The sequence below is a fragment of the Columba livia genome, chromosome 6 (assembly GCF_036013475.1).
Source record: "Columba livia isolate bColLiv1 breed racing homer chromosome 6, bColLiv1.pat.W.v2, whole genome shotgun sequence".
Taxonomy (NCBI): Eukaryota; Metazoa; Chordata; class Aves; order Columbiformes; family Columbidae; genus Columba; species Columba livia.
This window is the reverse complement of record NC_088607.1, coordinates 1,109,000-1,181,088: the sequence shown is the minus strand read 5'-3', so window position 1 is coordinate 1,181,088 and position 72,089 is coordinate 1,109,000. Positions and strand designations below refer to the sequence as shown.

The 72,089-nt window shown below is 45.4% G+C and overlaps 3 long non-coding RNA genes across 3 annotated transcripts in view; all 3 read right to left on the bottom strand.

Moving 5' to 3' along the window:
* Window positions 1–6,938, bottom strand: part of LOC135579845 (uncharacterized) — a 10,905-nt gene extending 3,967 nt beyond the window's left edge. The window contains exons 1-3 of the long non-coding RNA XR_010473662.1: window positions 6,889–6,938; window positions 5,017–5,139; window positions 3,004–3,082 (exon numbers count right to left, since the gene is read on the bottom strand). This is a non-coding gene — a long non-coding RNA (uncharacterized LOC135579845). The remainder of the gene's footprint in view (window positions 1–3,003; window positions 3,083–5,016; window positions 5,140–6,888) is intronic.
* An 11,965-nt stretch (window positions 6,939–18,903) lies between these two features.
* LOC110355605 (uncharacterized) lies at window positions 18,904–24,959 on the bottom strand. Its single transcript, XR_002408380.2, has 3 exons — window positions 24,784–24,959; window positions 23,248–23,416; window positions 18,904–19,307 (listed from the first exon to the last, which is right to left on the bottom strand). It is a non-coding gene; the product is annotated as an uncharacterized LOC110355605 (long non-coding RNA).
* A 14,826-nt stretch (window positions 24,960–39,785) lies between these two features.
* LOC110355597 (uncharacterized) lies at window positions 39,786–51,298 on the bottom strand. The gene is made up of 3 exons (XR_010473347.1): window positions 43,770–51,298; window positions 42,167–42,289; window positions 39,786–40,912 (listed from the first exon to the last, which is right to left on the bottom strand). It is a non-coding gene; the product is annotated as an uncharacterized LOC110355597 (long non-coding RNA).
* Window positions 51,299–72,089: the final 20,791 nt, after the last annotated feature.

Here is a 72,089-nt window from a genome sequence, read left to right as displayed (position 1 = left end):
GGAATGATCAAATAAAAAGAAGCTCGAATTGTTAACATGTCATTTTTTGAGTAAATATTATGTCCTAAAGTATGGGAGAGGTTGTATTTGCCCACCAAATGGAGCAGAAGCTGTGCCTCAAGTGTGGGATGAAGACTGAGGTTCCTCTGGCAAACAGAATAAACCCAGGTTAAGAGAGAGGTTTGTAGAGCTCTGGGTTTGGTTTAAGCCCATTGTTCTAGGCTTCATACCAATGTTTGTACCTTCACTTTTGAGCTGGGCCAATGGAAATAGAGCAGTGGACGTGCGCAGCGATGTCCCCTGTGCTGAAGCCAAACGATGCTCTGTCACACTGCGTGGGACAGGACACACGTCCCCACATCTCACAGGGACCAAGACCACCAGCACAGCTCTGGATACCTGGTACCATTTCTTATTTTATAGGGAAATGTATGAATGAGGATTATGGACCAGACCTGCATTTCTTGCTCAGGAGAACACCTAAGAGACTTCAGCAGCATCTTACTACAAGCAACTGAAGAGCATGGCAGTCTGTCCTCGGTGATGCTGGACAGACAGCTTCCAAGGGAGATCTCTGCTAAGTGTTCTTTCTTTTTTCACAGTGATGGCTGAGAAATGTAACACAGCTTGTGTATGGATGAGGTGTTTTCTGTTCTTAAGCAATAAACCTTTAAAATCTGTATAAGAAACCAGATTAGCCAAGTGAAAATGGGAAGGGTTTTTTTCCCAGAAGGAAACACATGAAAAGACACTTTTAGTGGAGAAAAAAAAACTATTGGCAGTGCTAAAGGCCCTCAGAAACCCTCTCTGCGGTAGCCAGATTTGATAAGATTGTTAAATTAAAAACATAATGTATATATCCCCCCTGCTGTTGTAACGTTAATTCAAAGCCATAGAGCTGTTCCTCCTGATTGTACTTCTCCCAAAGACGCCTGTGAGCAGGTTTGCCTCCAGGCACCTACCTGCAAATATTCCGCACAGCCTCCTGTCCAGATACTATTAATATATTCCAAAGACACATAACTCCACAAGGCTCTGCTACACTCCTCAATAGTAATTAAAAGATTCAGAAACCTCCAGGACTACACCCACACATGATAACCACACGGCAACCTGCTGCTGATGAGCCCCTGATAATAGCCTAATTCATTTTCTATAAAAGAACAAAGCTGAATAATCACCTCCACAAACCAGCTCCAGTTTCATTCCTTCCCAACCTTCCCAGCCATGTGCTCCTGGTACAGGAAAAATGGCCAGAGCTTTGCTCAAAGGGTTTGTTTCGTACAGATTTTGTTGGAGCTGCCCCCCAGCATGTCACCACCTGCATGGCAAGAGCGAGGTGTCTCCAGCACCACCACCCCTCAAGATTAAGGATGGACAAGGGGCAGTGGGCACAAGTTACTCCTGGGGAAGACTCCGATGGGACACAAGAGGGAATTTTTTTCCTGATGAGAACAATCAGCCACTGGAATACCCCCAAGGGAAGTGGTGGGTTCCCCGACATCAGACATTTCTCCAATTCAGCTGGACAGGTGCTGGGCCAGCTTGGCTAGACTGTGCTTTGCCAGGAAAGCTTGGACCACAGGATCCTTGAGGTCCCGTCCAACCTGGGATTCTGTGAGTTTTTAGACAGGATACCAGTGAGACAGAATCATAGAAGCATTTTGGTTAGATGAGACCATCAAGATTGAGTCCAACCATAACCAAACTCTAGAACTAAGCCATGTCCCTAAGAACTTCATCTATACATCTTTTAAACACCTCCAGGAAAACAATCATAGAATCATTTTGGCTGGAAGTGACCCTTAAGATAGAGTCCAACCATAAACCTGCATTATTTTATGGAGAGGTGACTTGGAGAGTAACTTTCATCCAAGTGAAGATGGAAACAGGACGTTGGATGTGGTCAGATGTGTGATGCAAGGAAGCAGCCCAGAGCACGAGCAAACGCATCTATGCCCTGCAGCATCCCAGCCCCGCGGTACCCAGGGGCTCCTGCGCAGTGAGCGGGAGTCAGCGAGAAGCTGAGAGATGGGCTGCTGGAGTAAAGGAAAAGGTCAGCTCCAAATTAGCCCAAAGTGGAAAAAGAGAAACAAATTGAAATGTTAGGATAACTCATAAAACCTATTCTGTTTAATTTACAAATGGGCCTATTATCTACTTTGCAATCTCTGTAGCAATGGCAGAGAAAGGATAAGAGCGTCAGATGAGAATTATAGGGTAATGTTATTCATAAGCAAGCCTTATCTGTCTCCGTACAGCTTGCATATTTTTATAAACAGCTAAATTATTTAACCATTCACACTCTGGAAGCTGAGAGATCCATGTCTCAGCTCATTTCGCAGAGGAAACGGATTTACAGGTGCTGTACAACTGACTTTAATTAGCCTGAGGTTTCCAGCTTGGCAGGTTGGATGGACCCCACGAGAGCGAGTTGGGTTGCGTGACACAGAGCCCAGACACGACACTGGAAACCACTGGTGGCGGGTGACAAGGGGAACCGGCTGACAAAGCACCAGTTCTGATCTGTGCTCGCTCAAGGAAAACCCTCTCCCACCCCTGCATTAGACAACACAAACAAAACCAGGGCGTTTGCTTCCTTATTCCCTCCTCCACACATAGATCGCATTCTTCATTTTAAAGAAAAAAAGGGGTGAACATCAGCAATTATGAAGAAATTCCTATAATCAGGCATAACAGCAGCTTTAAAAGCTTTAAATACAAAGAGTCTAGTTTTTTAATATGCTTTAAATTGCAGGATAAATTAGGCCACTGCCATTATGACTTTATTGTCTACTTTAAAATTTTGCATCATTTAAAGTAGTAATTTATTTTTTACTGAGAGCTTCCAAAAAGTCAGGCTGAGAGTGGTTTCTAGGGAATAAATCATCTAACTGCTCTAAACATTTTCTTTAAAATTGCCTTTTCCCCACAGTTTTAGTTTGAAGGAAGCAGTTTAAGGAATTTTTCACTGCACTTTCAGTGATTAATAATTAAGCTCACATGGTCTGGCTATTTTTGTGATTTCCAAAGGCAAATCTTCATCTCGCCTCTCTGATGCTCACCGACAGAAATGAGTAGCCTGCATTGCAAAATAAGAGAACAATGGGAAAACAATGTGTTATTAAGATGATATTGATTTGTTTTAAATTAGACAGTTACTCTGAAGACGTTGGTGGATTGATTTCCTCCTTTTCTTTGGATGCGAGTTCTTTGCTCACCAGGGAACACACAGGGAGAGCAGATACCTCTTGGCATGCTATATATGCTGCCTTCACATGATATTCTCAAATAAATTAGTGACTAATTAATAGGTGGTTAACTAACCATGCAGATCATGTGTATTTGGGGCCCTTCTCCTGCCCCCCCACCAGGTTTGTTGAGTCCTGAAGCTTTGCAGAAATAGCGGTGAATGGCACCTGTCACCAAGATCACAGGTCTGAGCCAAAGGGACCCTGGAGTAGATTCATAATGCAAGGGCACAGCAGAGAAAGCTTGCATTTATTCCGTTTATTACTTACCTAAGCTGGATTTGGTTCACCTTTGCAAGCTTTTTGTTATTAAAAATCAGGTGGCAGAACTTCGTACCCTGAGCTAAGCAGCACGCTCACACAGAATGTGCCCAGGAAAATAGGGCTTTTAAACAAAACAGGGAATATCATCCTCATTTTATAACATAAGGAACTGAGGCAGGTTGAAAGTCCTGACCAGGGTAATGTAGGCAATTTCAGATCTAAAGCCTTAACTCAGGCATCCTTAGCCCTTGTTTTATCAAGATACTCCATCATCTCTTGCTTCTGTTCTTCACTGCACACCAGCGTTTCAGTCTCTTTCATGCTTAGCAACGGGCCATAACCATTGCAATCTAACATAAATCCATCTAACATTTCAATAGAGACAATGAGAAGAGAGATAAGAAGCAAAAACTAAAGGTTCTTTGCAACACATTAATAAATGAAGGAATAAAAGTGTGTGACAGAAAACTCTCTGAAAGAACATCCAATAACTGGCAATATTTACAAGAGATACATCACTAATGGTTCATTTAACTTTGCAATATCTTAAATTCACTCATTTTGTGAAACTGGAATTATTCATATGACAGTTTGTTATGAGAGCAGATTAATATTCATTGGACAGTTGGCAGAAGATGTGCATTTAAAGCCTCCGAATTGTTTTGCAAAAGAAAAAAGAAGCCATCATTTAGTGAATTTTGGACAGAGAACTGATTGCAATCAGTATTATCCAGAAGTTCATTAGACACTGAAACACCCTGGGTAGAAAGGCATCATTTAAGTTAATGACTACCTGGTTGTCAGGCAGAGAACAGCTTGCTGAGTTCAGTGCTTTATAGTCTTGGCTTGCACATTACTTCGCTCTGAAAAGCGAGGATTTAGAAATGTGCTCATACTGCTAGTACAATATGGCTTATGAGAAGCAATATTTTTGGTTTACATAAACTTTGATATAGCAAATTCCTGAAATATTTGAGAAATAGTGCTTTCCAGACTTACAGCAACAGAGCTCAGACGTGCCAGGCTCTCAGAAACGCCCCTGCTCGCCTGCCTTTGGGGATGACTAGAATATATCACATTTACTAGCGAGGCATTGGTTTCCATAGCACTTCTACAAGTTCAACCTTGACTTTGCTTTGTTTCTCCATTCACTTAAGCCACTGGCAAGTCAACACAGCAAAAGCCACCAGGAAAGTTCTGGCACAGGGCCACCCAAACCAGCCACAGGGCTGGTGCGCTCAGGACCACCATGGACACCAGTAAAGCCTTTAGTTATTTGACTTGCATCAAGCTACCCAAGCAAACATCAGCAGAACAGTTGTCTGCAGCTAAAAATAGGCACAAATCCCCCTTCCCAACACCTGTACAGCTCTACAGATCATTTTTCTCACCTAAAACAGCAGACTAGCAGTTTTTAAAAACTCAGCATTTATCCATCAATATATGTTATTGAGTTGTCTATTAGTATAGATGAATAATGCATAATAAGTGATACTTCTACCTATGCACAGCTCCGGTTGATCGTGGTAACCACACATAGAATGGAAGAGTAACGGTGTCAGTGCCTGCCCCAGTTGGTGGGGAGGAGCATCCCTGGTGCCCGTGTCGGCCGTCAGGACGGGGACTGCAGGCAGAGCAGAGATAAACCTGTCAACACAAAAAGGAACTGCAGCAATGCTCTCGTTGTGAGACAGCGGGGAGTGAGGAAAACACGTCTTGGATCCATAAAACAAAACATCTATGGTTCTAGAACTTATCCAATTCAGAAATCTCCAAGATTGCCTCACACGTGCCAGTGACTACCGCTATCTGTTGTTATTAATGGGCTCTTCTCTCAAGACTTCCACTTATTCATGCACTTCTTTTTCAGCTCGACAGCACCATGACGCTACTAAATGAGCATTTTATTTTCTTTGGGCTTGCCCCACAATGCAGACAGAACATCACCTGGCAAACAGAGCAAGCACACAGCATGAACGCCTTCGTTACAACCTGTAGAAGGAGTTTTCACCATTAAATCCACTGTTCCCCTAAGTACAAGTCTCACTAAAGCTCAGCTTTAGGTGTCTCATCGGCAATGCCTTTAATGCAGTGTTTCACAGTTGGCTGCATAAATCACACAGCGTAAAATTACCTGATAGCACATAATTAATGATGGCAGCTGCAAATGAATGCATCCTGCATCATGATACAAGGCTGCACTGCAGAAAAATGGAATTTGATTGTGGCATCACCAGAAAAAAGTGGTTGGTACTACACCAACCATGGCTGCACTTCGTCGGTAGGAGCAGACAGTGCGACAGAAACTCAGATCAAAATAAAATTAAACACCCGCTGCAGAGTATCTGATTTCTTGCAGTTCTAACAACACAGAAGCGTTAAATACATGAGCTTTGGATTTTTTTTCCCCACCAGCATCACTTGCAACCCACAGCCTAACCACACGCATAATGCTATTCCATGGGAATCCTTGAAACCACACAACTTAATATATGTATATGCAAAATCAACATGCATTTGAATTTCCTAATGAGAACAGAGCTGTCCTAATAAGCCTATTTTTGGTCTAGGTATTTATAGCTATCCCATACGAAATTAAAAAGAAGTTACAGTTTATAAATTCATCCAGTATTTGCATAAAATATGTGGCTAGAGCTGACATTACTGAGTTCATAATATCATCGTACCTAAAAAAACCCATTTCACCAGCTAAGAAAAGGGAAATGGCAGCTATTCCATGGCCAAAATTCCCACAGTGCCTCCCCAAATGTGAGGAGGGGTTATCGTCACCATTTCCACCTGCAGACCCTCTTGCATGCTGGTGCACATCAGCACAGCAGAGACTCCCTCCCAATGCTCTGCCTTCTCATCAAGCGGAGATGCAGAAGCACATCTAAGCAGATACAAGGGGTATAATCTGTGCAAGATCATTTCAGAGAGGAGTGACAGGCACAGGCAAACTGCACATATCGTTGAAAAATAAGGTCTTTTCTTTGCCAGTCATGAGGAAGGTATGATGCCACCCTGCTACTGCACTTAAACCAGGTTATTTCTAGTCACATCACCACTTCAGCCTGCACATGACACAGGGGTGAGGAGCAGAGACCTGCAGGAGGAGTCAGCTGGGGCAGGATGATGATGATGATGATGATGAGAACCCCCCATAACCCAAACAGCAACCATAGGATCATTTTGGTTGGAAGACACCCTCAGGATCATCGAGCCAAACCATAACCTAAATCTAGCACTAAACCACATCCCCAAGAACCTCATCTATACATCTTTTGATGAAGGGGTCCACAAGAGCCACCCCCAGCCCAGCAGGTGCCTGTGAAGGGCACTGCCAGTCCCCCCGTATCCCAGAGTCACTCACCAGAGCAGCAGAGCAGAATCCCCCCAGCACCTTGCAACCAGACCCTGCCCTCCCCAGGCTTCTTATTCCCCTGCTGTGGCTGGTTTTGCTCAGGTGTGGGATTGCTCCCAGCTGTGGGAAGTGAATCAGCCCCCCCCGCCCTTACCCACCTGCTTTCCATGGGGGCAACAGGCAGAACCTGCCCCCCCGAACCTGAGGCTGCTTTACCCCAAAACCTTTGTTGTTTATTGCATCAGGCAAAGGGCTGTTGACAACAGGCGGGACATGAGGAGGAAATTGTTGCCCCTGAGGGTGGTGAGAGCCTGGCCCGGGTACCCAGAGGGTGGTAGATGAACCATCCCTGGAGACATCCCAGGCCAGGCTGGACGGGGCTCTGAGCAACCTGAGCTGGTGAAGATGTCCCTGCTCATGGCAGGGGGGAACTGGGGGAGCTGGGAAGGTCCCTCCAACCCAAACTATTAATATTCTACGGCCAGAGCTGCAGAAGTGCTGCCCAGGTCTTCTCCTGGCCCCCATCTCCTGCCGTAGGGCTCAGACGTGGCTATGTGAGCGGTAGCAAAGGCTCCCGGGTGTGCTCTGCACATTGCACATTCTCGCCCTCTCAGCACAAAGCTGGTGAAAATGGGTGTTTTTCTAACACATCGAAAACTGTTTGGGAGACACACTGAGATTACACACATGACCTTAATATTTCCCACTTAAGGAGCAACATCATTTTCTGCATTCCCAGGCTGTTCTGGCAACATGATGAGAAAGAAAGGTGCCAATTTGCTGGATAACACCAATGTGTATCTGCAGAAAGAAAGGAAAAAGAAGGAAAATCAGCTTTTTGTGCTTGTTCACTGCAGTGCTGGTCTGTATAGGAGCAACGGTGCTAGGCACAGGAGATGTTACTCTTGCCTAAGTTCAAGAGAAGCTGAATTTACCTGTCTGGGTGTTTCACACCCCCAAAACCTGCCATAATTGTGTTGTGTTGGGGAGAGATGAGAAAATAAAAGACTAGAGTTGGAGTGCACGTCAGCCAAAGGGCTCGTGGAGGAAACCATCGAAATACCTACATTCCCATTTCTTTATGTGTGATCACACTTTGCATCGCATAAGTCGCATTACAGCTTGTGCATGGCTTTGAAGCAGAACTAACACTACATGTGCTTTCACATTACACTATATTTTTAATATTTGCCATTTCATCTGTTTTCCTTTGATTCTGATTTTATCTGTTTGTTTAAAAGCTGTGAGAGAATTGGATTTCTCTCCCCTCAGCCCCAATCAGGTCTGAGTTGTTTGCATTCCCATTTCTTATCTCCCATCTTCTTCTTTCCCACCCTTACAATCTCCCTAACTTTAAATCTACAAAACTCCACAAAATTGCCCTGCATAAAAATTGACTCAGGTTTCTGCAGGAGCGCAGCGAGCTTAACTACCTAGCCATTATTAACTTTAATAGATGACATGTCTCAATCCCTTAAGCTTTCTGCTTTGTCTTAATTATCCAGGAACACTGTTAGCACCAAGAGCCGGGGCTCAGCATTGAGGTTTGTTGTGCTAAAGGCTGCACATAAACACGTTTGCAGCACAAGCATCCTTCATCCCCGGTGCTGGGGACCACAGGGAGCCAGGGCTGTCCCGCAGCTCCTCTCCATCCCCGGAGCAGATGCTGAGGGGCCACAGGGAGCCAGGGCTGTCCTGCAGCTCCTCTCCATCCCCGGAGCAGATGCCACTGGTGGGACCGGGGGCTGGGGGTGAAACTGAGCCCCAGACATGCACAGAAACAGGCACAGAAACCCCTCGTGCAGCATTTGGCAAAGACCCGTCTGTGTACCAGGGGAAACCGCGTTTTCCAGTTCCACTCAAAGAGAGGTGACAAAGAGGAGTGCAAAACCAACAGGTAATTGGGTCAGACTTTTCCACCAAGGAAATTCGCATGCCCTGGGGCATAATGTGGCCTCTGCTGTGGCTGAAAATATCCATCCGTTTGCTGCTAAACCCCACACTAGCTGTGCAAACAAATACGAAAGTGTTATGCTGACGGCTGGATCAAAATGCAGTGAAGTGGCCTGAAGAAAATAACTGAAATCCTGCAAATGCGACCTTTCCCAAAGTGTTTTCCTCTTGGTGTTTCAGCACTGGGGAGAAACCAGAAATGGCAGATGGAGAGGGGGCAGAGGGAGGGTCTGATCCAAAACAACCTCTAACTCCATTTATTTGCTAACATGCAGACTGACGTCCCTCTGTTCCTGGGGTCAGTGTATAAGGACAGTGCCCAAATTCAACACCTGCTGGGACGGGGCCTCAGGAAAGCCCCGGTGGTGCTGGACACAGCTCTTTTCCACAGCACAGCATTGCTCTGTAATTCTGGAGTGGTTACACGCAGCAAAAATGAGAAAGAAAGAGGTTGTTTGGACATGAGCTATTTGGGCATCACCACAGTTGCCCATGGCATTGAAATGGGGAGATGGGTTTTCCTCATGGAAATTGTTCTGCCTTACCCACAGATCAGCGGAAGGACCTTAATTGCTTGAGCTCAGGAATGGATAGAGCAAAAAAACCCCAAAACCCAACTAATTTTCTGTTCGGAACAGATTTTTTAAGTGGCAAAGTAATTGTTCCTTATATAGTTTCTCTTGTACGCAGTCTGACAGCTGTCGGCATCCAGGAGGCTGTGAAATGCCGCAGGCACTGGTCGTGAGTCTGGCTTGTAGTGACACTGGCCACTGGCTTGGGGCACAGCGTGACACCGCTCTGTGATCCTGGGTGCTGGAGTTTGGGTTGGTTTTTTAAATAATTTTAAGTTACTTGGATGTTTGCTTGTTTTTGTGATTTTAACAAGCTACACATTTCTTTCAAACTGATACAAGAACAGCTCTCAGTACCCCAGCAGTAGGCTGATACACTCGCGATTGACTGAGTGACAACATTTAAGCCATTTATTCCATGGTATCATTAACCCTGGAGACCCAACCTGTGCCAGCACACCGAACCTCCTGAGCTGTCACTCCCATCTCCTTCCCTCCCAGTCCCCATCACCTCCGCACAGGGATTATCTCCTTCATCCTGGGCCACTGCTCAAATTTCCCATGCTTTAAGCCTAGCAAAGACAGGGTTTAACAGCAACAAAAAAAAGGCAGGAGAGCGAAGAAGAGCCTGGTGGAGCTGAAAGCGCCCAGAAGGAGGGGATGGCTGGGAGCAACATTTTGAGTAAGACGTTTGCAGAAACCTGCCTCTCTGGTCGGGTGTTTTACAGGTTGACTGGTGCCCCCCAGAAGAAGGGTTTCCTTTGGGGAAGATGAAGCCAGGTGAGAAGAAAGCAAATTGGGAGGGCTGGCAGGCAAACAGATGAGATTTCCCTGGGAAACAGCGATTACCTCTGTAATCGCTGTCTGCATGGATGTGCTTATTTCACGTGAAAGCCAAACTCCAAATGTGCCGCCCCGGTGGTGTTCACGCTCCTGCCTTCAGCTCCGGCTTCCACCCACGTGGAACATGAGCAGAGCTGCAGGAGAGGGGGAAACACAAAGGCTGAGATGCTGCAGAACCCATCAGCACCACAGAGGGAGGAGAAAAACAGTTAGGGAGGTAAAGCACTGACTAACCCACCTCGGCAGTATTTGCATCAGAAGTATTCTATTTATCCTAACGTGGGGCAAGGAGGGATATCGGCTGCCTGCAGCAACCTGCTGCGCTCCAGGGCCAGCGGAGGAGCTCACCCCCGAGAGCACCGAGTCCCGGAGCTCCGCAGCTCAGCCGCTACAGCAGCCTTTTAACAAATACGGGGGCTCTCGCGATGGACCGAAGCTGCAGAATCAATCACCGCAGGCTGGTGAAAGCCTGGCTGGGCCAGCAGTGCCACCTCTAGCGGCAGCGCCAGCTTCTCCCAACCACCCACCCTCCTTCATTCTGTCCCATCGCTCACAAGTCAGAAGATCGTTTTCATTACATTTTTCTCTTTTACTAAATTTTCGCCAATTTTTTCTCTTTTACAAAACAAAATCAGTAGCTTTAATCTGAATTTTGCACACAAGCAGTAAACCAAATTACTCCCCATTGTTGCAAGCAGAGCTGCCACCTTCTGGGTTGTTTTCTTTCCTGCCCTCCCACCATTTAGTAGCCCCATCCCTGTATATTTCTGCAAAATGAATAATTTCTATGAAAATGCATTTCCTCTAGGAAATACTTTGGCTTTATGTTTTCTGGTTTTGTACTGCAATGAATATGCTCACTGCAGAGTTATTGTTTCCCTTTTAATTCTCAAAAGGGAGAAAAACAGTTAAGGATTTGTAAAGTCTTAGTCTGTGTTTTCAGAAGTGGAAAATAAATGGAGTGAGTTTCATTTCAGGAGGGTTTTTTTCAGACACTCCCTGGAGCAAAGTTTTGAAGCAGCAGCAGAGTCAGGTTGTATCAAGCAGGAACAGCATCATACACAGATATCTCTCTATCTATATATATCTCTCTTATGTTTCAACATTTCAAATCATCTCAGCAAAAGTCCTCTGAATTTTATATGTTGCATTAATTTCAACTCAAGTACATGCATTCTGGCCAGTTTGCTGAGTCAGTCGTCTGTATATCTTTTCTACTTTTATCATTGTTCCTTTATGGTTTCACAAAAATTGAGTCTTGTTATAATTCAGCCCCCCTGACTGATACCGTGCAATTTGGCACAGAGTCCTTCTTTATAGTTCTCTCCAAATCCACCTCTTCCTACAAATGGGTGTCTTTCATTAGGGTTGACATTAATATTGAATGAACTAACAGCTGCTTCTCGCTAATGAGCCGGAGCAAAAGAAATCTCTGTCGGTGGCGGTGGCTCCGGCTTGGCCGCGTTCCTGCCGAAATCTCTGCGAAGGAATCTGGCTGGCGAGAGGCAAAGCTCTGAAGCGTTTTTGGCTTCCTCTGGAGCTGCGACATCATTTCATGCCCTGACACTATGTTCCTGGGTGGGAAAAGCAGGAATTCATGTTCGCTTCGTGTACAACACTGCAGTAAATGTTACTATAACTGGAGTACTACATTTCTATATGATCATGGCATAAGCATCCCAGTGCATGAACCTCTCTTAAATATTCTCCCCATACTCCTGTGTGCAATGTTATAGCACAACGAAGAACCAGCAGATGAAGAAACAGAATCATTCATATATTAGAGAAAACCCTTCCTGTATGGACCTGAGCAGAAAGTTCATCCATGTGGCCTCTGACCACGGCCAGGGACCCTGGAGAACCCCAAATTCTGCCCCCAGCCCCATGAGGAACCCGGCAGGGTGCAACCCAACCTGGAGGCACCTGTGGATAACAATGAGCTGAGGGACTGCACAAGGTTTATTTGACGTTTAAGCCCCACTGAGGTGGGCATCCAGAGTCTGCTGCCCCCGGTTAAGCACAGGCTTAGTCTGCCCTGCTGCTGGTTGACATCTTTAGTGCTCTGTGTCAAAACCCCACTTGCTCTCCTTGGAATGTCATGTTCAGGAGGATGAGGGGACATTTAATGTGACAGTAACCCCAGAAGGTCACAGGGAGATCAAAGACGTGGAATTATTAAACAGCTCAGGATAATCTACCATGTATAAAGGTGGAGATAAGTATAATTAATTAACATAAAATAGCAATTCTAATTCTGTGTATTTATGTGTATACATACGATGCATACACACAGGGTTTTACTGTGGGTGATGGGTTTTTTGGTCTGTGTTTGTTTTTCCCAGACGATACATGTGGAGAATCACCCCATTGCTGAGCTTTTAGTCCAGTCGAACCACCAGCGTGGAGACTTGACCACCGAATGAAGCACCGACATCTCCCCCGGGGTCTTTACCTTCCTCTGCCTTTCTGAACCAGTTTTCTTGACTAGAGGTGCGTAGCGTTTTAATAACCTCATTCAGATAAACCGTGTGCGTATGAAGTTCTCTCCAACTGAGACTGGAGGGATTTTCCTTCAAAATCTTCGTTACCAGCAGCACCACGTTACAATATGACTTTATATTAGAGGACAGGTTGAAGGTGAAGGTTCTAGTTAACCAGGCTTACATGGACATCTGAACCTGAACCCAGACGAAACACTGACGTGAAGATTTTAAATAAATGAAGGTTATAAGGAGGGTCTCCCTGTTGAGAGCATTCAGCTGGACTTGAGCTGGACTTGTGGTACATCCAAAGTCATCTGAAATCAAATCGTGGGCTGAGGACCAGGAGCCCGGGTGGAGCTGAGCAGAGCGTGGCCGCGGGGCAGGCTCAGCACCATGGAGCAGCGCATCCTGACACGGAGCTGGGAGTGTGAGACAAACCCAGTCAGCGCTTCCTTCTTCAAAGGCAAAACTGCAAAGTTTCTGACAAGTTCAGTGTTTTTTGCAGCATTACAATTTTCCTTTAACTAGAGAAACGTTTCCCCAGGAACATTTTCCTGTCTAACACAAACTAAAGATGTCAAGTGAAGCTTAGAATATTTCTTCTGGAGCACAGTGGTTTAATTTCTGACTCATTTCCAAGACTTACATTGACTATTCAACAACTAAGATACAGGGCTTAAATTTATTTTTGCTTAAAATCTATTAGTCAACATTACTTGACAAGAGATTCCAAGGAGGAGTTTTTTGGCAGCAGTGGAAGAGTTTGGTGAAATATGTTTTTTGACGATAAACCGAATTATAAATTAGAACGACTTAGTCATGGTGTTGCAAAAGATCTTTGAAACCTTGTCTGGTTTAGAATCCAGAAGTTTATAACATTTGTCAGATAACTTTGAAATGCAAAGTATAGCAGGTTTTATTTCTCCATTTTCATGAAACAAAGCATCATAGTCTCAGTTTTTCGTATTTAAATACCATGGGGCAATGTGAGCGGGTGCACTCTGAATGCGAAGTAGGGAAACACTTAGATTAGAACAATTAGTGCAAAAAACATCTGCATCTCTTGTTAACCGTAGGGACCGTCTAGCAAATGTCTTGTGTTTGTGTTTCTTTGTTTATTTGTTTTTGGGGTTTTTTTTACAGTTAATTGGAATTCATTCCAATAACTTTGCTTCAGAGTAAATGTTAAAGACATTTCTGAGCTTTTTATTTTCCTGTTTACCTAGACAGATTCCATCTGGTTTAGGCTATTCTGAACAACAGCTATTTGCAGTAAGACTGGACTTTAAGAGAAATCCTTGCTAGGAGAAGCTTAGAGACATGAGCTGTCCTTAAAGCCAAGCTTGCCTGATCCTAGGTCACTGCTACCACTCAGGCTACACCCTTATGTCACGTGAGGACATTTCCATTTTGAGACCACGTGAGCACATTTGTTAGGGAAAAAGAACTTGGAAGCTCATCCACATCGAAGATGTGTTTATAATAGAGGATTAACAATGTTTGAGACAGACAATAACACACATGGACATCCCCCCCGCATCCCCCCCAGAAACTGTCTGACTGAAATGCCAGAAACATTTAAAAGTCCCGTAGGTTGGAGACACTTTAGGTATTTTAATTGTAAATGCAGATGTAAGGAGCAAATGGGCAGAAAGGCCCTTGGGGTGGTTACAGTGTGTAAAGGATTGTGACGAAACCTCTTCCAGCTGCTTCAGAGAGACCCTGGCAGCTCCAACAGTCCCCAATGGTTTCTCACAGGGACCTAAATTAGTCATCAGCACAGAGAACTAGACAAAATCGAACGTAGCGCTACTCGATGATCACACTTACAAAGGCTATTAAGGCAGTGCCACTTACAACAATAAAATACAAACGTTAATTAGCTTCCCATAGAGATGTAAGACGAAGAGGTCCCTTCTCCCAGGTGGCACTTCAGCGTAACCGCTTCATGGCGGTGACCACCTTGTCCTCTCCAGGCTTTGGGAAGCACAGAGAACCGTGTGCATGGGAGTGTGGGGCTGGAGGAGTCGCTGGGGATGTGGCCCTGGTGCCTTCTCCCCAGGTGTCTCCAGTGGGGGACCCTCCCGGTGACCCCACAGTGCAGCCATGCTGGACAAGCCGAGCAGCTTTGGTGCAGCCTCTGCAGCACATGGAACATCAGGACTGCACTGGGACAGGTCCCTGCTGAGGATGGACCCCACATCTGCTGCTGCTGCAAACCAGCCGCCCCGTTTGGCCCCGCACATCCATCCGCAGCCCCAGTGCTGGTGAGGGTGTCCTGGTTTTGTTAAAAACAAGTTTCTCTTTTAGTGAATTTCCCTGTCAGCTAAAGTGTTCTTACTAACTGTGCTTTCCTGAAAGCCAGACACATTTTGGTAGCCATAGCAATGGTATGCAAGGTTGCTGGACTGATAAGGATGGATGTACATCCCGCGAGAGGGGCAACAAGTAGTGACTGAAACTGACCAACTGACTATACCATGCCATTCACGTGATACTTTATATAAAAGTGGGAGATCACAAGGATCTCACCCTTTTCCCTATGGTCAGCATTAGGAGAGGACCTTGCAAGTCATCCCTGCGAACTGAGGCCAGTGACAGACGGAATCCAGTTCCAGTTAGCTGCAGAGTCCAGTCCAGGACTTCGGGTGCTGGCCCCACATCTGCCAGAGCAGCTGCCGGGATTTTCAAGATTGGTTTTTTATATTTTGTATTATTTTCTCTATTTTTATTAGTAGCATTAGTAAACATTTTCAGTCTTTCCAACTCTCTTCTCTTTGTCCTTCTTTCCCTCCCAATTGCCTGTCCTTAGTGAGAAGGGGGAAGAGGGGGTTAACAATACATCTGCCATGGTTTTATTGTCACCCCACATTCAAACCTTGACAGAGGGTTAAGTGGCGCTGCAGACAGCAGTGAGTGCTGGTGAACGAGCCCCCGAGCCTGCTGCTCCTCTGCCTCCCAACGTCAGGACAGATCAGCCCATCGTGTCTGCTCGAGGGGCAAGCCAGAGGTCTGGGTAGCAAAGACAGAGCTTTGTGTTTTTAATCCCTCCAGTATAACGTGCTTTCAGAAATCATACCTATACAGTAATTCTGAATGTCGCACCTGAAGGAAAACAGAGCAAGGGAAAGATCAAAGAAAGTATCACAGTTACTTTCTGCATCCTTGGTAAAGTGGTGTGCCCCCATGCCCTGAAGAATGTCCTCAGTGGCGTCAACCCCCTTCATGTCCCCGGAAAGGTTAAGAGAAAAAAAGAGAACACCAAAGCAAAAAAATCGTAGTCTCCTGTCAACTGTCCACTGCCTGCAGTTTACCCTGTGTTGGTAATAACAATATTAAAAGCACTTCCCTGGGTAATGTCCCATAGGAGCTGTATCAAGATGACCTTATTTCAGCAGGTCCCAGCACAGCTCTCAGCTGGTGGGGTTCCCGACCTCCCGACCCACACCAGAGCATCCCCTGGTGCCTCCGCTCCCGCCACCCCACACACCCCCGGCACCTCCTTTCCCACCGCGCTCACAATGAAGATGCACTTTCAGTAATCATTTCCCATTATTGTCACTAGGATGCAAGCCTGCAATATCCCTGGGATTGCAATCTCAATAATGGCCAAAATATGCCATCCGCAGCTTTCCATCAAAGAGCACAAAGCGTTTATATGTACCTGTGCTTACAAAAAGTGCTGAAAAGTGACAAAATATTAGTTCTAATTCCTTTCAGAATGACACATTATTACAAGGTATTAGCTGAGGTTTCCATTTTTTCTAGTGTTTCTGATTTAGGAAACCAATGTAAAGATTTCTAGGCACTGCATATGAATAATTTAGCACTCGCTCAATTCATCTTTGAAAGACTTCCCTATTTTACCAGGATCAAGCAAATGCTGACACTACCTTGACACACCACATCACAAAAGTAAATGAGGAAATTTATAGTTAAAAGACAGATTAATGCCCAATAAATTTCGAAATATGGATCAGTAGGTCTGAGAGCTGCGAACCCCAAGCATGTACGAGATGCAAACTTTTCATGACTGATCGGTTGAGAGGCTATATTACAAGGTTGGGAATATCCTATTACTGCTGATTTAGGCTGAGAATCCAATGGAAACTGCTTAACACCAGGTACTTTAGAAATCAGAAGATGACATTTTGAGTTAAAATAAAGATTTAGAGCCCACATTTACTTTCCTATCTCTGCAAGTGTTGACATTTATGAATCAGGATTTTGAAATGCGAGTGTATGGTTTGGAAGAGGGCATGGCAAAGGAGGACCTTGCAGTCAAGGAGAAGCCATAAAGTCAAGAGCAAGAATGGAGACGTTCAGTCATAGGGCAGAGTTTTAAGAGAAATGAGGATAGGAAGGGAACTCACAGGCATTCCGTGTGAGCCACATTCACTGGCAGCGGCAGGATCACTGACATTGAGAGAGGCAAATCCGAGCTGGCAAATCACCTTTTTTGTTGCAGCAAAACTCTTCTGTTGTGGTGATTCAACAGTTCCCGGTGAAACTCTCTTCACTGAAAGCCTTCAGAATAGATTTAGTGTTCTGTCATTAGAGGGCTCTGATTCAGTGGCAGAGGATGCATTTGAAACATCACCTTGGATTTGCACCTGGTTGTTGCTGCTTGAACTCCGAGGTACCCGAGGTTCGCAGGAAATCTGCCTCGGGAGAGGTCTGGGAGTGCAGCTGTGTCAGTAAACAAGCGAACCCAGCTGCTTCCCAAGGCAGCAAGTCTAACAGCCCTTTAAATCCACCAGTGCTTCTTACCTGTTATTAATTTTACAATAGGAGGAAATGTAGAATTAAACCCCTTGCTTTAAGATTAATGCTTGTGAGCTCAGTGCTAAGTATTATTTACCCATAAATAAAATTATACTGTAGTCACTGAGTCTACACTGGCTCCACATTACTGCTTCCCCTGCAGCCGAGATGTAATTCTGCAGAAGCACTCCCACAATGGGATGGCTGCCTGCTCCTTCCAGATGCTTCCTGGGAACTAGCCAGAGATATTTCACTGAAAGAATTGAGCAGAATTAGTTGTGACTTCTTATTATTTCATAGAAAAACATAGGAACAGGTTGGGGTATGTTTTTGAGAGAAGGGTGTCCTGTCTGTCCTGCTAGGACACTGAAAACACAGATTCTTTCAATGTAAGCACATATATCTTTATCCTTTGATGTCTTGAAGCCACCAACCCAAGGCTCCAAACCCCACACAACTCCCTTTGTAGGACTGAGTCTTCTCTGTCCAGTCTGATGTTGAAATTCACCTTTGATTTTAATGGGAGAAGGCGGGAGTTTTGATGCATCAAAGCACCTTCAGGAAAGGTGAGGGCAGACATTTGGGATGGCACGTGGCTTCCTGCGAGTTCCCATATCAAATCCCTTTCACAAGAGCCTTCTTGCCCAGCCTCTGGTCCCTGCAGTGCCCCAGGGTCCCCTCCCAGGGTCACAGACATCACTCGCTGCTGTCACCCAGCAGCACTTTGTCCCCTCCCCGCTGTGCCCATGAGGGTTCTGACCCAAATCATCCTGCCAGAGACCCCTGGACAAGGAGCATCAGAGCGCTGGTCGCTCCTGCACATTCCAGCCATAGACGTGCTTGGTGTGAGCCAAAGGAGTTTTTACTTTGTACTTAAACTGCTTTAATTGACTCTATTTGTAAGTCTGAAATTAGTTTTTAAACAAAAAGTTGAATACACCTGCAGCTGAGAACATTTGGCTTCCAAACGCTTACACAGACTATTGAAGGAAGTTTTTTAAAATAACAGCTTTTTCAGATTTCAAGAGCATAAGTAAACATATGCTTTCAACAGTGCTCACCTGCAGTGGCACCTGCTTGCGGCAGATTCAAACTCCCAGCCCTATCTTTGGAATAAAATCCAACCTTGCAAAGAGAATTACCCCTCCTGCTGGAACCAAGTGCCATAAAACTGGTTTTAAGGACACCTGGGGCTGGAAAAGGGGGCAGTGGGAGGAGAGCAGTTGGGTGCCAAAGGAAACACCGACAGAGCCACCACCAAGGACACGTGGAAAAGCACCGGTGACCAAACCGGAGGCATGGCTGTGACCCTTCCTCCGCAGGAGCCCCGCCTGCTTTATTTAATAAAGACACATGGGGGATGGAAGAGGCTGCGGTAGCACCATCTGCCTTATGCTGTGATTTAGCTGTGCAACAGCAACCCCACGACGAGAGGAAAAAACTCCTCCTACCATATTACAATAGTTCAGAGCAGAGACACGGCAACGAGGATAAACAGATACTCAGGAAGAAAAAAAACAGAACATCATTTTCTTTATCATTTTTAAAAGTGTCAGCTAAAGTGAAAACATGCCCTTTATAGGAAGCACAGACCTTTCCTTCTTTCTTTAACTGTGCAAGCATCTGCTTTGACAATGAAGGGAAAATAATGGACCGAGAATGGACTTGTTTATTTTTCCCATTTGTTCATTTGAAGAAAGAAACCAGGTGGATGACGAATTCTCTTGCCAGGCTGCTGAGAGCTCTGCTCACCCCCTCGCCAGCTAACGCAGCTACTGCTGGTGCTCCTGTCCATTCCTCCTCCTTAACAGGCCTGGGAACAATAAGAACATGTATTTTAAGGGAATTTGTAGAAAATACCTTCATTTTTTCTTTCCTCTGAAAAGTTCAAAGTGTTCAGCCCGCTCCTGCTGTGGTTTTGTTGGCTGTAGCATTCGCATTTTCACACTGACGGCAGCAGAGACTGAAGACATGACAAACCTCCTTCATTACTTGGTACAAATGACTTAACACAACACAAGGCCTTTTAAAAACCACTTAGAGGAAAATCCTGAGAAAGCCCTTGCTTTGTCATGCATCTCTAATTGCAGGTTTCCTTCCCCTCCAGATGGAAAACAGCAAAGCCCAAGACCCGGAGAACTTGAAGCTTTGCCTTGTGTTTAATCCCCTCACCTCTCAGACCTGCTGCTTTTCGGAAGAGACCGAGTGTGGCAGATTCAAATACAACATTGAAGACTTTTCAAGACTCCCACTTCATGGTCAGTAGCTCCCATAATGCGTCCTTGCCATCTGGAGTTGTTATTAGTTAGTTAGTAGCAGTGTCACCGTAATGATATATTATCTGGTAATGAGAGCCCAGCTGGTTGCACACGTTTTGTAGATTCTGTAAAATTACTGAGAAATTGTGGGATGGAGTGAGATGGATTCCCGCGGGGGACTGGAGCGCTCAGCAGCAGCGACAGGTGGGAAGAGCTATTTTGGGTACCTTAGCATCTCCATATAAGTCAAGAGCTCAGTTGGGCTGGACCTGGGGACCACTCGATGGTCTCCAGTCACTCACAGGGTTCAGACCACAGAAGCAGCCTGGAGCTGGTCCAAAGCATCCACCCTCACCCCTCAAAAACCCTCCTGCTGTTCTCTGGAAGATCCACAAGCAAATCGCTGCATTCTCAAAGCCTCCCCTTATATCATTTTTTGAGCAGAGAGGATTAATTTTCAGGGCAGAAGCCACAAGCAGCACTTTGGAGTGGGGCTGGACAACAGAAGGACTGTAGAGGGTGGGCTTGGTGTTGGCACAGAAGACCCCAAATGGCTTTTCATGACTCAGCCAGCTGTCCTGGCATTTATCTCCAATTGTTAGCACCAAGTTCTCACAATCTGAGTTGAAAAATGGACAATGTTTTGGAGGACAGACTCAAGGAGCTGCTTGGTGCTGCAGCTGTGCCGAGGACAGACCGTCCGCAGACCCAGAGCTGCTTTGCACACACTTTCCTGCTCCAGCCCCATCTGTTGATTGTCTTCCTCGCAGCACTTGCGGTTGTTTTTGTCTAGAAGTTCTGCTTGGCCCATAAGCAAAACTCAGGTCCATGGTGCAGGCAGACAGATTTACCCCCAGGCCAGGCTGAAACAAACCGGGACTCGCTCTTAACTCGGCGTCTGCTTGCCCTGTTATTCCCGTGATGTTTGTGTATGGAGAGCAGTAAATCTACTTCAGCAGTGACTTGCTCTATCTATGAAGTTTATAAATCACCAAAGGAGCAGCCCTGTCCTGCATTATTAAAGATATGTTATTATACTTTATATCTGAGCCACAGATAAACTCCAGCACGCAGCTATGAGCCACGTGCCTTGTTTGACCGAAATAGGAGTTTCTGGTAGGCAAAGAAAAAGCGGTATTAAAATATCCTCCTGAGAAATATTATGTAATATGAAGATGGACTAGCAGATAACACAGCTGACTATGGAACGTTTTCTTGGTGTGACCTTTGGAAGGAAGAGCTAACGTCGCTGATAGGTGAATCCCACCCTCCCCTTTGCTGCTTCTGCCTTTAAAGTCACAGGAGAGATTCATGGAGGAGGCTGCGAACTGCAGAGCAATCCCCCCAAAGGAATCATTCAGCACTGCAAAGCGCCTTCAGCAGAAATCTTGCAAGCTTATTGATGCAGTATTGCCATAAACTCTAATTTAGCAGAAGTCAGAGGGAAAAATAATTCTGTACCTCTTCAAGCATGCAGGTCTTTAGAGGAGAATGAATGGTGATGGTCAGGACCTGCGGGCTGGGCTGGGCCGAGGCACTCGCCTGGTCTTTAAGGAGCAGAAGAGACCCACAGAAGGTTGGGGCTCACAGCACCCCAGAGCAGGACAAGGTCCAGCCAGCAGGAACCGTAACCATCTGCAGCAGTGGCTAATTAAAAGGGGCCCATAAGAAAGACTGGGACAGACTTTTCAGCAGGGCCTGATGTGATGGTTTTATACTGAAAGAGGGGAGATTCAGGCTAAACATGAGGAAGGAACTGTTGTCCCTTAGGGTGGTGAGAGCCTGGGCAGGTACCAAGAGAGGTGGTGGATGAACCATCCCTGGAGACATCCCAGGCCAGGCTGGACGGGGCTCTGAGCAACCTGAGCTGGTGCAGATGTCCCTGCTCATGGCAGGGAGGAACTGGGGGAGCTGGGGAGGTCCCTCCAACCCAAGCCATCTGTGGTTCTATGATCCATCTTGCCTCACCTGCTGCAGCACCAACACTCACCCAGTGCCCCATGTGCTCACTGGGTAACACCAGGGATGTCCCAGCCTCTGTCTTGGTGTGGGACGAGTCCCGTCCGGCAGAGCTGCTGCTCCACGAGCCCCACGGAGCCAGAACAAGGAGCTGGAGCACCCACACTGCTGTACAGAGCCCTGGTAATTCGGTGCTGGTCTGTCTCCATTCGCTGCAGCAGACACACACCCAAACAGGCGCTTCTGCTTGTTTTGCAAACACCAGCTCTCGTTATCGTGATGAGAAGAATGGGAGAGCAAATGAGGAAAAAAAAAAATCTGTTTCTGCTGTGTGCTTTCAATATCATTTTGTGCAGCATCGTGTTTCCTCTCTGTGCTCGTTCACTTCATTTCCCCAGTGCGGGTAATACGGCAGAAGGGGGAAAACACTTCTAACTGTCAGCATGTGCTTATAAATCCACAGAAACAGAAAAAGGGACAAAGGGCAAATTTCAACACCTTAAATTGTTGTTAGCTCATTTTTAAAGCCTGAAAAGGGTGGCAGGCACCCAGCCAGCCTTCCCTTGGAAATGGGTTTACCCAGGGCAAACATGGCACGGCTGGTCGGGGGTCCTGGCAGCTGCCCCCACAAACCCAGCGCACCGAGGGCTGGAGATAACGCCACCATGAGTCACGGCAATTAGCCTGCAACCAGAAGGAAAAAAACACTACAACTCCTAGTTTTCCAATGGCTGTGTAAGTGACAAAACTTGAAAAGTTCTGCTTTTCTCCCGTTATGATGTTCAACAAGTCTCAGGCGATGGGGTTTTCTCACACTCACAATCAATGCTGGGATTTTCAATACATTGTGCAGAACACAATTCAAAGTAGTTACTTCATTTATTCTGTGTTACCTTAAGGCTTTATCACTGTTGGCCCATTTTTTCGTGCCATCCTTCACTTGCCAATGACAGCAGACAGAGTCATTAAAATCTGCAATATGCACGAACGGCTTCCAGCGGCAGCACTTCGCAGCTCTGCCTTTGCCCATATGCCCAAAGACTTGTTCAAAAACAGAATTTTTGAGTAATTTATGACTGTTTTTACCATGATACAGATGGCTTATTGATCCGTTTAATCTAAATACCCATGGTTTCGCAGAAGAAAATATTACTCTTTTTTGTGCTGCTCATTTCTGTTCTCTTTCTCTTTTTCTAGAATGGAATTTGTGCTGCCTGTTACCTTAATTGTCTGATTTTTAACAAGTTTCAGTCTAGCTGGAGAAAAACTCATTTCAAAAAGCTTGATCAGCTTGGAGTTTGCTCCTCCTCCCCATCTCAGGAAATCTATTGCACATCGCCCATTCTTCCCCCTGTCACCCAGGGTGACCCTGAAAGCCACCCCGAAGGCCACCTCGTGACACTCAGCTATAGGAAGCTCAGGCAATGGAAGCTGCCAGCACTTACACAAGACACCCTCTACTCTGCTCCAAGCAAAACTCTCAATGTTTAGATATAAGTTACCAGTCTCATTATCTCAGAGTATTTTTTCTCCTACCTCTGGAGCCAATGGAGACGCTACTGCTGCTGGAGAGAGAGCAAAGTCCAGAGGAGACAGCCATATGTCTTTTCATCTTCATCATTTTCTTTTCTAATTAGGCTGAACACACACATTTGCTGTTCCGCAAAGGAGTGCCTGGTATGCATTCTCAAAAAAAGCTCTTTCTCTGTAATGAGGAGCACACAATAACCTGCCATGTACAGAATCAAACCACATTAAAAACTGAAAGAAGAAATGAAGACTCAGAGCCATTTCTTAAAAATACCTTTCACCTATAGAGCACAACTGGTGCATCGGGATAGTCAGGCACCAACAGCCAAAGGAAATCAACAGTAACACAGAGATCTGCTCAGATAAGCAAACTGCATTAGATCCTACACAAAACCCTTCAGATGTGCCCCAGAGCTCTTGGTACATCAGTTAACATAAACTACAGGTACTGTGGAGTCTTGATGACCCTGGGAGCACTCACAACCTCCTGGTGCAGTGTTTGTTTTATATCATGATGTGTGTTCCTTCCCTGTCGCAGTTTGTTCTGGCCAGACAACGGGAGGTCATTCCCCACAGGTCCTGCATCCCCTAAATTCTCTGGGACCCGGAAAACCCGGCTCCCCGGGATGAGGTCCCTGCTGCACCCTGCTTGGTGCCCAGGGGGCACAGGGACAGGAGGTGGGTGCCCATGGACACCCTAGGGCTCTGGGAGACCCATGGTGACCCAGGCATGGGGGTACACCGACTGCTTTCCTGAAGTCAGAGCCCACAGGCTATGGTCAGGGTAACAGACTTCACAGACAGAAGAAATCTTCAATCATTGCTTTTAGAAAACAGCAGCAGAACCACGAAGTTAACACCAAAATACAAACAACCCAACCTATCATTTCCCACTTGACGAGAGTGTTATTCAGCAGCTGCTACGCATAATAAAGAAACTGGAGCTGTTCCTACTTTAACTTTTCCTACACCTGCCATTATTCTGCTTCATTTTTATGTTCTGTATGTATGTACTTTTAGCATACGCGGCTCCCCGGCTGGTTCTCGGGCCACGCTGTGGGGGCACCTTGGCCCATGCTCCTGGTTTCACAGCCCATGCTGTTGTGGAGCAGCCAGCCTCCTCGCCTTACAATGGGTTAGATCCTTCATTTCACCTTTCTGGCAAAACCAGCACATTTCCCCGTTACCAGCACGGTTTCCTACAAACCACTCCAGGAACATCATCCTCAGCAGCTCACAAGAGTGGACCAGACTCTCCTTGGTTTGCTCCTGATTACACCAGCATCAGGAAAGAATCACACCCAGAGCCTTTACATCACTAGAATTTTTTTACTAAATAAGCATACTTTCGGGGAACTTTTATCTGCTCTCAGGATCTAAATTTTGTTTATCATACATCTCAAAATAGCAATATTAGCATCATCCTTGGCACACAAAGAAGTGAGAACAAATCCTCACGGGGAGGAATGCAACAGTGGGGACAGAGCATTTCCAGGATGTGTTACACATTCTCTTTCCTTAGTAACATCTTGGTCAACTCACCTGAGCTGGTACCTGGCAGGTCATTACAGACACACACACAAACCTTGTTATTTCAGAGCCGAAGGCCAAACAAAACAGCCCCTAAACAGCCTCTTTATCATGAAAATCACCCACAGTTGCTACATGCAAAGTGAGGCTAATTTGCTTTTCCTTAATTAATCATCATCTCCTCCCTCTTTAGCCGTAGCAAATGAGGTGTAAATTGCAGGGGCAGGTGCATTTACTGAGCTAAGTTCCAAAATAAATGTTTTTCAAAAAGTGAGGAGGCACTTAGCGTGGTATCTTAGTGTTTCGCTGTCATCAGGCACATAAAGCTCACCTCACTCCGAAGGCCTTGGAGGTGTTATTTTGTCCGTATTCTTTCCAGTCTGTTTACGGTACATTTTGCACCCTGAGAGCAAAGAGCTGAGCTCAGCAAAGAACAAACATTGTTCCATCAAAGCGTAAGTGGTTCAGGAAAACAAACCGAGGTCCTGCTCCCAACCTCCTGGAGGTGCTTTCCTCTGCAGTTCCTTCCCACCCCAGACTTCTTCACCTCCAGGAGACTCGTGAAGGTCCCGTTATTTGTGGGTTCCTCGGCCATGAGGAGCACAGCGAGGTGCCCAGACACCAGGCTTGCTTCCATTCCAAAATAAACCACTGCCACTTCAAGAGCTTAGTTTTGGTATTTGCCAGATCATTGCAGTGATTAATGTACCACCAAACCTTTAATGTCTTACCAGAAGGGAGAGATTTCCATTTAAATGTTGATGATATACCGTTTGTTTTATTCCCGACACAACCACAAAAGCTCCATTTGGATTTTTTCATTCTCCGTGGGCCAGGGTGCTCTCCGGCACTACTGGGATAACTCAAGGAGGGAGGTTTTTCATCCCCTGAGTCTAAAGGAGCCAGAGCCCTTGTTTGCAGAGCTGAGCTCTGGGAAGCACACACAGATTGCCCAGGCTACATTTGCAAACCTGACCTCTGGGCAAATTAGGAGTCGTCATTGCGATGGCAGCGTTCCAGCACACCAGCTCTTGGTACGGAAAAACACAGACACCAGGCTGAAAATGTAGACCGGAAGGGAACCTTGGTGTGTAACAGTTTCACCAGAGACGCTGATTTCTAATTAGCAAACCTGAGCTGTAGAAACTTCATGTATTTTCACTAATTGCAAAAAAAACCCCACAACATACTGTTAAAGGTGTAGAGATGGGAAAACATTTGGAGTCTGGAGATTCGAGAGAGGTCCATCTTGCTGGAAACACCATTATATTCAGCACTACCAAAATCAATGTCATATATTTGAATCAAATATGTATTAATTCACTTATAAAGGACTGGAGCTATCTGGTCAATTTTCTGATTGTAAATATAACTTTTGTTAATATAGTAAAAATAAACCATCTCTTTTTCGACCATAACTCTGATCATGAAGCCTGTTACAAGCACAGCTTTTTAGTAGCTACCGTACTGCAATTATTCATCAAACTGACAGAATAAAGATCCTTTTTATCCATCTTATATTTCAAGTAAAGACATTCAGGCGATTTGCAAGCAACAGCCTCACACGCAGTCTCAGGACACTGCTGATAATATTGGCAATAAATAAATAGTGGCAATTCTGGCTGGAGGTGGAGACGACACCTTCTGCTTGTGCTACACATAATCCACTGTCCCTGCTTAGAGGGGGTGTGGGGTGGTGTTCATATAAACTAATTCATCTTTTAAGTGTATTCCCCGGCGTCACAATTTATATGGGCAAGATCCTCAAACTCTACAATATTTTGGTTTTTATGAAGTTCTCCCTAACTGAGAGTTTTACTGTCTGCGAGTGAGTTTCCGGTATTACGCAGCGCTATCCCCAGTCCAACCAGGCTGCATGAGAATGACAACTTTTGGTTCTGAACTGGGTGGACCACCAAGGCATAAACCACCCTGGCTGAGCTCAGGGATGCTAAGCCCAGCTCAGCAAGGGGCATTTTGTCATCCTGGTACCCGAAGGCATGAAGAGCCGGGGGTCTCTGCAAGGAGTGGGACTGACGCCTGATGCAATAAGAAAACAGCAACCTAAGTCATTCAGTATCTCCCCACAGTGTGCATTTCATGGGACTTTAGACCTACCATTCTGTTGTAAAATCATCCGTCTTGGTGACTGTAAAATCCATTAAAAACAAGTAAAGGCTGCCACTTAAGCTTTATTTTTATTTACATCATATTACAAAGGCAACTTTAATTTACATTCATTTGAATTTTAACGCTATTGCCTTGGATGGTCTGCAGACAAATGTCAGGCATTTTGTGGATATATATTATAATCATGGTAATTTGTATTCCAGAAAAGCTTGGTGAACTTTAAGCGTCTTGACATAAGGAGGCTGAACAGCCCCGCTCGCATCGTCTTTGTTCACGTAGTACAGCCCGGGTTAGCCAGCCCTGCTCCCTCCGTGCAACTGCACAGAAACATTATTTGACATGTTTTCCTTTTACTAAAACTGAGTTCTGTGTTTTCCCCAGAGATTGATAGCGTTTAGAAGCAGCTGCACTGCACGCCACATTTGCTCTCTGTGATTTACCAGCTTCTGACCATACCTCCACTAATATTATTCAACTTACATATACTATTAAAATTGTAACATGTAGGCTTGTTATAAGAGCTAACATTTGTTTCCACGGATTTTATGTATTTTAAGGGGTAAGTGACTCAATGGTGATGTGTTTTCTTTGCCGTGACTGGGAATTGGCTACAGTAGCAGTAAATGGTGTTCCCCCAAAATTGATGCCAAAAACTTCCTAAAGGCACCCTGAGTTATTCCATACATATAGCACAGAATAAAATAATGGATTAGTATTTTTCAGAATTGCTATAGTAAGGTTTTAATATAATAGTGAAATTCTGGAAATATTGCGCTTGGAACAACTTGAAATATTGGTCCTAAAACAAGCACGAAAGTTCTGTAGAACCACTCTGATATTTCGTAGAGCCATACATGCCATGGCAGCTTTCTGTCAGTTTGCCTGGGCTGCCAATGAGCTAGAAAGTAGGACCTCCTTCAGTTTAACGCCTTTTACATGCCTAAGAGCTTCCAATGTATCACTGTGCAGAATGAATACTTCCTTTATATAATTACACAGCAATGAAAACCAAATTTCATATTTTGCACAAAAGCAGAGGACACTTTTCTGTTTAGACATTTCTAGACCCATTTTCAAATTTAATTTATCCCAACACAATTATTTGTTTGGCAGAGGATTTGGTTTTTGGAGCCGTTTCTGAAGTGCCCCCAGGCTCGTGGTTTGTTCCATGCAGCAGGCAGGTTGGACTGGGGGCTCCCCCAGCCCCAGGCTCCTCCGTTGGGATGGGGAACGGTGCAGGGTGAAGGGTTACGGTGTCACTGCACAGCACACGCGTCCTCGGGCAAAACTCTGCGTGTGTTGATATGTGCACATGTGGAGATGTGTGCCCAGGGAAATATTCTGCCCCCTTAATGCTCCCACGTGCATCCCGGCGGGCCCAGAAAGCCGCCTCTCCTTGGACAGGCTCTCCAGAGCTCCTGCGCTGCATCCCGCTGCCGCACAGCTGCTGCGATACCATAAGAAATCCAATGCAAGGATCTGGGGTTTCCAGTCCACACTAATACCCGGGACTGCAGACAATAATAATAATCAATATCAAGCTAAAAGCAACGCTCTGGAGAGCTGTGCTTCTGAAAATATTATGCAGCTTGACCTCAAAGCTACTCCCTCTGCAAAATTACGCAGCTGATTTGCAGCTGAGTGTGTAACACATCCTCACATCTCTGTAAGGAAATGTTAAAATCTCCCTGTGTACAGATATTACCAATATCGATCAGTGCAGCCAGAAGTGGGTGGATGTAAAATTAAAGCCACCGAGATTATTGAGCTCAGTCTTTATGAGGCACATAAAGAAGCCAAGGAAGCGTTATCTCTCCATCAAATAACTCTCCCTGTGGCAGCTGTGGAGTTCCTGGCTCTGCTGGCCCTGCACAGCCCCACAAAAACCCCCAGTGGGGCTGAAAGGCTGACAGGGACCATCACAGGACTCGGTGGGGTGAGCTGCCCCTGCTATGGTGACACCGGGGCCTGTGAGGCTGCTGGGACGAGGACGGGTGACCGGGGAGCATCTGCCCACCCTGCAGCCACCCCAGGGAGAAAACCCGCGACACGAGCACGAGGGCTCCCCAGCTCACACCACAGACCACAGAACGCTTTGTGTTGGGAAGGATTTTAAAGATCATCTATTTCCAATCCCCTGCCATGGGCGGGCACACCTTCCACCTGACCAGGTTGCTCAGAGCCCTGTCCAGCCTGGCCTGGGATGGTTCATCCACCACCTCTCTGGGCAGCCTGTTCCAGTGTCTCATCACCCGCATGGGGAAGTATTTCTTCCTTATCTCTCATCTAAATCTCCCCTCTTCCAGTTTAAAGCCATCACTCCTCATCCTGTCACTATGTGCCCTCATAAAAAGTCCCTCTCCAGCTCTCCTGTAGGTCCCTTTAGGCACTGGAGGCTGCTCTAAGGTCTCCTTGGAGCCTTCTCCAGGCTGGACAGCCCTGACTCTCTCAGCCTGTCCTGCAGCAGACATCTCCAGCCCTCCAAGCATCCTGACGGCTTCCTCTGGCCCCTCTCCAACAGGTGCATGTCTCTCTGATGTTGGGGTCCCAGAACTGGGGACAGCAGGGTAACACACACTGCTCCATGGACACACTGCAAGGGGACACGCAGAAGCAGGAGCAGCAGCGTGCAGGGCTTTGGCTGAGAGTTTACACACTTATGAACAGATTTGCTGCTGCTTCAATTCATCCCAGCTACGAAGTTGGTTGAATTTGATGTTTCCATCCATAACCACAGCATATGCTTCTACAGTTCCTTTATAAAAGAAAAAAACAACAACAAAACCACAAAAAAACTATCTACACACCTGTGGCACGTGAATTTGTCCAAACCTGGCGGATTCGGGGATTAAAGCAATCGTTCCGCTGCTCAGAATTCGCAGCGAGAGCTGCAGTAAGTGGGCACAGCCAGAAGGCTCAGTGTTTCACAGCCTGTCATCGCTTCCCACGCTCCCTGCTTCTCACGGCCGCGGTGCGAAGGAAAACAGCGAGAGGAGCGGGGTCCTCTGTCACCCGAGTGCTGCAGGGAGACCTTCCTCACACCGTCACTTCGAAAAGCAGTTTTCACATCATCGAGTATCTTGCCAGAATCAGCGTTTTTCCAGTCTGCATACAGAGCTATTTTATAGTGTCGCTCATACAGTAAATAGGCAGACACACTTAAGAATACCTTTAAAAATAATTTTGAAAGTAAATTTCTGTATACGCTTTTCAGACTTTGAAGAGTCAGTCTTGAGGTGCTGAGGCCTTGGGGAAGAAACCAGGTGTCCAGAGGGAAGGGGCCTCCGTGGGGTCAGTCTGATCCCACAGCACCAGGGATGTCCCTGCATCTGATCACACAGCATTGGGGATGTCCTTGTGGCATCAGGGATGTCCCTGCATCAGATCCTGCAGCACCAGGGATGTCCCTGTGGCTGATCCCATGGCACCAGGATTGTCCCTGCATCTGATCCCCGTGGTACCAGGGATGTTCTTGTGACACCGGGGATGTCCCTGCATCTGAACCCTGTGGTACCAGGGATGTACCTAGCTGCCCTGGGCATTCCCAAGTGCCCAATCCAAAGCAAACCCACTAAAATACACTGGAGGGTGATGAAAGCAAGGAGGTAGATCAGAAACACAATATGAACAAAACATAAAAGAAGAGGTTTAACAAAGTGTAGTAAAACATGGAAGCAAATACAAATATGCATCAGCAATTAGGAATAAGTGTAAGATAAATAGAATGCAGAGTCCCAGATTGCCCAGGCGCTACACAGAGACACCCCAGGCCAGGCTGGACGGGGCTCTGAGCACCCTGAGCTGGTCAAGATGTCCCTGCTCATGGCAGGGGGGGCACTGGGGAGCTGGGCAGGTCCCTTCAACCCAAACCATTCTGTGATTCTACATTTAATCCCTGGTATGCCCCTCTCCACACCAATACTGGATCCTTTCTTTACCTGTTAAAGAGTCAATTTCATGTTATCCCTTTTTTATTTTAGGAATAAGATTTTCCTTGACCCTTGCTGCGTTTGCAATGCCTGCTATGTAGGCTTTCCCAAAAACCGCCGGACTGTTTCTGAAGCGACTGCTCTGCCATCACCTGTCCCCAGGGACGCTCCCGCACACAACCAAAGGCTCCAGCACCCGCTGAGCATCCTTCTTTGCAGCCATCCCACCTCAGGCCGACAGGAACACCGCCTTTCACCCAGCCTCCGTTAGCGACAGCTGCACCAGACAGCTGGAGAACCTAAACAGATAATTACCTCCGCGTGCGTCACGCTGCATTTGTTATTAAGGTATTGATTAATTATATTTAAAGTATACCAAATGACTTTGAAAACTTCAATAGTTTTGCTACCAACACCAACAAAAAATAAATACAACGCCAAGCAAATCACCTGTATGCTTGTTCTTAGCGTGCATTGTAACTTAGGCTGTAAAACTTGCCTTTTTTTTTTCAATTGTTGTTTTAATGTCATTTTGCAATACTGAATTAGAGATGGTGGAATAAGAGTTTAATCTTCTGAACTGCAACACTCCTGAGATATGCAGCTTCTTTATAAAATATGCACTTCGAGGCTTTGATTTCTCCTCTTGCATGCGGAGCACGGAGCCGAGCCGGCTGACGTGGATGGGGAAACCCTGCCCCAGCACACAACAAATCCTGTACCAATGTGACCACAAAGGTCTCCAGAGCCTCCCTCTTGCTCTGCAGGGCCTGTCCCTCCACCACAGGCACGGCCCAGGATGCCAACACAGCTTGGGTGTCACTATTTCTCAGTAATATTCCAAACTTCCATCGCTCACATTGGATTTGGAACCTGAATTTTTTCACTCCTGCCTCACACCCGCCTGGACTGGCAGCTGTGGAGCCCCAAACTCAGTCCTAGAGGAGAATGATGGTTATCCAGCGAGCAACCTTTCCTCTGTTGTCTCTGAGGAGAAGTTGAGAACCACAGAGCAATACAAGTATAACACCTGGAGGTGAATGAATGCCCTGTCACCTCCCTTCGAGCAGGTTGCTGTTCCTGGCTCCAGATTCCCAGCAGCAGCTCTTCCGCACCATCACACCAAGGACCGTTCAATTCACACCACTGATCTCAGGGAGGACTTACAGCAAAATTATCCACGCCCGGCACCGCAACCCTGCGGTTTGCCAGGGCTGAAGGAGAACAGGCAAAGGGGTGATTCCAGCAGCCCGGGGATGAGGGGGAAGGTGAGACTGTGTGAGAAGGGCAGCTGGTAACTGGACGGATACAGAACATCAAACTTCTGAGGCTTTTCAAAGTATTGCGGATTTTAAAGTATTGCTGTGTCTGCGCTGAGCAACGGCCCTTTGAATAAGCCCCCTGTGCAGGGACCCCCCCCGGTGGGTTCGTCCAGGAATCACTTTGCTTCTGAGGCTGAAAATGAGTTTAGATTGGGTCACTTAAGGGTAAGAGTTGAAAGATGCTGGCAGGCGTTTTGCTTAATGGCCCATTGAATGTCATCATAGCCCATCTCACTCACCAGCCCCTGTCAGTTCAGGTACCTCTGTCTTAAACATTCACAGGGTGAGCTCGTTGAACTTTTTCCAAAAAGCCGCAGTGAGCAGGGCTATTAGCTTCATCTGGGATGGAAGTAGTTGGCAAAATATAGCAGGTCATTCCTGTCCTTTGTCTGCTGAGGCCCACGTTGTTCACCAAGGGCAGCAGATGTCCCACACACCAGACACTTCTCCTCCCAACATCCCCAGAGGTAATAACGCTCTTATAATCCAAGACACAACCCAATGTGACAGCATCTATGTGATAACTTCTCCAGCACCCAGAGGAACAGCTCACAACAATATCTGCTAAAGCAGCTTAACATCAGAGATACACGTCTGCGATAAGAATGTGAATATCATCCTTTCTGGTTTGCTTTATTTCCCCGCCCTCTGCTTTACCATTTGATGTTGTTATTAGTACACCAGCAGGAATAACTCATTGTAAATGCAGGGTCTTGGGGACTGCTATGAATTTCAAACATCTAAAACAAAGTGGCTGAGTCCTTCAGAGCTCATCTTCAAACCGGCTTAACACCATTAATAATTAAACTGCGCCGTGACCTAAATAAATCATAAGATCATACTCCATTTAAATACTACTTGTCACATATCAAACCTGTCTGATGCTGTATCGGGTTTGAGCGCTCAGCCAGACAGGAGCAGTCTTTCAGGTGTAATTAAATCTATCGGTACCTCGTTAAACAAGAAACATCCTCGAGCAACCGGTGTGTCACCGTCACTCAGAGCAGCACAGCTCTAGACAGCTGCAACAGCTCAGGCTTATCTGCCCAGGAGATGAAAACTAAACGCTTTTCAATAAACCTTTTCCGCTTATTAGGAGATGATCAGTCCACAGTGCATTGGGTGCTTTGGTAATAAATATAATTGCAGTGCCCTCTTTGAGCAGAGCTTGGGCATGAGCAAGCAGCTGAGTTCACATTACGCCTTTATCTGTTTTCAGCAATCTCAGCCAGAGCCGCAGTGAAGTGCCTCTTGGCTGACACGAGCCAGGCGTTGCTTGTCTTATATCAGAACTGGGAAACGTGTATAGTAATGGCTTGAAACACACAGCCCCAGAGGAAGAGCAGGAGGCAGAGGAGGAGGATGAGGATGAGAGCAAAGCTGGGCTGGTGGCCCCACACTGTGAAATGCAACACACACAGGGCAACAGAGCAGTGGCACAGCCTGGCACCATCGGCTTGAAACACATCATTTAAGATTCAAAACCATTTTAGTCCTGTTTTCTCCATAGTGCCCATTACTGGTCCCTGTGCATGGAAACGGTGTCAAACACAACACAGAGCAGCAACGAAAACAAGGCAAGTTCCAGAAATCACCAGGAGAGGCTGTTCTCAGAGCAATTTGCCATCAAGAGAGAAAGCATGAAATAGCAGAAAATCATGAGGCAGATTGTTCTCATGGCATCTCCAGCTCAAGAGGTTCAGAGCATGTGGATAACTATGTGAGCTTTTTGGGTCCTGGATGAAAAACAAATCAAAGCAGCGGGTTGCAGTATTACCGCAAAGCCTTTCCTTACTGAAACCTGTTTGTTTCCAATTCCTGACGCTGCTGGGATCGTGGGATGGGCGATGGCAGCAGCCAGCACTCGTTCGGCTCCCTGCTCACGTGTTGCTCAGCAGAAATGCCAACACTCTGCTGGGCTGGGGATCTCTGCAAGACACCGCTGCCAGTCCTCCTCAGAATCCGGAATTGCTAAAGGCAAGAGAGAAACAGACACAGAAGTTGATAAAGTTTAAAAAAACCAATCAGATTTCAGACCCTGGTATGGGTTTGGTTGAACACACCTTAAATGGAGTTAAATCCGCAAATCAGAGAGAAAAATTCTCGAAGGCAGAGTATTTTTCTGTCGCAGGCAGAATAACCCATATGGGCTGAATCAGCAACTGATTTGCTTTTCTATTCCTCATATTTTCTGGGGTAAAAACAATGTTTTCTTACACGTTCTTTTGGTCTTTCTATGGGATTGCTGAAAATTGGAGGTTAGGAGGATTATAATCAGATCTGTCAAGGTATTTATGCACCTAACACTTGTTTAATTATCTGGATTTAAGCACTGGGAGGTCTAACTTCACAGTTGTGTCAAGTGTCCTGTTATCCTGTGTGGGGTTCCAGCGCTCTATATACGCAGATTTGAGATGTGTGTTATATTTAGGTAAGCATTTAAATATAAGTTTTTGCCCTTACCAGAACTGGGACAATGTTTGAAAATGTAGCCAGAAGTGTTTGTTTGAGCAAAACTCTGCTTTAATGAAGTTCTGTGTTTTGTATATCTACTTTCTCCGGATGCTTTAGTTAGTGAGTTTCCTTCTGGATATTTGAAAAAGCAAATCCCTGTGGCATATTTTTAGGAATATGTTTCAGAGCACATACTGAAACAGAACAGTCTTTGCAACCAAACTTCGTTGTAAGACAATACAACAAAATTGCAATAACACAACTATTAAGTGGAAGCCTGGAAACACCCAGCCTGTGTCACAAAATAATTAACGAATTATTTAATCAAAGACACAGTCAGAGGAAATGCCCAAGTGTTCACAAGTAGAAGATGCCCCTTTCATTTGATCTAATGTGCATTGAACCACAAGGTTACCTCTGCGACCGACCCCTCCTGCCCCAGCACCAGCAAACGGCAGAGCCAAAAGGGGCAGGGAGTCCTCCCGAAAACCAAACAGAGATCTTCTGTATCTCCATGGGACTGCGACACTCTGCTACCTCTGCTCAAAAGAAATGCTGCTGCTTCTGAAGTACGAGGACGGACTCATCTCAAACAGTCCATCTTCCTTTCAGCTGTACATTTCTTTTAGAATTACTCAGTTGAAGTGTCAGTGGTATGTATGAAACGGATAACTCTCTAAAGTTCAGAACAAAGCATTTCAGGCTCCTTGCAACAAATATTATATTTTACTACTTTTAAGAAAATAGTCTGAAATAAACACACATGTGCTTAAAAGCTGTAAGCAAAAATTGATAATGAGAAGAAATAAAAGCTAAAGTTACAATACAATCTCTATTAAAATCCGCTACTGTGAAGCATAGCTTCCTTCATAAAGTCCAGGCTGTAAAAATGATCTAAATAAACGTGGCTCCACAGACCAGCTTTAAGGCCGCCGGTTCTCCCACTGCCCCAGCAGTCACGGACACTCATCTGCTATAGTTATCCTATTTAGGTGCATCATCTGCATCTTCTGTGAGTTCTTCATAACAGATGGTGACAGATATATCTAATGTACATCATTTAGAGAAAGTGAGGGTGTTCCTAAGCAGTACTCTCATATCTCTGATTGTTGTGGCTATTGCTACTTCAGTGATGAGACATCACATAACCTTGTGAACTGATTGTTCTGAAATACTCCAAAAATCATAGAGTCATTTTGGTTGGAAAACACTTAAAGATCATTGAGACTAACCATTAACTGAACACTGCCAAGTCACCTCTGTTCCACGTCCTGAGAACCTCATGTCCGTCTGTCCAGCCCTCCAGGGCTGGTGACTCCAGCACTGCCCTGGGCAGCCTGTTCCAATGCCCCACAGCCCTTTGGGGAAGAAATTGTTCCCAGATCCAAAACACCAGAATAAAAGCAGGACTTTCGCTGTGCAGCGCTGAGCTGTGAGAGCGCTTCCTGCAGCTGACTCAGTTAGTGTTGGTGCAATTAAAAGCCTGCGCACACCCCTCACCTTCATTATGTTTGCTGCTAACAGTATTTGAAGCTACACTTTGACTTTAAAGCATTTCAGACACAAATAACAGAAAATTTCCAATTGAAAGGGATAATCTCCCGTCAGAAAGAGAACAGTAAGCACAGTGAATAATTTAAAAGCTTCAGGGATATAAAGATTTATAATATTTCCTAACAAGCCAGAAGCTTTGATTAACGGTTAAAAATAGAAAAGAAAAAGGATGAAATTAAGTCATAAAATCTCCCCCCAAATAATCATTTTTATACTGTTAATATAGTTTGAAATGTTTTCATTGTATGAAACAACCTGGCATGTCTCATTTGTCCAATTAAAATAGATCGATCGTAATTCTTTTTTGAATAAACTAATTTGGAATTAATTTCCAGATTCAGGACAAAAATTGCAAAACCAGCAGGGTTCTGTAATATTAAATGCTGTGTTTTAAAATCTTAAAAATCAGAAATGGAAGTTTTCCGGTCATAAAAATCTCTCCTTGCGGATTTGCCCTGACCAAGTTGCCCAAACAGCACTGGACTCACAGCAGCACGAGGGCAGCGAGGGGGCACCCACAGAGCTGCCCCCCCGGCACGAGAGACGTGTCCACACAAAGCGACTTGTGCTGCTTAACTGGTAAATAACAGCAAAATGGAAAAAACAAAATCACATCCTTTATTTTAGTCTGTGATGTGGCCAAAGGCATCTGTAGAAATTGTCCATCCTTTTGTTAGAGTTTTCATTCTGTTGCCTGCCCATTTGCCATCAATTCTGCAGTATTCTTTCAAAACCAAGGTGAGCCAGAGCACTTCAGTGCATCTCCCCTTAGCAATGCTCTGCTTATATCCAATATCACTATTCGATAATGGGTTCTTATCAAAGCTTTTCACCAAATATAAATACTTTGTAAAACACAATTAGCTTTCCAGTTCCGGGTGTGTGTTAGGGCTGCGGGATCCTGCACGAACAGTGTTGCTCAGCAGTATAACCAGTATATAACAGCTTAGCTGCTATATAGCAATATAGCTGGTATATAGCAGTATAGCTGGTATGTAGCAGTATAACCAGTACATAGCAGCATAGCTAGTGTACAGCAGTATAGCTGGTATGTAGCAGTATAACCAGTATATAGCAGTATAGCTGGTATATAGCAGTGCAGCTTACAGTATACAAGCAGCACAGCAGTGCAAGTTCCGCTTAGCACGAAGAAGCCCCCGCCCGTGTTAGGATATCTGTCCCTGCCCGGTTTGGGGTGGTTTTGCAGCTGATGTGCTCCAGCCCATCAGCACAGTGCTGGTCGGGTCGTGTTCCTGCGGAAAGTCCTTCCCGAGCGGGTCAGGAGACACAGCAGCTCAGTGGTACTGAATAAAATATCAGCTTTTCTCACCTCAGATGTGTTTCTCACTTCTAACACATCCTTAAAGGTGCTACGACAGCAAATACAAAAATCCTTTCTGTTTAAAGGCAATTTTACATTTGTTGCTATTTGTGTGACTTGATTAGGAATTAGATCTGAGGATACACGGAAAAAAAAACTTTGTACAACAACAGCTTTTGGAAACCAAGATGGATTTTCCAGAATTAAGTCATTGCCCACGTCACAGAGGCACCCGAAAATGACTCCAAGCAAATAATACGCTGAAACCAACTTTAATTCAGAACTAAAACCAGAAAACAAATCAAACCCAAGCAACAAACACCAATGGAAGTGGGGAAGGTTAATCCAAAATCAGCTAGCACTGCACCAACATTTAATGATCTGCAGGTTGACTGTACCAGTTGGGGACATTGTCACCATGCCAGAATGGTGACCCCTTGCCCCTGTGTCACTGTGCACATTAAGGACACAGCAGTCAAAGGCTGATGCCAACACACACCATTACGCCAGCCTTTCAATATACACATCCACCAGCATCACTTCTACAAAGCTCTGTGAACCCCTGAGTGGGCACCTCTATTTTTTGGTGGTTTGATAACGTACTTGGGATACCTCAGGAGGTGGGTTATTGCCTGCAGAGCTTGTGGCAGGAGATGAGCAGTGCTGGGCTCCTAGGTGAGCACCAAGCCCTGATCCATCCGCAGCAGCATCGCCCCGGGAGCAGAGGTGAGCCCCAGCATCTGGGGGTGTCAGGATGCAGCGCTGCCACTTTGGGAGGGTTGCAGCTCTTAGCTTTGCTGTGCCCAACCTTCTCTCAGGGTATGTGCAGGTATCCTCATTCAGGCACTTTAAACTTCTTCAGCCCTTAGTGAAGAGATGGTGGAGAGAGTTTGATGGTTTCCCCCAGCCAGCAGCATAAGTCCCCGGCAGCAGCTCTCAGCACCCCAGGATATCACTTCTTCCCAGCTGCTGTCCAGAGCAGTTTTCTCTCTAGTGACATCCACCTATTAATAACACACAGGGCAGCTCCCACTCGGAAAAGCGTTACTCCTGCTGTAGGGCCTGTTTTAAGATGTATCTTCTCATTGCTCCTCTCCCAGCAGTGGGGTGACCCCCAACATGCCAGATCCCCGGGCAACTTAGTGTGCCTTTCAGCATAATTTATTGCATTGCCTCGTGTTGCTTCCATGCATGTAATGGTCATCTTAACAAAATTACTTTAATTAGTAACAGAGGAGAGTCTTCCACCTCACCACAGGCAGAATGAATGGGTGGTTAGAGAACCACTGCCTCTGGAATAAGGGTTACAGAGAGACCACACTAGAGAAACATCCTGCTTAATTGGAAAGTCCATGCTTAGGTGCCATTTAATTAAGGCAGCCAAAGCACAAAATGCGTACCTGAGAGGGAAGATACATGTAGCTCTTCCAGTTTGGGGAGTGATGCTACAAGCATAGCACTTCCATTTTTACTATATTTTCTGGACACATTTTTCATTAGTGTTGGCTAGATGCCAGTTCCCGAGGATTTGCAGTTTTGCAATAATTGGATATGTGATTCTGGAAGTGATAGGACTTAAAATTCATAGGCCTTGCCTAAACACACACATACATAGATTGTGCTATCTATTTGGGTTTAATCAAATGAGATAATACTGCTATTCACCGAGAAAATTGTGTGTGTTATCTTACTGTAGCTTCTAGTTTTCTTGTTGCAATGCCATACTTAAACAACAGCGCTAAAGAAATGAAGAAAACTTAATCGAGCTGAACTTGCACATCAGAAGATAGAATGGGTGTCTTTATGTGGGAGATGCAGAAGGCAGCACACTCTCCCCGAGCCGGGCTCCTTCCCCTCTTCTCACTGACAGTTTTCTCTGCGCTTAGCTTTTTGTTTTATTTTTGTACATCCCAGGAGCTGGAAGCAGCCGCGTGTGACACAATTGCAGGATGAAGGGGCCAACGTGCCCGTGTTGCTGCAGCTCTGATGGGACCTCTCTGCTCCCGTCCTTCCCCGCTCCTCCTGTCCTTCCCCGCTCCTGCTGTCCTCTTCCCTGCTCCTCCTGTCCCCTTCTCCGCTCCTGCTGTCCCCTTCTCCGCTCCTCCTGTCCCCTTCCCCGGTCCTCCTGTCCTCTTCCCCGCTCCTCCTGTCCTCTTCCCCGCTCCTCCTGTCCTCTTCCCCGCTCCTCCTGTCCCCTTCCCCGCTCCTCCTGTCCCCTTCCCCGCTCCTCCTGTCCCCTTCCCCGCTCCTCCTGTCCCCTTCCCCGCTCCTCCTGTCCCCTTCCCCGCTCCTCCTGTCCCCTTCCCCGCTCCTCCTGCCCCACACGCTGCTGGTGGGGAGGAGCAGAACTCTCAGCTCTGCGGTCCCCCTGCCCTGCCAGGCAGGGTGAGTCACACAGGTATGAATAAGCACCCCCACTCCGAGACAGGGAGCTGAAACTCCAGATCTTTTGAGATTCATCTGGCATTAGTCATCTCTTGTTTGTAAAAATAAAAAACATAGTGCAGCATCACCGACACATCTCTGCCCCCTCACCTGAGTCCCCATAAAGGCACCTCCCATCCGTGCCATGGTTTAGTTGGACACTAGCTATGGAATGTGCCACAGCCCCTGCAGTTTTGGTGAGATTTGGAGTCCCTCGTCTATTGATTCGCCTCCATTACAAAACTGCTACTGAAAAGAATCAGGCTACTAGAAAACCGCCCGGTCCTCTCAGAGCACACCAGACCTGATCTCGCTCCACCAAAGCAGAGTAAAAGCCAGTGGTTCAAGCAGCTTTCACCCCCCTAGAGCAAAGGCAGCAACAAACCACCAACCTGCCCTGGGAGAGCTCAGCATCGCTGACAGCTAATGCGGCAGAGCAGGACACCGGCCGGTGCCACCCACCGCATCCCTCTGCTCCGTGTCCGGACACCAGCCTGCAGCTCGGTGCACGAACACACCTGAGGTGCAAACCCCTGCTCCCCAAAGCTACTGGCAAAAAGGCTGCGGGTTTCATCCTCCTCACACCAAAGGTCTGATCAGAATTAAACCACACAAAGCAGAACTGGCCACTTACTGGAAAATATTATTGCAAAGTCCTACTTTATTCAGCTGGTAACTTCTGGTTCTTTTAAATGCACAGCAGTGTTTAATGCTCACGCTGTGTTTTCCCTGCCTCTCATTCCCCATGAACAGGGTGACAAGTGACACTGAGACACTCCGAGCTGGGAGACTCTCTCGTTTTCTGCTTTTCAAGAGCTTTGTTTTCATGAATCCACACTTGCAGAAAGGTTCTTGTTTCGACATTCAGAACACACTCGTAAGAGTGCCAAAGTATTATTTGTGATTAGTCTTTGTATACTCCAGTAGACGAATTTCACTTCATCATGCCTCTCTCTTCTCTGTCCCCTATTACCTCCGGTGTCGCCGCAGTGGCACAGTGCTTCCTGCTGATGTACAAATCACACCGTTAAGTCCTTGAGCAAAGATGCGGAGGTCACACGGAAAGCAGCTTCCCACTTTGCTGTGTGTTTGTTTTGCAGGCTGCCCGCGGGCTCTGCTGTGAGGGGCGGGCGGCCGGCTGCTCCCCTCTCGGAGCGGCATCTCAGCAATGGGGCCACGCTCATCATTAGCGGGCCCTCTCAGCTGCTGATCCCCACACTGCTAAATAGATCGCTTTTTCAAATTGCTGTGTTCGTTTGCTAAGAGAAGAGTCTTATCTGGTGTTAACAAGTCTCTGCTGGAGCCTCATTCCAAGCTGGGCTTGTCCATGTGCTCACTGAGCAAAAGTCCCCAACCCACAGGCACGGAGGACCCAAGTCTGCCCAAAACTAGAGCAGCTCATTGTTGTTCATTATACTACCCTATGCACTGTACTATACTAATTCACTATACTCCTGCCTGAGGAAGGTTATAAACTTCCTCACAATCTGATTATTAAGGGTACAACTAATTTTTCACTGCCTGAGCTGCTTAGAATCCAGAATTTATCATAGAATTATTGGGGTTGGAAGTGACCTTCGAGATCATCTACTCCAACCCCCTGCCATGGGCATCTTCCAGCAGCCCAGGTTGCTCAGAGCACTCCCAGGGATGGGGCATCCACAGCTGCCCTGGGCAGCCTGTTCCAGGGCCTCACCACCCTCACGGGGAAGATTTTCTTCCTTCTAGCTCATCTAAATCTCCACTCAGATTGAAGCCATCAGACCTTGTCCTATCACCACATGTTCTTGTAAAAAGTCCCTCTCCAGCTTTCTCATAGGTCCCTTTAGATACTGGTAGGTGCTGTAAGATCACCCTGGAGACCTTATATATTCATATATTGAAACCTTTATGGGCAAGAAACCTCCATCCCCTATCTCCTCCCATCTCGGGAATTGCCTTTCTCTGTGTAGCAGCAAATAAGAATACTCCAGATGCACTTGCGTGTATATAGGTCCCCATACAGGTGTGCTCAGCCCCATGCGTTTCAGCGGCAGAGCCTTCACCAGTGAGACCGTCCAGATGTGGAGGATGGAGCCCAACTCCCACATTTTCATGCTGGCAGTTGCAGCCATCGGGGAATCTGCCTGCCCTGCCTTTTGTGAGGGTTTGGGGGACATAAATAGATGTTCAAAATATTCTTTATGTGTACAACACATCTTAAGGAAAGGCAACTATCGTGCATACCTCTCATGCACTGTATATATTGGTTATTTCCCTACCTGTGATGCAAGAAGTTGTTGAATAAATAGGGAGCAAATCTGCGGCTGGGCTCTCAGGGCAGCATCGGCCTGGGAGGCTGGTGCCACATCCAGGGGCCGCGTGGAGGACCACACGTCCATCTGCTAACAGAGAACATTGCTCAGAAAAGCTGCTAACACAGCCTGTTTTCTGCTCAAATGAGCAAAATATCCTCATAGGAGAAGTTTGTTAGCTTGAAAATAGCAAATTTTTATGCATGATGTAATTCACTTGAAGCTTCACTGAGCTGAAATTGCCTGACCTTTTGGTCTTTTGCAAATAAATGAACAGCCCCAAGGAAGCTTGAACGTGTTGCACCCTCAGTGGAGGAGGATGGGGAGGACAGGGCTCCTGGAGGGTCCTTTTTCATTTTAAGGGACCAAGACTTGGGAAAAATACAGGTAGCATCATCTATATTAAATGTCATTTAAAAAGAAAAACAAAAAAAGGATATTTTAGTACAAAGGTTCAAAGAGGTGTTGTCTTCACAAATATTGCCTTCCATGGCACTGCTGTCAGGGTTTGTCCAGCCAGCTCCCCAGGCTTGTGCCGTTGCCACCCAGAACGCTGCTCCTACAAAATGATGTGTTTAAAGCCCCAAGAGGGAGCAAGTCTTCACCGATAGGCTTTGAAAAATCATTAAGGTAAGATGTGGCAAGATGGAGCTATTTTGAACCAAAAAACACAGGAGTGGCGTGGCCACTAAACAAACTGTCAGTGAAGTGATAGAGAGCCCGGTGGGTTTTTGGATGGAGTAACTACAACTGAACAATTGTGTGAACTGGCCATAATTGGTTGGATACGTCCCAAATGGCAAATCCCCTCCATTCTCCAAGGTAGGCAATTCCTGTGAACTTTGTTCAGCTATTAATCAAGATGTGAGGGAGGGATATCATTTCTTTTTTAGCCTTCACATCCACTTCCATAAACCATCTAACAAAACGTGATGCTGTTTCCAGAGCGATGGTGTGAGAGCATCTCTCTTCTGCCCAGGGAATTTCTTTGAAGAAGCGGCTGTTGTGCGAGTGCTCCTGCCTCTCCTCCAGAGCTTCCAGGGAGGAGGAGAGCTCTGTAGACTTAGCGGGATTGAATTTGTAGTGCCTCTGCACCCGGTTTCTCATTTACCTCCAATATGTGTTATAATTTGGATAGTGCAAAGATTCTCCCCAAATCAAAATATGGGGTATGATTTTTGGTCATTAGCAGGGGTCAAGCTGTTTGAAACCCAGTGGTTTCCATCTGCTGCTATGAATCCCAGGAAATTACAGAGTTGTGAAACAATATTAATAACCTAATTATTTAAAAGGTAAATTGCAGCAAGGTAGCTGTGTGCAATACTGCTACTTGGGGAAACCAGACCTCCAGCACCCAGTAAACCAAGCAAGGAGGTAACGAAGCAAGAAGATAACAAAGCAGATTCCCGCACAGCTTTTTGCCTTTGGCTGCGGAAGGTCAAAGCAGCCAGCTTTGCCCCAGTAATGGCACCAGAAATACCCGAGTGCTGCCATTACCGGGACTGGGTAGAGGAGTTACGTTGCACAGGAGAAGACTGCCCTCCTGTATTCAAACCAGAATGTCTCTTACCTCGGGGCCGATGGTCCAATCCCGACCAGACCGTTCCAGCTCTCAGAAGCAGGCGGGTGTCATCCCTGGCTGACTGCACCGGGGGATCCAGCCTTGGACACACATGTGAGATCCTGCAGGACTCTGGCGTTGCTGGGATACCCCTCCCACGTGCCAAACACAGGCGGTTGTGAATACAGTGGCTAATGAAACACTGATCCATGCCGGGAAGATCAACTGGCAAAGTCACAGAATCAAAACCTGGTTGGGGTTGGAAGGGACCTCTGGAGATCATCCAGTCCAACCCACCCGCTACAACAGGGTCACCTGCAGTAGATTGTACAGTCAAATTCCATTGCCTTTGTGTCCCACTTAGAGACTGCATGAAACCAAATAAACCAGCAAAATCAGTGGGTTTTAAGTGTTGAAAATACCCTAGTGTTAGTTACTGCCCTTCATGCACATCCTGCCAACGATGTCCACTCCACATCCTGCGCCGTGACCCCCGCCCTGCACTTCATTGTTATAACAGAAACACACATTCCTCTTTCCACAAAGAGCAGGTTCTGGAAGGCCTGTCTGTAAGAGCTACTGTCGTACAACGTGAAGGCAAGCCAAAGCTTTTGTATCAATTATCTGTTCTTACAGAAATACACACTTCTCCTCTGGAAGCTTTTTCCCATCCTTTCTTTTCTTCAAACAAACAGTCAATCCAAGCAGCTGGATGACAGGACTGAAAACTCAGAGAAACCGTATTTTTTCCCTGATTTAATACAGCAGGCTGATTTAGATAGACATAACATTTGCTCAAGTTTAAAGTAAACAATTGGGAGAACAGCACATAAAAGCTGCAAGTGAAACGACATCACTTACAGATCTACGTAACTCTGAATAAACTGTACCTTTAAAAAGCTTTGAGAATTGCCAATAAACTTCCAAACATATTTCTGACTTCACTCCCAGTTGCAGCGAGATGTGATTGCTGCACCTGCCAGTGACTTTCCCTCTGTAAGGAGGTTACAAGAAACATTTGTGACATTATAAAAACGGGTTTGAAAAAGTTTCACTTGATTGCACTTGTCCTTATCACAGCTGTTTGTCTTTCTTTCTCAAAACATTTATCAAAGTTTTTGCTGCCCAGCGAGTTGTTCTCACTGGGTCCTTTTCTCCACACTGACCTGCAGCACATTCCCCGTTCCAGGGTCACACGGCTCATCCCCATCTCAGCCACCCGCATGTTGCACTTCTAGCCCAGTGACTTATTAGAGGATTAAACCCCCACTCTGAACTTTAATGCAGTTCTACTTTTTGCAAAGCCGTTTCATTAAAATAAGACAAAAATCTCAGTTCTCATTCAGAAGAATAGATGTGCTGCACAAGTTAACTCTGTCTCATCCACAGACTGTGCAGTCTCCGAAGAAAAATTAAACAATGTAGTCATTACACAGCGTTTTGAGTATTCCAGTACATAAAGCACAATCAAAACTATATTGTGGAGGTGATAAAATCAAAGGAAATGATGCCTAGAAGATACCAAGTCTCTGCTGTAAGGACATTGGTCTGTAAGGACATTGGTTTGACCAGGAGGAACTTCTTCCTAATGCTCCTCCTAATGCATTTACACACCAGCCCCCCGCAGCCCGCACTGCTCCGACCGTGCACGCACACAGAGGGACACGACTCACCCACAAGCCTCTGAAATGCTTGTGGTTACGTCAGCAAGTCGCTTGGGGACATTCACCTAACAGTGCGTCTCTGTAAGGGAGAAGCGGAATAAGAAACGGCAAGCTAAATGCGGTTTAATCATCCCTGGAGGTAACGGAGAGCAGCATCTCAGGGGCTTGTCTGGGAAAACACCCCAGGACTGTGCCTGGTGCCAGCTCTGCTCTGCAATCCATCGCTGTGGAAGAACCTGCTGGTTCGTTTAAATCCATACACCAGGACCTGACCCTGCCCACTGACTTCAATGACATTTGGCACTGTTAAACGGATGTGTTTGTCACTTAAGCATACTTCTGCTTTCAAAAATACACTGTACCCAAACACACAGCGACAGTGCTTTTACAGCCAGCTACCCAGGTTAATGTGAGAATTCACAAAGAACCACATTGGGAAACCCACAAAACGTGAGGAACATTGAAGTGGGACTGGGAAGCTGCGAGATGGCTCTATTTTTATCCTTCAGACCGTTCTCACCCTCTTCTGGCACTCACAGGTGGCTGAGAAAGGCGGAAAAGCAGCACTGAGGAGATGGGGATTACACGTGGCTGCTCCTGAAAACCTGCCTCATGTTTCTTATCTGACATCTAATCCTCATCAGTTCCTTTTTCGTTCTCATACTTTTGAATTTATTCCAGACGTAAAAGGAAATGGAAATGAAATTGAAAAAAAAATTATGGTTTTGTCTAGCCAGAACTAGGAAGTGCTTCAGTGCAACTCCGGTTGTTTCTGCATGATCTAGTTTCACATTTTGAAATTATAAGTGTTGGGAAAGCTCTCTCTCAGCCTGAACCCAAGGAGAACCTATTGAGATCATCCAGTGCTTCTTTCCAATTGAAACTGGCAAACAAAGAAAAACTTAGAGCAGACAAAATGAATTGGTGTGTTTCAAACAAGCCCAGGAAGCTGCCCCATCCCCAAGAGCAGTAATGAACCCCGCAGCTTTTCTCCCATCCGATGCTTCCAAGCTAAGGCATTATGGGCCAAAACTACCCAAGAATAAATGCAATGTCCCCAGTCAGGATGCACAACCAGCCTCCAGCTGAGCTGTATGGAGGGCACAGCTCCAACGGCGTGTCTGGAGACCAGGGACAATCCCACCAGGGCTGGTCACCCTGCCCACCAGTCACCATCGCCAGCCAGAGCACGGGTGGTTCAAAGAAAATCCAGATCATCCAGACACACACCCGTTTGAGCACAACATGGTGCTCTCTGGCACAGGAAAAGCAAAATAAGAATACTAAGTCAATATTTTGTGAGTGCTCCCATCCTACCGCCGGCTCTAGCGTGTCCAACCCGTAGCATGAATGGCCTCCATCTATGAGGGTGGGCCAAGAGGAAGGAGAGACAAAGAGAGAGAAACTGGTCCGAAACTGTAAGAGAAGAGATCATAGGGAAAGCAAATACAAAACAGGATTTACCTTCCTTCTCACTTCCTTTCTCCTTTTCCCTCGTCCTGCCTTGTGAATATGGAGACGGAGCTTTGGAAAATCAGCCAAGACACTTTGGTCCATATTACTGGATTCTCCTTACAGTCATTCAAAATATAAACAGAGCTATTGCTGCAAAACACAAGGTGCTAAAATTATTGTAAGTAATGCATACCCAGCTCTGAAATTCTGAAGTTAATTCAAAACATCACTTTTAGAAATGGGATTCCTTGTCATAACATCTATGTTGGCCATATTGTAAAGAGACAACAATTTTTTTATACATTTTACATGCAAGTAACATAAAATTATCATCATATTGATTCAGTAGCTCTGCAAGGACCAGTCTAAATGAATAAATTGAGAAGTCTACGAAAGAGAATGGCAGAAACATAACAAATGAAAGTTTGTATGTTATCTGCCATCTCCTATTGTCCTATTTGAACTCGCTAAACTTCTTTTTAAACGGGCGGGATGGTGCCATGTTTGTTTTCCAGTCCCCAGCGCACTGAGCAGCCTTGGCCGGGTCCCCAGCAGCTCTGCCCCTCCAGCGGCTGCTCCACGGGCTCCAGCGGCTGCTCTCCCCATCTCCCCCCCCAGCCCCAGGACAGCTCTCCCCTCAATACCTGGACAAGGAAGCCATTCAGTTCCGATCTATAAATATTTCATGTTTTATTTCAGAGCTGGGCTTCCTCCAAGGCAGCATCTGCTGCCTTTGGGGGTTTACAGCTTGTGCATATGCATACACGGGGATGTCAGCCTTCACACTGCTGCAGAGCTGAAGGGGAAAATAAGGGGAAAAAACAAATCTTCATGGATTTTGATATGTATATGAGACTGGCATTTCTCTGAGCTTTAAACCCTGCGCAGCTGATGAATGACAGAGCTGAAAAATCACCTAGCAAAGTCTCTCTTCTGCACTGCTCCTCATCGATGCAGTTAAGCACTCTAATTGTGCTTCCACACAGTACATACCTATTTTCCACCCCCATTACACAGAAATAGGTGTTAGCGTTTGATTTGGCAGCAGGTCCCGCACCTCAGGTGCAGCAGGATCCAGGCAGGACAGTCAGGGAGGGCAGGGGGTGCAGAGAGGGGTCACCCCAATCCAACAGCCAGTGATGTCAAGGGGTGGCACTTCCCAGTGCTAATCACTGCTGGAACGAATGGCACGGCTTAGCAGAACTGATCACGCACATTAACCCCTCTGCTGGCCAACAGGACACTCTAGAGAGTAAAAGACAATGTGCTCCTACCTGGGCTTGCGTCCGGGACAGTTTCACTCTAGATGTTCTGCTATCAATGGCAGTCACAGCAATACCATACAAGACATCTCCTCTTAGACCAAACAGTTCCGTTTTGTCTTAAAAACAAAACAAAAAATCAATGTAATGTACAGAATCACAGAATCATTTTGTTTGGAAAAGACCTTTAAGATCATCAAGTCCAGCCTTTAATCCAACACTGTCAAGTCCACCAGTAAACCATGTCCTGAGAACCTCACGTCCGTCTGTCCAGCCCTCCAGGGATGGTGACTCCAGCACTGCCCTGGGCAGCCTGTTCCAATGCCCCACAGCCCTTTGGGGAAGCAATAACGGTGAAGAAATAACCCTTTATTGTGAAATATCCCTGGTTCATATATACCTGCTAGTGCTTGAGCAGCTGCAAGGCACAGCAGTCCGATGAACAGAGATGAACTGACAATGTGATACTTAATGCATTATTTCAAAAGGTCATTTTCTAATTCTTCAGTAGGATGCACTTCAGTTTGGGTTCTCTTCGTGCCAGGAAAGAGGCTTTAATCATGTAAGTGATGTTAGAATTCAAAATGGGTAAAGCTGGAAAGCTGAGATGTTCGACCTGGAACACTTTGTTTAGATTTGTATTAATTTACATATACTACTCCTAAATATTAAATTGAAACTCATCTTTAGCCAACAAATGTAACCATGCTGATCATCTTTAAAGTGTCCCTGGCCGCAGGAAAGCTGAGCTGCCTGGGAAAACAGGTAAAAGTGCTGCAACCTGTAAAAAGCTGCTTTCTTTCACGCTGTTGCATCTTCCATTTACCCACCTGATTTCTACTCTTAATTAAGCAACCTCGAGAGTTATCCTGAACTAGCAGGAGGAGCAGCTGAATTCAGATATATTAAGGAATTGTTTGTAGTGTCCCACTTTTTTTCTTCAAAATTGTTTTCAGGTGAAGAAAAAGTAAACGAGTAGGTTTTCTTGAATTGTACGCGTACCGCACAGCCACAATGACACCACCTCAAACCACATTCATTTTCTGCTTTTGAACCTTCTGTGGCAATGGTTTTGTTGAGATAGTTTGATTTTATTATATTGTGCCAATACTACACTGGTAGAAATTTCATTTTTCTTATACGGAAAGAAGTGCAAAGTTACATTAACAACAAGCATGAGGGATTTTAAACTCTCAGTGCCTCTGTGCTACTTTTCTGGGTTTTGTTTTTAAAGCATCTTTGTTTCAGCAGCTCGATGCCGCCTGTTTATTACAGTTTGCATTTTAGAAGGAAAATATCTGAGTGATTTAAGAGGGGAACAGCACCCGCAGACCCAGACATCACCCCTTGTCCTGTCACTACAGCCCCTTGTAGAAAGTCCCTCTCCAGCTTTCCTGTAGGTCCCTTCAGGTACTGGAAGGTGCTCTAAGGTCTCTCTGGAGCCTGCTGGACAAGCCCGACTCCCAGCCTGTCCCATAGCAGAGATGCACCAGCCCCCCGAGCATCCTCGTGCTCTCCTCTGGACTCATTCCAACAGGTCCAGATTCACAGGAGAAGCAAAAACTCCAGCACACAATATCACTGTAACTCAGCAGATTGGTCAGGAATTAATTGCGCTTAAACGCTTCTCCAAAGATAAGTTAGAAAAAAATTCAATGGAACTTGCATTAAGCTAATTCTGTGTTGCAGTGCAAACAAAGTCTGGAACAGTTTAATCCTCTTACACCAGGGAACAGGCTCCTAAAGCAGCTATTTAATAAGATTAAATACGGCAGGTCATAAAAATTAATTTATACAACTGTCATGGTTTAATAAACTCTGTGTATACAGAACGGGATGAATTTCTCCTCCGTGGGAGAGGAGAAGCCAAGCGCTGCCCCAGCACCTGCGGAGCAGCACCATCCTTCACCTCAGCTCGGAGAAACCCCTCGGTGAGCAACTGTGTAAATCAGATTTCAACTGCTCACACCGGACAGTTCGCCAGACGCCGAACTTACCAGGTTTTAGTGCGAACAGCAGCGATTGTTCCTACAGCACTTGCACATCCCTCCTTGTGCAGAGAGGGAAGTGCCCGGAGCTGCCCCTGCACAGGTCGGCTTGTTCTGCAAGGGAACCGCAACCAGCTCCCTCATTCCACGTGCAAAGAGGAGCCTAATAGCTCCACATACTTACACAATTACAGCAATAAAGACAGTGTCTTAACTACCCTCACGTTCCTCCTATAATGTATCCTGGAGGGACCTGCCATTGGCACATGCAGTCAGAAATTCAGAGCAAGTGCTATTAATACCTTTTGCCTTCCACGCCACAGTAAGACAAACCGAAGGAGAAAAGGTTTAACCTGGAAAAATGCACAGCACACAGGAGCTCAAGGCCTGCTGGAAACTAATAAAAACAAAATCACATTTTTGCTCACATGGTGCATGGAGGTGTTATGAATAAAACCCTTGATAACTCAAAAGGGGCAAAGCGGTGTATTAAGGGCTGGAATATTGCTGGGGAGGAAGCAGCAGTAGGAAACCAAGAAGGAAAACATGGCCAGTTGTGGGAAAGCAGGACAGCAATGGGCAGAGCGGAGGCTGGGGGGGCACAGCAGGTCTGCTCCCCCAGGGAACAGACATTACAAAGAAATCAGAAGGCAGAGAGAAACAGACTTCCAGGAGTGTTTCAGGAAAGCAAACCACTTCAAAATCAGAACAAAACCTTTACTGGGTCACAGAAGTGGGTAATTTAGCGATTTGATAAACTCAGAATGGGGAAGATCCAGTTTTACGTGTCTGCTCTGAAGCAAGAGGCGTCACATCTGGTTTATTTCCCTTAATCAGTAACAACAGCCCATAATTTCGATTGGAAACAATGTTCTGAAACCTTTCATAAAAAGCTGCAGTGTAGATGTATCTGAGTATTTTCTGAGTAGTCCAACCACACACACCTGCCCAGAAAACAACCTGTTCCTGGGAACATATTTATATATGTAAAGCACCCAGGGACAGGTGAAATGTGGTATTGCAGCACAAAAGGTTCAAAGTTTTAATAGCAACTGTCAGATACTGCAAAGCAGCTGGGGCAGGAGTGGGAAACTGTGATTCCTGCAGGGATGTGCTGGGGATGGGGGGGTGTGATGCCCCCGGTGCCTCCCGGGGTGAGGAGGATTTTGGGAATGGGGGGGTGTGATGCCCCCGGTGCCTCCCGGGGTGAGGAGGATTTTGGGAATGGGGGGGTGTGATGCCCCCGGTGCCTCCCGGGGTAAGGAGGATTTTGGGAATGGGGGGGTGTGATGCCCCCGGTGCCTCCCGGGGTGAGGAGGATTTTGGGAATGGGGGGGTGTGATGCCCCCGGTGCCTCCCGGGGTGAGGAGGATTTTGGGAATGGGGGGGTGTGATGCCCCCGGTGCCTCCCGGGGTGAGGAGGATTTTGGGGATGGGGGCTACAGGTTCTTGTTCTGCTCCATGACACCCCAACAGCTCCGGTGCTCCCACAGCGCTAGGAGGACCATTGCTGAGGTGTTCTGGATATACAGGAGTGGGCAGAGCACCACAACCTCTCCTTTTAATCAGAACGTTAACTTCAAATTGTTTAAAATATTATTTTTAAAAAATTATTTAAAAAATCATTTTCACGCACAGCTCCTGAATGCACCCCCGTTTGCATTTGTTTCACCAAGGAGTAGGAAATTATAACCTTGGACTTCATGAGGCTTTTCCCATCCTTTTCCCAAACCCTGCTTGAACTCGTTATCAGCCTTCCCTGATTTACCCAGCCTTGCTCCCGGACGCCGAGGAGAGGGACAGGTTCTGGGACGAGAGGATAAGGACACTCTCCAGGGCTCTTCATCTTGATTGTGAAAACTTCAGATACTTCACCAAACTCTTTGAATTCAGAAAGAAAAAAGCTATTTCTTACAGTAAAAGAAGGAAGAAATATGAAAATAAGTAAATAAATAAATATTTATACATTTAAAAAAAAAAAAGGCCCTGCCTATAATAATGCTGTTTGTGTTTGGAGATGCAGGGATTTTTCAGCACAGCCCAAGTTTCCCGCACTCTCGAGCGCCGTTGGCCGGGGGACCCGCAGCCCCATCCCCGACCGGCTGCCGCTTTGCTCCATTTCTCACCACTGACAATTTTAAAGCAATATTTCAACAAAAGGAAAAACCCTGCTATCAGCTCAGGGAAAAGCAAGCCTGCAGTGAAATAAATATCTCTTTTGTATCAAAGCAATTCACAACTCCTTTGGTAAATCTTATCACCGCGCGGTCTTTCTGCATTGAAACAACCCCATGAAGTGCTGGAAGAATCATCTAAATGCATCTGAACAATTGTGATTATTTTGTATTCAGCAGCGCATCGCACAAGCCAGCGTGGCACTTCCATTAGTCTTTAAAAGTAGTATTAAAAGACGTTTTGGTCTATTTAAATTATGTCTATTTTCATTTAAATTATTTGCTAAATAACAAGTTCTATACCATCATTATATGCTGTAGGATGTGGCTGCTAGAAACACACTTCAAACAAAACTAAGGAACCTGGAAATTGCTACAGCAGAGCACAAACATATTTTTAGGCAAAAATAAACAGAGAACAATGGCAAGTCATCAAAAATATGGATAATAAACCAGCCCATGTTTAGTGTGCGAAAGGAATGGTTCATATGGAATGCCTCATTTTACTCTTATGAGGTTCATATTTATAAAACAACGCATAAAATTGGCAGTTTCCTTACTTAACTGGAAAAGGACTTATTACCTTTTTGGTGCGAGAGCAGCAGTTGTGGTGGGTTGGGAGCCCTCCCCGCGGCACCGTCCGTGCCCGCGCACACCGGCCTGGGCTTCCTCTGTCTCTGGACCCCACCTGCCAAAGCTGGGCTCAAACCTGGTAGCAATGGGAGCACCAAGCGGGCACTCGGGCTCCGAGGGGAGCGAGGGCAGCTGCGGCAAATGCAGAAGAATCCTTCCATCGCGCCTGGACTCCAGGGCTCACCGCCTGTCCTGCCAGTGCCGCTCCTGCCCAGCATGCAAAAAGTATTGGGATTGAGCTCCTTGGGAGTAAACTGAGAGGAACAAAATCTGACCCTATTAATGTATCAAAGTCTTCTTTAAACTAAAAAGAAATCCTTATATTACATCATAGAATCACAGAATGGACTGGGTTGGAAAAGACCACAGAGATCATCCAGTCCAAGCCTTGGTCCAACTCCAGTCCATTGACTAGATCATGGCACTAAGTGCCATGTCCAATCTCAGTTTAAAAACCTCCAGGGACAGCGAGTCCAGCACCTCCCTGGGCAGCCATTCCAATGCCTGACCACTCTCTCTGCAAAGAATTGCTTTCTAATCTCCAGCTTAAATCTCCCCTGGCAGAGTTGAAGCCCATGGCCCCTTGTCCTATTGCTGACTGCCTGGGAGAAGAGACCAATCCCCACCTGGCTAGAACTGCCCTTCAGGTAGTTCTAGAGAGTGCTGAGCTCACCTCTAAGCCTCCTCTTCTCCAGACTAAACATGATACATTATGAAATTATATATTATCAAACTACATCAAAACCGCATTAAAGGAGAAATGCCTTGTGTAAGGTACAGTTAATCAAACAACTGAGCTCAAAAAGCAAGTGTGCCCACGATGTTTCCAGAGCGAGTTGGGGGTCTGCTCTGACCAACACCACGCGACCACCTCTCTGTCAGCTACTGCTAATAGTTTGATTCTTCACCACCACCAAAATAATTTGGCTCCTCATATTCTGCAGCAAGTTCAGGCCAGGATCTTAATCAGCCATTTGCTATGGCTTGATTGGATATAGATTATTATTTCCCAGACAGGATCTGGAATGTTTTATTTATGTTCCTACTGATCTTGGTCACGCTCAACCATTCACGTTCCCAAAAAGCCAAATCAGTCTGATTTCTAACTCGTATGGACCCAGAAAGACCATCTCCCTGCTTCACAGTACGCTGAATATCTTCAGATTAGATTTGTGAGTTTAGAGTTTTTTCTTTTGTTCTGTTTTGTTTTAGGTTTGTTCAGTTTGGTTTTGGTTTGGGTTTTTTTTGTGGCTGTTTGTTTGTATATTTTAAGAGTTCAGTTTTAACACACCAAAGCACATTAGTAAAAACAAAGAAAAGAGTCACAAAGTAACATCAAATGTAAATATACCCACACACTATCATCATAAATATAAACTATAGGAAATGCAAACAGGGATCAAAGCGCATGTGCATATTTTGACTCAATACAATTAAATTAAAGAATCACGTGCTTCATTCCGAAGTGCCTGTACACCACCCGCTGTCCTGTGCGGCTGTCTGTCCGTCTGTCCTTCCCCGGTCCCGCACGGGGACGAGCACTCTGTCCCGTGTCCCATAACAGTGATGACAGACACAGAGCTACGGGTACGAACAACATTAAGAAACTCCTGGTCAGTTTGCAGCTCCTGGTTAAACAGAAAAACACAGTCCTGGGTCTGGGATGTTTCCTGAAACCCTGAAGGTTTTGCAGTTTTCAGTGATATATTTTCAAAGGAATAAATACATCTTCTGTAAATGGAAAAACTAGGAAATTTGCATAGATATTTACCCTCTAGAAAACTCCTACCTTCAACTCAGTGTAGGGAAGTAATTTAGTGTATACATTTCATACTCAAGCCATGCAACAAATCACACTCATTTAATTCAACAGCGCTATTAAAAAAAAGCTACGTGGGTAATCAAGAATGTATTTAACCTTTCGCTAAGCAACACAGGAAAAAAGTTAGTGTGAAATATGTGACAATCTGTAAAAATATAACTAAGGGTGACTGGTAAGGTGCTGCAAAAACACAACTGGTGCTAAGGGAACAAAACCTGACAAAGTGGAAGAAAAGTTTGGTTTGGAGTCGCAAATGGTAACAGCTCTTGTAAAATCACAATAACCGAGATGCACAGTGCAAACCTTGCTGAGAATAAGACAGAATCATTTCAACTGTATACCCGCTCAACAGGCCTGAGTTAGGCAGCTCCTAGGGGCTGAAGGAAAACAAATGCATAGAGCTTTTTTAAATGTGAAATGATACAACAACTCACAACGCTCAGATAATTTCCACTACGCTTCTGGAATCACGAGCCAGAGAAAGGAAGAATGAGACAATCCAATAGTTTGGATTTGCTTCCACTCATCATGAAAGATGCACAGAAGTGCTGGGCAAGTGGGGAGGGAAAAGGGATTTCCCTGGGGCTCAGACCAGGGGGAAGCGCCAAAGATGCAAAGGGCAGAACTTCTTTATTCCTTTATATATATATATGTATGTACACACACATATATATACATATATAACATGTGTGTACATAAACAACTTATCTTCTAATGACTGGTTAAAAAAACTCTGCAAATAAGGAAAAGTGCAAAAGCTGCAAGACTGCCTTTAATGGGAAACGTGTTTGAAGTTAATTCAGTATAGTGAGATAAAGAGTTCATAAGATGGGAAATAATTCTAAGCGTTACAATAACAGTCCACGGGGCGACCTCGGGCTAGCTCAGGACACAAGTACTAGTGAAACCTACACTGCCAAACCCTCCAGAGACTTGAAAGACAAGAAAAAGGAAAGCTGTGGTTATTTCCCTAAGTGGTTCAACCTATAAGGAAACTAAAATTGAATAGCATACACAAAGAAGGGAAAGGCACAGCAGAAACCAGGAAAATAAATCCAAAGAGTCATTGGCCTCTTGTTATAATCACAGAAAATGAACAAACTACTTTGCAAATTCAATTTGCCGCTTAGTTTCTGTACGTACACACTGGAACTCTGCTCCTGACAGTGTTTGGACAGCATTCGCTCCCAGGGCGAGCTCAGCAAACCCCAAATTGCACCTCACAACAAAACCTTTTTCTCTTTTTAAATAAGAAAAGTCTTTATGGAGACAATGGAGGGAAAAATACCAAGAGAGGGGTCAACGTCTATCCCACCTGAATCTGTGGGACTATCTTGGTCCTATCCAATCGTGTGGCTCTGGATTCCACCATCCGCCACCAAAACTCTTAATCTCCCCGAGGCAGCTCAGGCCTGGCCAGGCCAGGCTTCCCCAGGCTGAAGGAGCTCGGTGTAGATCAACTCTGTGGGGACGGAGGGAGCAAGAGTTTGGATTTAAATCCTGGAAACCAGCGGCAGGATCCAGTAGCAGCTACATCAGGGTCACGGGTCAGAGCAACCTGGAAAAACCTTGGCAATGCTATACTGGGCACACAAAAAGCCTTGATTGTTCAGGGTCTTCATAGGCAGTTTAACCACCAAATACATCGTGTTTTCGGTCTTATTGCACTCTAGCTATAGCAAACTTGACAGATATCTCATTAAATGTATTTAGACTTAATTTGATTGAGTGGATAAACACATCACAAGCTCTCTGGCAAGAGCTTTGGTCTCTAACCAAAGTTATAAAGAAACAATTTTTTCTTAAAGATAAGAATTTGAGAGCTTGGGCATTGAGAAATCAGGGCTTTGCATTGGAGGCAAAAGACAAAAAACATCTTCAAATGTTAGATATAGCAGGAATATCCTTTAATGCCAATATTAAATTACTAACACAGTAACCAAATAAAACACCCACACATTATTCTTATTCTGAGCCAGTCGAGTTTGCATTGACACGTGCTAAAAGTTTTAGAATTATCTATACAGTGATAAGGAAATTGTTGTTTTGGTTTTTAGTTTTTGGGGGTTTGTTCATTTTTAAATCATAATCTGTTACTTGCGTCTCCGCTTTGAGGTGCTCCTCTGCTGATAAACTTCTGAATTTATCGGCCTTTTGAATTTCATCTCCACAAATTTATTCTAAACCTTGAAAGACTACAATTAAAATCCACTCAGAAGAAGAAATATCAACTACAAAAACAAACACAAAAGGTCAGGGACAAGGAATTTGTGCAAACTATGCAGAAAGCAGGTGAGCAGATATCTTGAGCGAAGAAGTCATTTAACTAAATAATGCATTCAGTTCTTGAGGCTGGCATAAATGGAACTGTGCTGAGCTCAGAATCTGCAGGTGGGTGTGTTGGGGGTTTGTATGAAGTAATCATCCCTTTATGCAATACTTACTGTTTCTTTGCTGTGTAAAGGCAGGTTTAGGCTGGGTGGCTGCCATGCCAACAGCACACAGAGCACAGCTGAACAGGAAGGCAGAAAGGAAACCCAGACAAAGCCAGCAGTAGAACCAGCACTGACCTCCCACGTCACTCCTGGTGTGTTGTCCTCGGGTACCGCTTTGGGATGAGATTCCTCCAGAGCAGAGGAGCACACAGCCGAGCTCTCTGCAGCCCTGGCGCTGCACCATCCCCTCCACCACCTTCATCCCCATGACCGCCACATCGCAGCACCGATACCCGGGTGGCACTGACCAGCTGAAGGTCCATGGCAGCCAGACACACCATCTCCCGTGGACACTCTCCAGAAGTGACACCAGAAAGATCCCACACGCCTGCATTTTCAGGATGAAAAATACAGACCTTGACCTTCAGAGAGAGACAGAAGGCAGCTCCTGCAGCCTTCTACCTGGGAAACACCATTCCATTAGCATTTCTCTACTGAAAATGGGATCTAGCAGATCTTCATTACAAGCCATTCCTCACCTAAACCATTTTTTCTTGCAAGTGTCAAAGTCCTGAGCAGAGCAGAAGGAACCAGCCCCAATGGGCTGCTGGGCTCCCAGACACACGTCGGCATGAACCAGCCTTTCCCCAGGCAAGGGTTAAACGTCCTCTGCCCTTCCCAAAGCCAGATAAAATAAATGCACATGTTAGTGCCAAAATAAGTGATGTTGTCTTCATAGTTATACTTCCAGGAGAGGCATAATATGTAATATCCTGCCACAGCTATTGTGACCCAGAAAACTAAACATAAATCACAGCATCACAAATCCGCACATGAAAAGAGCAGCTCGGTGGACAGGTATATAGCAAATCTACTTCTTACAGCAAGGTTAAAATAAATCCAGTATTTTCCAGCAATGCAATACATTATGCTGACAAGATAGCTGAAAATGCCATAAATAAAATGGATTTTATCATCTCATATCAGTCTCTTGTGGATAATATTGTTTATTTCAAGAATACCTCCTCCAGCATCAAATATAATTCAGCAGTAAAATGGACTTTAGTTGCTCAAACCAAACGACAGAGCAGGAAGATGCTACACCGCACTTGTACTAATGAATTAATAGATCTATAAGCTCTCAGTGCTTTAAGCAACAACAACTCACAGCCCAGCCCTCATCTCAGTCCCCCATATAATAAAATGTGACAGCAGCACAACAGATCATATTTATTTAATGCATGTAGCTTTTCATTTTCAAAGACAAATAAAAAGAAATCATTTTGTTTATCTTTTCAACAGAAATTGCTCACTTTCTAACAGCAGAAATCTGAATATTCATTGCTGTTATTTGCATAGGGGGTTATCCTCAACTACATGCTAATTTATAAAATTTAAACTTCTGCTGAATTGCAGACTCAAATGGATACTTTGCTTTTAATTACTTTCAAAACTGTTAAATATCTGACAATAAGGGATGCATTCTTCAGCTGTGTGATACATTTATTTACTCCACTGTGCTTTTGGAACTCGCTGAATGTTTATAATTAGGTTGTGTAACCATGCGAACCTTCAGCTGGTGTTTGCTGTTTTTAAAGCAGTTCTGTTCTGCATTTTGAAAGGAGGAAAAGCTACAATGCACCATGAAAATTATGCAGTCATCTTTAATCTATACTTCCAGTGCAAGAAAGAAAAAGCCCACTTAAACTGTAGCCATGATACTTCAAATGCTGTTTAGGTGCACAGCAGAGCGACAGTTCCTGTTGCAATGCAAACACAAGCAGTGACGTTCCATCACTTCCAAAGCCATTGACGGAGGTTTCCTGCCCCAGCCCCACAGGGGACACGTCCCCATGGAAAGTTCTGCTCCCAAAGCCGAGCTGTGGAGCAGCAGCTCCCAGACCCCAGAGGCTTCAGGGGACCCATGTGGTGAGAAAGCCCTGAACTGGACGTGTATCTCTAAGCATTTTGGCAATAACTATATTGCATCAAATTATTACAGAATCATTTTGGTTGGAAGAGACCCTCAAATCCAGCCATGCGCGTCCCCTCCAAAAGCCCCCAAGCTGTGCAGGTACCCAACAGCAGCCTTCAGGTCTTCTGGAACCACTACAGGAGCCAGCAGTGAGGCACAGTCTGTCCCTGGGACATGAGCAGGACCAAAGTCACCTGCAGTGGAGTCTTCCTAAGTCACCTTCCTCCTGGGCTGGGCCTGGGGGACAGCAGCAGTGCCAGCCCCTTCCCCACGTCACAGCACAGGGACAAGGGTCTCTCTGGTCCCACCGGCTGAGGTCAAGCACATCTCAGCCGCTTCCTAAACCTCTGGTGCTTTCTGAGCCCTGAAGGACAAAGCCATTTCTCCAACATGATGGTGGCTTTTGACAGCGTCACCCTTAGCATCTTGCTATTGGGACCGTCCCTACCTAACGTTAGCTTCTGTGTAGGCCCTGACATTATGGTATTTTAAAATACAAATTACCTAATCAAAAAGAAGTTGTCTGATCTGGAATTAAGGATTTTCTTCTTCATTATTGCATGAAAAGACAATCTTTAAATTGTTCTTGGTGCTTTCCACAGTAAAAAGCAAAATACATTAACATTTGGTGTCAGGTTTCACCATCTGTTAACACATGTGATTTCAGAATTCTTCCTCATGTCACCCATAAACAGTCTCCACCCCATACATGATTCAATTATCCCCACCACACAAATGTTCACAAATCTTTCTAACCCAACCCAGCAACTCTCCATACAGACTTTCTGGGAAGCATCAAGAAACTGCACCAGTTTCCTTTAGAACGATGGCAAAAATTTAGCATAGGCCATATGACATGTAAATGTTGAAGCTTCACCAATCTCCTCGTGCTTCTGTCACAGTTGTAGCTAAAAGGTTATGCAAATGTGAGTTTTTTGTTCAGAAGCTCAAAAAAACATCATGAAATATCAGCTTCATTATTAAATTTTTCTTTTTTTTTTTTTTCCCTTCCCTAAAAAACCTCACAAACTTGCATTTTCCTTTTCTTTAGAAGACCTCAACCACAGCCAAATCAACATAAAACGCAGACTATGCACTGGTATCATTCACAAAAAGGGAGCAGGAGGTGGGCAATAATGTGGATCCCCTCCAACCCCACCAATATCAAACCTCTGCGGTCAGGAAGAGTCTTTATTTTGCCCAAAGAACCACATTTGCACCTCTCGCCTGCTTTGACCGAGGTATTGCATTCAACATGCTGCAGAGACTTACGGGAGCAGCTGAAGACAGAGGAAATCTTTGCAAGACTGTGTGTCCCCTGCTGTTAGGAGACAACACACTATAATGCTGATTTTCTGCATTTCCTTCTGAGATTTAAATAGGTCAAATTCCTCACTCAGTGTCATGCAGGAAATTGTACATTCACGTAACTGCATTTCAGACTGTATAATCAGCCCATTTAAGCATTATCATTACAGAAATGACAGCAAAATACAGATTGATAAGTACCTCAGCTTATCCACACACACTTGTATTTTAATGCCAGTAAGTTATTCCAATAGTCAGCTCTTCGCTTTATATCACTGCATTTCAAATACACAGAATAAAAATTGGATTAAATAACGTGCTAAGAGAACGCTCTGGCCCCATGCAGGACGCGCCACGCTCGGCAGTGTGCGGGATGCACGCGTCGGGTGAATTACAGAGGCTCAGGAGCTGAATTCAGGTATGATGGGAGAAAATACACCACACTGATGGCTTTCTGATGCCTCTAATAAAAACACCGCCATCCCAGCAAAGCGCGAAGTGGCAGCATATTCCCTTAGCAACAATAATGAGTTAGAGAAGTAGTAGATGGTAGAAAGAGAAGCCAAAATATATCCACAAGTCACTTGGTCTGGGACAATAACACTGCTCAAATTTTGCACCTGTACCATCCGTCCAAATAAGCTGCTAATACACGAGCCTGTCACAGACTGTAAGTCTGGGAGGAAAGATTGGAAAATTATGTTAATGCGACTCAAGCTGAGAATACTAAACCAAAATAAACAAACAGAGAAACAAAGAGACAGCACTTTGTCACCACAGAGACATCGCGGAAGACGGAAACAGCAAAATACTGCCAAAGGAAAGGAAAGACGCATTCACTACTGAGCACATGGGAAGTCACCCACAGCCATGGGAAGGTGGGAAATGGCCTTTGGGGTGCTCAGAAGCCAGGGCCACTGGTGGTCTTGGGGCATTTCACCAAGAACTGATGGGGGTCAAGCAGTGCATGCCTTATTTCACTTCAAAAGTTTGTCTTAAAGAATAAGAGAAGCTGAAGAGGACAGGCAGGGTAACAAAACCAACCTGTGTAGTGATCTGCTCTCATGGATCCAGGAGTGATACCTCGAGAAATTGTCAGTCCTGGAAGGACCAAGGTCAGGACACGTCCAGCCCCATGGCAAACACAAAGTGCCAGACCAGGAGACAGCCAAGCTCGGAGCCTGCGGATGTGCCTCCCGACATCTTCCTTCAACGCTTCCAGGACCTGGCAAACACCGCCACTGCATGAAAACATCCATACAGGAGGCACAGTCCAGGAGGATGAATTAACACGGAGAATGCTTTGGCAGGCTTTTCCTTCAGACAGGTCACCCAAATCCAGCGTGCCGCAGTCACTGCGCTGCCAAACCCTGGCTGGTATTGGTTGCAATGGAAGCCAGGGGAAGCCACAACAAATTTGGAAGTGACAGATCTGGCTGGGCTTGGCCACCCCACCAACAGGACATCCACATCCAGTTCCTGGACCCCCAGACACAGCAGGGATGTCTGGGGAAGGATGAGACTGAGCAACCTGGTCTGGGTGAACATGTCCCTGCTCATGGCAGGGCTTGGACTGGATGAGCTTGGAAGGTCCCTTTAACCCCAACCATTCCGAGATTGTCTGCATGGATTGGTTTGGCCATCAAGGCTCAACGGCGTCTACCAGTTACACAGCGCTACTTACATACATTCTCTTGTAACTATTTTTCTCCCGGTGTCCGCAGCAAGCTCCCGGTTCACCCTGCGCCCGCAGCTCCGTGAGCGCCGTCCTTCTCTTCCACTTTTGCCACCGCGGTGCTGAACAGAAGTTTCAGTAAACTGTGAAACGTACTGTCATTCAACAAAGCTGAGCCTTGAATAACGTGCGCCTACTAATGCACATTGCCATCAGCTTCTGAAAAACAAGATCTTTGTCAAAATCAGTAAGTCCTTCTGAAAATTTAATTGCAGAACAGACTTCTAAACCTACAGATTTGATTTTGCCATTCCTTGCCAGGGAGGGGTATCCGTGAGTGCACAAGTCAAACCTTTTCCACTGATCCTAATGGCAAATGCCAAGAAGAAAATGAGAACATTAAGCCTTACTAAAAGGATCCAGATGATTTACCATGCTACAGTTTTTATTATTAAATAATATTTTTCCTCCCTGAATCAAATTAGGATGGTTAAATGGTGCATACCGGTGATCCCGATTAGTTTTATGTCTTAAGGGATGTCTGAAGGATTCAGATAACCAGCACTTGGGATTACATTTAATTTCTATGTGAATTTTGGATTCAGTAGCAACATATGAATTTCAGATTATCCAAAACTTGGATAACAAGGTTTCACGCATTCAAGGCTTGCCTACATTAAGGAGTTGCCTGGGAGCTATTCTGCATTTTATGTGTAACACATCAACAAATGAAAGACATTTTTCAAAAGAAGTAAATAGTGTTGGAAAGTGAGCAAAAGAGCACCTGTAATGAAGTCCATTTTGCATGTAATTCAGAAACAAGAGCAGCACACTAACCTGCTGGGTGAAAGTGCTTCACAATCTACATAATTGGACCCAGACTGGAGACCCCCCAGGCCCATCTGCACCAGCAGGATTGGACTCACAGGTGAACCAGTGAAAAGTACTTGGGAAAAGTGGTGGTGGAGACTTTATGGGGAAGATTTTGCAGCTGTATTTTATTTCTTGCACATTTGTGTGCACAATGAGACTTTCAGGAGGACTTAAGTGATCATAAAGGCTCAGTGCTTTTGAGAATACTTACCCTTGATAAACATGTACAGCCGGTGCAGCGTAATAACCAGGTTTCACAAGGAACTGCCCCAAAATCCAGCACAAGTGTTGCTACAATGTGGGAACTTCAAAGAGCAGCTGGTGAAAGCAGGTGCTTTCTGACCTCTAAAATATTGACATGGTATTAAAAATAGCATTAGATAGCAGGTCACAGAACATAAAACCATAAACCAATTTAATTCTGGAGCCATAAGAGAAATGCTGGAGCAGTGGATGGAATCACACGAGCATTACAGCTGTACCCCAAAGGTGACACTGGTGATGCCACCGGGCACAGGGACACGTGCCACCCAGCCAGGAGCCCCGGAGAGGACAGAACTGCACCAAACCTCAGTGTGATGGCCTTTACAGCACTTTGGTCTGGGACAAAACCAGCCTGATACAAATGCCGACAGTGGCCATCAGAGTTGCCCATGTGCCCCATGAACCAAGGGAAAGAAGCAAATCCCAAGCCAGCCAGCCAGCCCTAGCTTCAGAACGATAGCAGTGAAAAGCATTGGCTCTCAAACTTGGAAGGTTTCCCCTCTCCTACCCAAAGTTTGTCAAACTCTAGATACGGTTTCCAAGGCATATTAAGAGTATGCCCTTCCATGCCTTTGAAATACCGTATTTAAGAGGTCAAAGACTCTATTTTACCAGCATTTATTTACTCCAAGTGGTCCAGATTTTGATCTTTGTCTCTATGTTAGATGCTCTCACCATCATGCAAATGAGTCATCTTCAACACAGTCTTTTCTTCTCACTCCGCCACAATAGCAAAGATCCTGCGTGCCAAATGAAATATCACTTCACACCATTAAACCGCCCTGGTCCCCAGGCAGCTCTGCAGCACACACCTGGTTCTCAATACTCACACCAGAGAACCTGCAATGCCCGCACTTCAACCAGCAGAAAAACGAAAGGGTGATTTTTAAATGGGATGAAATTAATTTCTCATTAAGAAAATAGATGGGGTGTTTAAAAACTGGAGTAATTGCAGTTACATGGGATGGAAGTTGAGCTCGACTAACTGAAAAATTGACCATCAGGAAGAGCTGAAGCCCCAATACCTGTTTGGTGCGCTAGCAGCTGTGCTGCCCAAGGATCAGCGAGCCAGGTGGGCAGACAGATGCTGGAGAGCCAGCGTAACCTCACGAGTAGGCAACAGGGAAAATGCAGAGGGGAAAAAGGTGCTCAACATTAATGGAACATCAAAGCTTCCAGGAACACTGATGCCAGGTGATCAAAACAAAACAATCAAACCAAAACCCCTGCTAGTGAAAAGCACAATAGGTGTGGGATAGTGGCAGTTATTGCTCCAGCCCTGGAATCAAACGCAAAAATTATCTGAGTTTTGCCAGTCAGTTATACTGGAAAGTGGCAAGTTTATGGGAGAAGTAAGGTGAATTTTTTGTTTCTTCATGTGCTAAAAATAAAATAAATAAAATAAAGCCTCAAAGTTTGATCCCATTCTTACAGGGGGTGGATAATACAAGGTGTCCATGAGCCTCAGCTCCACACCCCAGGAGCGGGGTGACAGGGATGGGGCCCTGTAAGCCCTGATCCATCATCCTTTCCTGCAGCCTCAACGCAGCTCTTCTCCTGGCAAGGTCCCTAAAGAAAAACAAATCTGTTCTAGACTGGAGTATGTGAGGCATGTGTTATTTGGCAAGTCCAGTTGGAGATATTTCATCAGAAAAATTACCGTCTTTACCTGCTATAAATCCAAGCTGCTGCTGCTCTCCCAACAGCTGCAACATCAACAGCATCTCACTGGTGAACCAAAACCCACACCAGCCCAAAGGCTCCAGTCTAGAGGGACTAAATCACCAGTAAATGAGTCCTAAGAAGGAGTGGGACCTGTTGGGCAGCCCACTCAGCCAGGTTGACCTCTAGCCCACTCAGGTTCGGGCAATGCTTGGGTTAAAAAAAGAGTACATGAGAGTGGTGTGCAGGCTGTACAGGCAGGTAAACACCATCCAGGGGAAAAATCCTTCCAAGGAGAAAAAGAACCTTTCAGGGCTCTTATTTAAAAACTGAAGCGACAAGATCACCTAAGCAAGAATACTTTGTTGAAACCATTAAAAATGACCACACCATCTCAACACCACAATGAAATCAGCTGTGCCACGACAACAGAGCCCCTGGCATCTGAGGGGCTTTTTAGACTTTTTTTGGTACTGTCTCATTTTAGTAGATCGAGCTTATTTTCTATTCATTTAGGATAAAATAAAGGTAAAAGCATACATAGACTTACAAACATGGGAGGTGAGAAACAAGTTTGATTTATATAACATCAGTGCTGCATCTCCCTGAAATAACAGCCTGTTCCTGTTTACACCGAATGTGTTTCTGCCAGAGTAAATAAGAGCGGATGCCTGCGAGGGGCGGTCAAACCCCGTCCCACAGAGCCACGGGCTGCTCTGACCCACTGCTGGGTCAACACTGCACAAACAAACACAACCAGAAGAAATATTGCCATGCGACTGAAGGGCACAGAGAAGGGAAGAGCGGTTTGCAAGGAGCTGCCTTGAGATGTGTTGTCTGGCACTGAGAGCACCTTGGATATCTACCTTTCTTTTTTAAATCTTTGTTTTTTCCTCTAGAAACTCGAGAAGTATGGTGGACATCCCTCTTTTCCATTATTTCCAGCAAGGGCTGTACCAGCAGGACCGGATGCTGCCGGGTATGTACTGGTCCAGAGCAGGCTCAGCACTGCGTACCCAGAGGCTGTACACAGTACAAAAACCCACCCCTGAAATACCCTTGGCATCCCTAATGCCCAAGATCCATCACAACAACATCAGCATCTGCTGGATTACTGTGCAAAGAAAACATACAAATTAACTCCCAGTAGATTAATTTGGAAAAAAAAAACCTAGATGTCCCTCTATATGAAATATGAACAGCAGTATGGCCTGTGAGGGGGAGTCAGTATTTCCTTCGTGGGATGAAAAAGGATCATTTTAGCCCAGGTTGCACTGTATATAAGAGTCAAGTTAATATTTGCTTCTGGGAAGGAAACAAATATATTTTAGCATTATTTAGGTACCAAAAAAGAACAAACAAGCAAATTCAGAGGGCATGATTAATATGAAAATTGCTCCCAAATCAGCTTTGTTTACCAGTTTTTCCAATGCACTGGTTGCTGTGCCATGTTGTGACGTGCAGCAAGCAGTATTCCCGCTGCAAGCCTGTGAGGAATACTTAATGTAAACCTTTCCTACATGCTCAAACTCAAGCAACCTGAAGAAGAACAATCCTATCAGTCAAGGAGAAGGGAGACATGGCCTCAGTTTCCCAACACCAAAACATGGACCAGAGCCAGGAAAGTTCTTGCATCCATCCCAAGTTCCGCAGTCTCAGACACAGAAAGTCCCCACAACAGCAGGTAATTCAGGTCAGGCAGATGAATGTAGATTAAACACATGGAGGTTGGTTTCAAAAGTCCAAAAGCCACAGTATAAATGAAGTGCTAGAGAAAATATTATTTACACATTGTGTTTCCAGAAAGCAGCAAAACATTGTTCTAAACTGATGTTTCTAAGCCTTTTTGATAAACTGTGTATACACAGAATAAATTTAAAGTTAGATCCATGAAGGCTGTCAAAAGCTACAGCATTTATTTACAGGGAAGAGGAACAATATTTTGACTTCTCCTGAGCAGCCTTTCAGAAGGGGACCTTTCTGCCACTTAAATGTACAAAGAAATGCCACATTAGTCAAAGGTCGATTTCCCCACCACAGCAGGAGCATTAATTCGCAATGACCTCCAAAAGGCCTCTATTTTTCAGCGCGGGTTGCATTGAGTGTAGAGTTCAGACCCGACCAGCCAAGGCTGGCAGTGGCTTAAGCACCATTTCAAAAAGGTTTGTTTTCTTTCCAAAAGTTGTATGAGCTTCTGCTGCCCCGCAATTACAGATTTAACTACTTCAGGGTGGCACAAAACATCTCATGTGACATAGAATTATTTTTCTCTTATGAAAATCAGTTGGGAAGATAATACAGAAACAAAAGCAATGCAAGATGCATTCACTGTAACAACTGACATTATATTATACTGAAGGTGATCTTTTTTACCAGTCCCCAGGAGGTTAATTTGGTGGGGTGTCATCATCTTATTTGTTAGAGTTGATTTCTTTTATGCAAGACCTGAGATCCCCCAGCTTTATTTGTCTCTTCTGTGTTGAAGAGGTTCCACCTAGGTGCACAGGAGGTCTGCAAACAGCACTTACCTCAATCCCCAGTCCAACACCAACACCTTCTTCCAAGCCCTTTCCTCCACCTCCTTGTATAACTGTTATTGGGCGATAACTGTACGGGGTATTATTGCTGCATTTCAGTGAGATCAAAGGCCCATTGCTCACTTGAAGCACACAGACACACAAGCATAACTTGCTTTTCTCTTCCAGAAGAATGAATTCTGTCTCACCTGTAAAGCATGCACTTTTTTTTCACTGAAACCATCACCTCAAGTCATCCAGCACATCCCATTCAGGCTCCATCCACCGCTCCTGGTGTGTGAAACCATCACCTCAAGTCATCGAGCGCATCCCGTTCAGGCTCCATCCACCACTCCTGGTGTGTGAAACCACAACCTCAAGTCATCTAGCACATCCCATTCAGGCTCCATCCACCACTCCTGGTGTGTGAAACCACAACCTCAAGTCATCCAGCACATGCCATTCAGGCTCCATCCACCGCTCCTGGTGTGTTGACCAAATTCCAAGCACCACTCAGCTCAAGGTTTTCATCTGCAGGAGTTCAGCAGCAACAGCACCAAGACTGTTTTGAATGAAGGCTTCAATGAAAGTGCTTCCACTCTTCCTTCTTACCCCAGATTTGATATATATTATATTAACTTTAAACACAGGTACTTGAAACCTCTTGGCCAAAAGTTGCATCTGATTTTAAACTCACAATTCTAGCACATAGAAATACTAAAACTGAGGAAAAAAAGATCCCGGAAAGCTGTTTGAGACTGTTCCTGCCATAAACTCTAAAAAATTGATTTAGACTAAAAAAAATAAATCTTCATAATTAGTGTCTTTAAAAGGTAAAAGTTATAAATTTGCTTAGACTTAGGAAAGATTTTAACTTTACTTTGAGTGTTTGCTGAGAAAAATATCCTTGTGGTTCAGAAGCCTCAGAACTTACCAGTGGAGCTTGTTCATTTATCTTCAGTAATGGTCCACCCCACTGTTCAAGTTTTTGTTCAGCTAATAAGTTTATTGCAGCTTGTGGAGCGCTATGATTTATTGATGTTACGACCCCAGCACTAACACACCGTGATCTTCCACAGCCATCCCTCACAGCTGGTTTATTATCCAGTATTTGTCAGAATTCAGAGAATGTGTTGCATGAGAAGTTAATGCTGTTAGACAAGACTGGTAGTGTTGCTCTTCTCAGTGTCCTCAACAACAGCACAAAGAAAAGGTTCTGTCATCAAATATCCATAAGAAGAAGGAAAGACACAGTTTTGGACTAAGCAGCAGATGCTTGGGCATGTGAAAGACTATAGAGTCTTCAATGGGGAGTTACTGTGAGCATTCAGAAAGTGGGTACTTAAGGCACTTGGGGTGTGAACGGGTCAGGTACTCATCTGCAGGACTCAGACCAGATTTCAGACACAGGAACTCGGTGCCCAGTCTGCACTCTAGTTTATTTATTTGTTATTCTTTCACTTTGCTCATTTCACAAATACATGCTTGAAATTTCATTTTCAATCAGAATGAGGAGAGCCACAAAAATCTCTCAAAGCTTTGGTTTGCTATTCTGCAGATAAGAACTGTTGATGTACCAGAGGAAAAAAAGCCAAAACACAACCTACAACAACAAACACACAGACACACACACACCCCCCCAAACCAAAACAACAAACAAACACAAACCAAAGCAAACAACAATGCTGGCTGAGCATGGCCAGCGTGGCATTGGTTACCAGAAATGCAGCGAATGATCCGGGCTTTCCAGGACAGAGACTTCCCAGATCATTCACAATAATTTTGGGGAGCGGCACTCGCAAGTCAATGACTTTTCCATTGCAGCGATTCCACACCTGCCTGCAAAAATACCAGATGTGACAGCAGAGAAGTGCCAGGAGCTGCCAGGAACCATCCTGGAGCTGGGGATGGTTGAGCAGGAGAACGTGGCAGCACTACAGCTCTGCTCAGGGAACACCATTTGATTCTTGGCTACTGAGCACTGGATAACTGAGGGAAGGAAACTTCTTTTTAAACGCAGCATGACTCCATCAGGTGATTGCACCAAATAATTCAGGTTCTATTCCCTTGTCTCTTGGTATTTGATTTCATACTATACAGTGTATTCTTATCTTCACAGACCATCTCTCAACACTGGTGAAAGTGAAACATGACAGATGTAGAACATAAATCAATATAAACTAATACTAGGCAAGTGTTCAGAATAAGAACATTTGAGAGTCATGATTTGTGAGTCTCACTGCCATTGCCACTCTTACTATACAATGTGCTCGAGCTTCAACTACTAGGAGGGATGTGTTCTCCAGTGCAAGGACAGCAAGTAATGAACTTGAAATTATCAAGACTTGCAATGTCTGAACTCATGGGGGTTATACCAGCTGCAAAACATTTGGCTCCACTTCACTGAAGACTTATTTTACAGCCTTCAGTAGTAAAACTCATGAGCAAGAAATAAGCTCAATTCCCAGTGCGGTTAAATATCCAGGAAAGCTGAGAGGCAGGGCCAGCCCAGAGCACATCCCAGTAAAGCTCAGGACCAGGTGGGGCACAGGATGTCTGCTGCTCCACCAAGTCTGCAAGTTTATGGGCTTTCAGAGAATGTAAAGCTCACGGCAGAAGCTGAGAGAGAAGCACAAGGAATAAGGTCATTTTTTGTGCAGGGAACACAGAAGTTTTTCTCCTGTTTCCCTATATCACTCAGAATATTCTATTCCAGCAAAAGGTGCAGGAGGCCGCTTGTCAGCAGGAAAGGGCAGACGAACCCTTTGGGGCCGATTTCTTCAGTACACTTAGGTACCAGAAAGTGGAATTCTCATTATTAAGAGCTGGCTTTAAATATACTCCTCAAGACAGACTGAAGCAGTCCATAACCTTTCTTTCAGGACCGTTAATACATTTTACATGTCAGTGGGACCTGACCTGCCCAGCTCCCTGTGCCCTTCCTATTGCAGCAATCTTTCCTCCCGCTTCTCCTCCTCAACCCAAGGGACACCAAAACCTTTCCCACAGCAGGATGGGTTGGGGTCCCTTTCCCAGCACCCTGACCTCAGTAAATCAGTCAGCTCCCACAGCAGTGAGGTGTCTATGTGAAACTGCTCAAGCAGAAGAGATATAAAGCCCCTTCTTCCATATTTCATCTCAGCAATTTGCCACCAAACTATTTTGCAATGAAGAGGACAAATTGAAGGAAAATAAGCAACACATCCTCTAGAGGCATCATGCTTTTTGGGTGTGATCTTGCAGGTTTTGATGGAATATGTTTTGAGAATACTTAATGGTTAAGCCTGTTGGGTAAGAGCCTCATTGCTGGGTTCAAAGTACAGCTCCAGGAGCTTGGAGAAGAAAGCAAAACCAACAGAGATGTCTCTGCAGTTTAGTGCAGCTGTTTCTATGTACCAGATGTTTTCAGAATAAATGTGTGTGCCCAGCCATACGTACTGAAGCTGGAGCTCACTGTCAAGCACATCCTTACCCTTAACTTCTCTGCAAACACAGGAGGCCTCTGCCCCAGCTGTGAACATGGGGCCTCAACACAACTTTGCATTGAAACGGTAAAACCAGAGAGCACAGCGTAAGGCCATATGTCACCAGCCAGAGAGAAGACAGTTTTTCTGTAAGTGCTATCAGTAAAGATGCCAAGCAGCACTGACCATCCTTTTTAACTTCTCTCATCTATTCCCATCTCTCTTACAACTTTTTTTGTTGGTGACTCTGTGCTTTCTGCACTTGCTATTGATGTCTTTCCACTGCCTCATTGTTATATAGGGCTGTTTGTAGTAACAAGCATATTAATAAACTTCCAGCTGATGAATCGCTGCAGAAACCATCATTATACAAATCCTGCATACCTGAAGCAACATGAAATGAAATGCAAGCTTTGAACTTCAAGCACGAGCAGATGACCCAGAGCCACCAGGGTTGCTGGGGCAGGGAGAGGCACAACCAGGGACATCACAAACGAGATGGACCCCAACATCAAACATTCCCAAATGAGAAGTTGCATGTTATTACCTCTTTCTTCTCTATTTGTCCTCCAGTGCAGCAGCAGCAGGCTGGTCAGTGTATGGCTCAGGTTCTGAAGTGAAGCAGCTGCAGCATCAGCTCTGAGCTGGAATAGGGGCTGATGCCATCAGCACCTGGCACAGTCTTGCTGCAAAGAAACACCCAGAAGTGAGACCCTGGGAAGTGACCTCCGTCAGAAAAAATAATAATAATAACAGCAGACAAGGCAGGAATTCCTTCCTGATACTTCAGGAGCACCTTTTGCCTCAACAGCTGATGTAAGCAGCTGATATGCTTGCTGATCTTCCTGGTCCTGGCAGCATCTCTCATGAGGATCAGCTGTCCCTTTAAAATGTTGTGTTTGTAATAGCAAAAATCTCTGTCTTCACTCCTTTCTGGTCCTCTAATAAGCTCCTTCTTGTCCTCTGTATTGCAGTAAAATTAAAAGGCAAGCCTCTGCTTTCCCCCTTAAATGCCTTTTTGTTCAATGCTGTGACAGGTACACCAGATCTTTTCCATGTACATCATTATGTACCCAGAGCTCTGCCAAACCTGAGAACAGTCTAATACCTCACTGCTCACACTGCTGCTTCTCCAGGTTCAAAGTTTTGTGGGTTTTCT